General features: G+C 39.7%; 1 protein-coding gene and 2 pseudogenes across 1 annotated transcript; all 3 read left to right on the top strand.

The window, feature by feature from the left end:
* Positions 1-17243: 17243 nt before the first annotated feature.
* On the top strand, positions 17244-20420 carry LOC129474419 (HAUS augmin-like complex subunit 6; annotated as a pseudogene).
* Positions 20421-22482: 2062 nt separating this feature from the next.
* DEFB116 (defensin beta 116) lies at positions 22483-53285 on the top strand. The gene is given in 4 exon segments (XM_055265711.2): positions 22483-22552; positions 22957-23107; positions 46826-46881; positions 53044-53285. Coding segments are annotated over 4 exon segments (519 nt in total).
* A 15917-nt stretch (positions 53286-69202) lies between these two features.
* Positions 69203-70972, top strand: LOC129474330 (CDK5 regulatory subunit-associated protein 3-like; annotated as a pseudogene).
* Positions 70973-72089: the final 1117 nt, after the last annotated feature.

Consider the following 72089-nt stretch of genomic DNA (forward strand, 5'->3'; position numbering starts at 1 on the left):
CTTCCCCATCCTCTGGTAACCACTATTCTACTCTCTACTTCTATAAGAACAACTTTTTAGAGTCCACATATGAGTGCAATCATATGGTATTTCTTTTTCTGTGCCTGGCTTATTTCACTTAACATAGTGTCTTCTAGGTTCATCCACGTTGCCGCAAATGACAAGATTTCATTTTTTTTATGGCTGGATAATATTTCATTGCGTACATATGTCACATTTTCTTTATTCATTCATTTGCTGATGGACACTGAGGTTGATTCTACGTCTTGGCTATTGTGAATAGTGCCGTAACAAACATGAGTGCACATATCTCTTTGACACACTGATTTCATTTCCTTTGGATATATACTCAGTAGTGGGATTGCTGGATCATATAATAATTATATTCTTAATTTTTTGAGGAACCTCCAAACCGTTTTCCATAATGTCTGTACTAATTTACATCCTCACTAGCAGTACGTGAGTGTTCCCTTTTCACCACATCCTCACCAACACTTGTTATCTTTTGGTTTTTTGACAGTAGTCATTCTGGATGGAGTGAGGTGATATCTCGTAGTTTTGACCTGCACTACCCTTATGCTTAGTGATATTGAGCATTTTTTTTCATATATCTGTTGGCCATTTGTATGTCTTCTTTTGAGAGATATCTATTCAGGTTTTTTGCCCATTTAAAAATTGGGTTATTTGTTTTTTTGTTGTTGAGTTCCTTACATGTTTTGAATGTTAGTCTCTTTTCAGATGTATGGTTTATAAATACATTCTCCATTCTGTAGGTTGTCTCTTTGCCCTGTTAGTTGTTTTCTTTGCTATGCAGAAGCTTTTTGGTTTAATGTAATCCCATTTGTCTATATGCGATTAGACGAGCTTTTGTTGCCTGTGCTTTTGAGGTTTTATACAAAAAATCCTTGCCTAGACTAATATTGCGGAGCTTTTCCCCCATGTTTCTTCCAGTAGTTTTGGGTCTTACATTTAAGACTTTAATCCATTTTGAGTTAATACTTGTATATGGTTAGAAAAAAGAGTCTGGTTTCATCCTTCTGCATGTGGATATCCAGTTTTCCCAGCACCACTTATTGAAGAGGCTATCCTTTCCCCATTGTGTGTACCTGGCACCTTAGTTTAAAATCAGTTAGCTGTAGATGTATGAATTTATTTCTAGGTTTTCTATTTTGTTCTGCTGGTCTATGTGTCTGTTTTGATGCCAATACTATGTTGTTTTGGTTGCTATAACTTTGTAGTATGTTTTGAAGTCAGGTAGTGTGATGTGATCAGCTTTATTCTTTTTGCTCAAGATTGCTTTTGCTATTCAAGGTCTTTCATGGTTCCATATTAATTTTAGGATCATTTAGTTTAAAGATGTAACATCCCCAAGGTGGATGGAAATCTGCTTTCTTTTATTTTTGAGAAACGCTTGTAAAAGGCATTTGGTCATTTTACAGAAAACGTATAGGTAAGTCATAGAATTTACCAAGTCTCATGGGATAGAGTACAGGCAATTGACAATTTTTACTTTTAGAGCCATCATCTCTTAGATACCCAACAACAAAATCTGGCTGTTGATTGCTAAGTGAATCTGAATAGTTTTTCTAATGCCACATACTTTAATTAAAAAAGAAAAATAAGTTGGGAAATGCATCTGATATCATTGTCCATTTCATCATGCTTTGATGTTGTATTATTAATCTTAATAGTTCCCAGAGGATTTCTGGGAACTCTTTAGGAACTGGATTCAGTGCTTAACTAACAATGGCTGAAATTTGCTACCCTATATAACTTCAGTGATACCACATATCATGCTAAATGACCAAAGGATATAGAAGAATCAGCTTGAATGCTGAAAAAAAGGATAGAACAGCTGAAGGAAATATGGATAAGATTATGTAAAGTACACATCTAGACACTATATGTAACAAATCTATGCACGAGTTTTAAAAGTCAAGTTTAAATGGAAGTAGAACATACTTCCAGAAATGTACACTAATTATTGGTATACAGCTGGATGAATCGTCTTAGAAAAAACTACTCAGGTAACAAGGATTAGAAAACCTCTTCATGACCTCTTCCAGTGATTAATGTTCCTCTTCCCCTCCAAGGTAATGCTGTCCTGACTTCTAATACCATGTAGTAGGCTGACTGTAAAAAGGGCTCCAATTTTTTATCCCTCCTGGGATCCATGCCCTTTGCTGTGTAACTTTATGATGCCCTCTTATTACAGTCAGGGGGTCTACCTCACCATTTTGTTCTTGGTTCATCCATGTGACTTGCTTGTTAGTAAATGTGATTTCTTATGTAGGGCAAAGTTTATTTACTAATGTGTTAGTTTCTCCCATCCAAGTCCCAACAAGGCCTGACCCTGCTTAGCTTCCGAGATCAGACAAGATCGTCGCATTTAGGGTGGTATGTCTGTAGACTAATGTGTTAGTTTCTAAATATGAGTTCATTGCCATTCTTTTATTGTTAACTTCTAATTTTATTGATTATGTAGGGGAATACAACCTGTATGCTATTCTTTTTTTTTCTTTTTGGCATGCTATTCTTTAATGAAGTTTTCTTTGTGGTCTAAAATGTGGGACATTTTTGCAAATTCTTATATGTGCTCAAAAGAATGCTTACTCTCTGCTGAGCACAGAAATGTCCAGATATAAATACATATTCAATAAATTCAAGCTTATTGAATATATTGGCCAGACCTTCAATGTGTTGTTCTCAATCAAGTGTTAACATTTGAGTTGAAGATCTCTAAATACTATTGTTGACTTATCGGTGAAGTGCTGTCATTTGTTGTTTTGTAAATTTGTAAGTTGAAATTATAGTTGCTAATATGTTCTTGTAGCTCAATAATAACAAATAATAATAATAATAATAATAATAATAATAATCTTTTAGAGACAGGGTCTCATTCTATTGCCCAGGCTGGAGTGTAGTGGTAGCATGATCATGGCTCACTCGATGTAGCCCTGACCTCCTGAGCTCTTGCCTCAGCTTCCCAAGTAGCTAGGACTATAGGTATGCACCACCATGGCCAGCTAATTAAAACTTTTTTTGTAGAGGCCGGGCGCAGTGGCTCACGCTTGTAATCCCAGCACTTTGGGAGGCCGAGGTGGGCGGATCACGAGGTCAGGAGATCAAGACCACGGTGAAACCCCGTCTCTACTAAAAATACAAAAAATTAGCTGGGCGTGGTGGCGGGCGCCTGTAGTCCCAGCTACTCGGAGAGGCTGAGGCAGGAGAATGGCGTGAACCCGGGAGGCAGAGCTTGCAGTGAGCCGAGATTGCACCACTGCACTCCAGCCTGGGCAACAGAGCAAGACTCCGTCTCAAAAAAAAAAAAAAAAAAAAAAACAAACTTTTTTTGTAGAGACAGGGGTCTCACTATGTTGCCCAGGCTGGCCTCCAACTCCAGGCTTCATGTCATCTTCCCGTCTGGGCTTCCCAAAGTGTTGGGATTACAGGTGTGAGTCACTGTGCTCAACCTCAAATATTTCTTTATCAATATATAAACCATCTCTTTGTCATTTATTATACATTTTGCTGTGAATTCTTCTCTGTCACATATTAAGATTGTTACTCCAGTTTTCTTTCTTTCTTTTTTTTTGAGACAGGGTCTCACTCTGTTGCCCAGGCTGGAGTGCAGTGGTACAATCCCTCCCAGCTCACTGCAACCTCCTCCTGTAATAAGTGATCCTGTCACCTCATCCTCCTGAGTAGCTCGGACTATAGGCATGCACCACCACGCCTGGCTAATTTTTGTATTTTTTTTCTTTTGTAGAGTGGGGGTTTCACCATGTTGTGCAGGTGACTCCAGCTTTCTTTTAGGTTATATTTGCCTAGCGTGGCCCGTGTATCTGTGCCATTTAGACACAGATATTGTGTGCTATTTGAGATTTCTTTGTCTCATTTGAGAATGTAAGCCTTTATTTAATGAGTTTAACCCACTTACAGTTATTGTAAGTAAAATTATATTAGAATTTATTGCTGCTACCTTATTCTATATTTTCCATTTATTGTAGGTTCTTTTGCTTGCTTACTATTTTCAATTAGATGGATAAAGATTCCTTTAGTTAGTATAAAATGTATTCATTTTATTTTTATTCTTATTCTACAAGCAATCTTATAAAGCCCATGTCCATAATAATCTACCTTTATTGATATTTAAAACTTATCAATAATTATATCTTACCTCTTACCAAGGCAAGTACTTTAGCAGTGCTTTTATATTCCTTGGCTTTCTCTCCACTGAGCTTTGCTCATCCCCTCCCTTAACCATGGTGATTATCTAAAATTTATGGGCAATTATCGGATACATTCTTTCTCTCTTTCTAGTCTAATTTTAAAGTCAACTAGAAAATTACAAGTAATTGGTAATTCTGACCTTTCATATATCATTTACAACATCCTTCTGTATTTGTTTCTCTTTTTATTTGAGTTTTTCCTCCAGTCTTTACGTGGCAAGCATTCTGAGTCCTCCTACGCTTGAGAATATTTTTTATTATGCTCCTATATTTAAATAGCAGTGTAGTTGGATATAAAGTTCTAGGTGAAAAGTTCATTTTCTTCACTATTTCAAGTATTTAGCTTTTCTTTCACACCAGTGTTACAGCTGAGACGTTGCCACAATCCAAATTTTTCTAGATTGGCATGAAAAAGTTCATTTGAGTTTTCTAAAGCTTTTACTTTTTTGTCCTAGAAGGCAAGCGATTTCATCCAGCCATGTATGACCCAAGGACACTTAGAAAAGGTGCTCACGAAAAACAAAATAATACACTTAACCAACCTAGCAAATTGACTTCTAGGAACTTGTTTAGACATTTTTACTCAAGTACATAAAAATATATGTGCAAGGCTGGGCACGGTGGCTCATGCCTGTAATCCCAGCACTTTGGGAGGCCGAGGCAGGTGGACCACAAGGTCAGGAGATCAAGACCATCCTGGCTAACACGGTGAAACCCCGTCTCTACTAAAAATACAAGAAATTAGCTGGGCATGGTGGTGGGCGCCTGCAGTCCCAGCTATTTGGGAGGCTGAGGCAGGAGAATGGCGTGAACCCGGGAGGCAGAGCTTGCAGTGAGTGGAGGTCGTGCCACTGCCCTCCAGCCTGGGCAACAGAGTGAGACTCCTTCTCAAAAAAAAAAAAAAAAAAAAAAAAAATATATATATATATATATATATATATATATGCAAAAGGTCAGTAGCAGTTTTGTTTGCTTTATCAAAGATCAATAGAGATTAGATGTATACACTCAATAGAGATTAGATGTATAAATTAGGATCTATCCGTATGATGGAATAACATGTAATTTCCAGAAGCAATGAGGCAAAATTTTATGTGCTGACAAGGAAGATGTCTAGAATATACTGCTGAATTTAAAAAATTTTAGAGCAAAGTATAGTTCCCTTTTTTGGTTAAAAAAGAAGTACAGGTACATATATATTTATGTGGGTTTATATATGCATAGAAAAAAAGGTTTTAAATGTCAGACAGAAGAGGAGAATGGTACCTTGTCTAAAAATTATTCAGGACTTCATAAGCAGTAGTTTCAAAACTCTGGCCGTTTGTTTGTGAAATCTTACTGGAAATCATTAACAAAAATCACAGACTTTTATGGTTGGAAAGGAGCAGAAGGGCCTGTACTTTCGTCCACATAGCTGCTCTGCAGATACTTTTGTCCCAGAATAGGAGTACAGGAACTTTATATGAAGTGATAATAGAACTTAATGTCCAAGAAAGGCCTCAGGACTTATGATTTGGTAGAGATTAGAAAGACAGCTGAAGTCAGGCAGCCCCTCAGTTGGGTCATTGGGACATTGGAGCAAAGCAACATGTGCAATTTGGGATGCTGAGGTTATAGCTGAGTATGAAAGGGACTTCTCATAAGACACCGTGCCCTACTTGATGGTTCCAGGGATCCTGGCCAGATACACATTCCCAATATGGGGCTTAGGCCTTAGGTTTGTTCTAGGAGGAAAGCATTCTGATAAATTCAAGCCTATTTCAACCATCCCTAAAAACCCTATCTCAATGAAGGAAAAGATATTAAGCCTTCCACAGACAGTTCCCCATGCTAGCTCTTTTTCCCTTCTTCCTTGGTTCTGTTTACCTGGGAACATCTGGAACAGGACCAAAAATACAGTAAGAGCCAGTAGCAAGAATTTCATGGTCTTTGAGAAGGATGTGGCAGATCCAGGAGTTGAGAACATCCTGCAATGGGGCTCTGGACTCGGGTTTTTATTTGCTTCCATGGGGCGGGGTCCAGGGCATGAGTCATAGGTAATGATGCAAAGAGAGGTATAAAGGGACATTGGTCCTTTGGCCAGTAGCATTAACTGATTATTCCCCACTCAGAGCTCTGTTCTAGCTACACTGAGGGGAGGCAGAAGAATGGAAGAAAAGGTAAAACTGTCATGGAAGTATATACAGAGAGGATCCACAAACCAGGAAGTCTACCTTCCTATGGGAGTGTTGGGATCTCTGCTCATAGCTCCTCCCATTCTATCCTAACACTCGTCACACTGCATCAGAACCAACTGAAAACTCCTTATTTCCAGAGCCAGGGGCTTAAACTTAAGGGGCTCAGAAAAGAATATTTTAATATTCTTTTAATAATTTAATATTTTAATATTCTTTTCTGATACACATATTTTTAACACATTAAAAAATCTTAAATCTGTTAAACACATCATAATAAACCCATTTTTAGATAATGCATAACATCAGGATCTTTGAAATAAAATAGGTCAGACTTCCTTATTTTACAGATGGGAGCACTGAGGTCAAGAGAGAAAGAGTGACAAGCAAGCAGGAGAGTTGGGGAAAGGATGCTTATAACAGGGCCTGAAATGCCCCCTTCCCAGGGTAGGTGAAGGGTCATGGGAATGCTACTTCTGACACGGGCATCCTGGAAAGAGTACAGTCACTTCTATGAACGCCCAACCCACAGAGCAAATTTTGCATCCAGCTGTCACCCAGGATCCACCTCAGTCTTGTTTCTCTTAGTGTTCATTTTCACCCTCTATCAGCCCCTGTGGAAAAGAGTCATATAACCATATACTTACATGCCTGTTTGGCCACAGAAGAACTAATAAAGCTCGAGAAGAGGAGCTTAATGTTACTTTTCTGAATAAATTTCCAGGTGGTTTATTTCCTTTGGTCACTTTTGTTTGTGATTGATTTCTGGCCTTAATGGACTATGGTCAGAAACAAGAGACTGATAATCTTTGATTTTGGGAATTTAGTAATGATTTCTTTTTGCCAAAGAACTTGGTTCTTTCATATGATATGGCACAAAGTCTTCTATTAAGTTTTTCACTCCCTTAATCAATGTAAATATTCTTACTTATTTTCTATTTACTTGATGGGTAAAATACTCAGAGAACTATATTAAAATCCCCATGTGATTAAGCATTTAAAAAAGTTCTTATATTTTTAGTAGTTTTTACATTACATACTTATTTTGTTGCTTTATTTTATCGTGCATACAATTCTATGTTGCCAAGGCTGGTCTTGAACTCCTGGCCTCAAGAAATCCTCCTGCCTTGACCTCCTAAAGTGTTGGAATTACAGGCATGAGCCATTGTGGCAGGCCACTGTACTGTGTTTCTTCCAGAATTGCAGATGAGAAGTATGATGTTAGTTTGATTCTCTTTCCTTTGTTGGTATCTTGTATCTTTTGCCTAGAAGCTTCTGATACTGCCTTTTTATCCTGGAAATATAATTTTTTTTTAAAAAAATTTGTTTCTAGATATGTGCTTTTTTCTCATGGATATCCCTGGGACTTGGTGAATCCTCTCAATCTAAAAACTCATGTTTTCCTTCAGTTCTGAGAAATTTTCTTCTATTATGTTTCTAATTGTAACTTCTACTTTTTTCTTTCTATTCTTGAGCTTATTATTTATAGAGATGGCATGAAAGTGTTCTTTAAAATACTTTTCCCTCTTTGAGAGTGTAGCAGGTTTTCTCATGAAAGCATGAGGAATGTGCAGGAAGCATTACCCCAGCTAACAATTTTCATTCATTGTATTTTGTTTTCCATTGTGAAATATCTCTTCCATTTCATCTTTTAGACCACCAATTTGTTACTACTGTGACCATCCTTTATTTCTTTTAATACAATTTTAAACTGACCATAATGCTTTAAGTTGCGTGTTTTTTTGTGCTTTATTTCTATTTCCTGGAAAGTCTATGTTATGTTAAAAATTTAGATTTTCATCTGATTCTTCTATTAGTTTCTCTTGAAAGAGGATGTAGTAGGAGTAAACTGCTTTTGTCTGTACTTCATGACCCTTTGGGGAACTGCCTCTTGGTGGGGCTGCCAACCACAGGATCATAACTCCATAACCATTGGTGAGGACACGTGGGCCGTGGTGGGTGACTTAATCCTGGAGTTAGGATCTTGAGCAGAATAAACTGGGGGTCACATGCCTTTACCCTAGAAGCAAAATTGTGGCCTTCCTGCCTTCAGAGAAGATGGGCTCTTTCACTTTGTCTCTCATATGACAAGGACTTACCTGACGATAAGTCAGTGCAGATTTTGGGCATCTAAATAGGTGAATGACCACAACTGCGCCTTCATTAATAAGTGACAGAGCCAGCATTCAGATCCAAGTCTGTCTGACATCAGAGTTTTTGGTCTTAACCATTATGATATACTTTCTGCAAAACACTCATCTTCTTTAAAAGAGACTATCCTCTCTTTGTCCAAGGCAATATTTTCCCTGAGCCTCTTGACATCATTATCTGTTGCTTCCTCTGGGTCTTTGTTCCATTAATCACTTCTCATCCCCTTGTATTTTCAACTTCTTACTTTTTTTTTTTTTTATTAATTTTTTTTGCATACAAAAACAATAAACATTTTCTAAAAATACATGCAAACAAAAAGATGCGTATCAAACATATTAGGAAGGTTGCACATGGGAAGTCGCGGAATAGAAATGGGGTTGGGAGTTAAAATAAATGAGAGAGGGACTTTATATGGATCAGTGATAATAACTCAATCCTCTATTTGACAAAGAAGAGGGAGAAGGAAGAGGAAGAAAAAGAAAGTGGGATAAAGGATCAGAAAGGGAGGAAAATAGAAAAAATTAGAGTATGACTCCAGGGTAGACCTGTTTTGTTGTCACTGAGTTGGTTGGTTGGTTTGTCTGTTGTATTCTTCATGTTTCGCCAAGTTGGCCAGACTGGTCTCGAACTCCTAGCCCGAAGTGATCAACCCGCCTCACCCCCCAGAGTGCCGGGACCACAGGCGTGAGCCACCACGTCCAGCCCCCACATTGCTTCTGGCCTCCGTGGTAGACCTCCCAGACGGGGCGGCCAGGCAGAGACGCTCCTCACTTCTTCCCAGACGATAGGTGGCCGGGCAGAGGCGCTCCTCACCTCCCAGACGATGGGTGGCCGGGCAGAGGCACTCCTCACTTCCCAGATGGGGCGGCCGGGCAGAGGCGCTCCTCACCTCCCAGACGATGGGAGGCCGGGCAGAGGCGCTCCTCACCAACCAGACGATGGGTGGCCGGGCAGAGGCACTCCTCACTTCCCAGATGGGGCGGCCGGGCAGAGGCGCTCCTCACCTCCCAGACGATGGGTGGCCGGGCAGAGGCGCTCTTCACCTCCCAGACGATGGGTGGCCGGGCAGAGGCACTCCTCACCTCCCAGACGATGGGTGGCCGGGCAGAGGCGCTCCTCACCTCCCAGACGAGGCGGCCGGGCAGAGGCGCTCCTCACTTCCTCCCGGACGGGGTGGCCGGGCAGAGGCGCTCCTCACCTCCCAGACGATGGGAGGCCGGGCAGAGGCGCTCCTCACTTCTTCCCGGACGGGGCGCCCGGGCAGAGGCGCTCCTCATTTCTTCCCGGACGGGGCGGCCAGGCAGAGGCGCTCCTCACTTCCCAGACGGGGCGGCCGGGCAGAGGCGCTCCTCACTTCTTCCCGGACGGGGCGGCCGGGCAGAGGCGCTCCTCACTTCTTCCCGACGGGGCGGCCGGGCAGAGGCGCTCCTCACTTCCTCCCGGACGGGGCGGCCAGGCAGAGGCGCTCCTCACCTCCCAGACGATGGGTGGCCGGGCAGAGGCGCTCCTCACTTCTTCCCAGACAGGGCGGCCGGGCAGAGGCGCTCCTCACTTCCCAGACGGGGTGGCCGGGCAGAGGCGCTCCTCAGTTCCCAGACGGTGGGTGGCCGGGCAGAGGCGCTCCTCACTTCCCAGATGGGGCGGCCGGGCAGAGGCGCTCCTCACTTCCCAGACGATGGGTGGCTGGGCAGAGGCGCTCTTCACCTCCCAGACGATGGGTGGCCGGGCAGAGGCACTCCTCACCTCCCAGACGATGGGTGGCTGGGCAGAGGCGCTCCTCACCTCCCAGACGATGGGTGGCCGGGCAGAGGCGCTCCTCACCTCCCAGACGAGGCGGCCGGGCAGAGGCGCTCCTCACTTCTTCCCGGACGGGGCGGCCGGGCAGAGGCGTTCCTCACTTCCCGGACGGGGCGGCCGGGCAGAGGCGCTCCTCACTTCCCAGACGGTGGGTGGCCGGGCAGAGGCGCTCCTCACTTCCCAGACGGTGGGTGGCCGGGCAGAGGCGCTCCTCACTTCCCAGACGGGGCGGCCGGGCAGAGGCGCTTTCCACCTCCCAGATGGGGCGGCGGCCGGGCAGAGGCTGCAATCCCAGCACCCTGGTAGGCCAAGGTAGGCGGCTGGGGGGCGGGGGCCGCCGCGAGGCCAGACCACGCCACCGCACTCCAGCCCGGGCAACACCGAGCACTGGGTGAGCGAGACTCCGTCTGCAGTCCCAGTACCTCGGGAGGCTGAGGCGGGCAGAGCACTCGGCGTCAGGAGCTGGCGACCAGCGTGGCCAAGATGGCGAACGCGTGCCTGCAGCGAAAGGAGAAAAGGCAGGCGGTGGCGCGCGCCGGCAGTCCCAGGCAGTCCGCGGCGTGGGCAGCAGCAAGCCGAGTAGATTGCAGCCTGGGCCAGAGAGGGAAAAGAGAAAGAAAGAAAGAAAGAAAGAGAAAGGAAGGAAGGAAGGAAGGGCGTATTTTCAACTTCTTGCTCTCTATTGGATTCCTTCCCCCACTAGACATAATTCCCTTCTCTGCTCATTGTCCTGGTCTGGCCTCTGAAGAGTCAAGAGTAGCTGTCATTTAACCATTGTATAACATTGTGTCAATTTTTTTTCTTGGATGAGCCACCATTCTGAAAAAGAAAGATAAAAATATCTACCTTAATGTGAGGATTCATCACATTAAAGGCTCAATATATGACCAAAGATACTATTGTTTTGTTTGTTAGATTATGAAGGCAAAGATGAGTTCCCAAGCATAAGTTCCTAAGCAAAAGGTTATTGATGTTGAGTTCACCTCTGTCTTGCGTGCAGATGCTAAAGATTACTCCCCCATAGCCCAATTCCTCTATCAAAGTTATGGGAGTGAACAGCCAGGGAGCACCTCCTCCTTTTTAGTCTTACCATGCTGAGGCTGCTGATACCTGGGGCATGACAAACATTTAATTATCTATTGCTGTATTATAATCAACCCCAATATCTTAGCGGCTTAAAATGATAATACAAATCCGTTATCTCTAACAGTTTCTGTGGGTCAGGAATTCAGGAGTGGCTTGGCTGGGTGCTTTCGGCTGTGGGTCTCTTATGAGGTTGCAGTTAGATGTTAGTCCTCTGAAGGCTCACAAGAGCTGCAGGTTCTTCTTCCTCATGGTTGACGAGTTGGTGTTGGTTCTTGGTAGAAGATCTCACAGTTCCTGTCCACAGGAAAATCCAGAAAAAGTGACTTTCAGGGAGTGAAAATCTCAAGAACCAAGACCATGAGGTGGAAATTACCTCAGTGAGTTTGTGGAACAGAAACATGGCCACTCTCTTTAAACAGGTCTATCTCCCTTCTTCATGAATGAATTCCCATTGCCTTCAGGGAAAGGGTTTCATTCATACCTCAGCTTCTTGCTCAGTGCCTAACACACAGCTTTGTCATGGTGCCACATGTTCTCTTAGATTAAAATTCTTCTTCAGGCTCATCTCGTATATTTCTTGCCCAAGTGCTAGAGTCAGTCATTTCTCCAAGGAAGCCTGTTTCTTTTACTAGAGAATGCTATTAGAAACCAAGTTCTGGACACTAGATATTCCTATTGCTACAGGGGTGTCATTGCTTCTAGACTTTCTAAGCTGACAGAACAAAGAAATATATATGTGTATGTTAACTCACATCCCCAGGGAAAGTAAGTTTATTAACTAGCATATGATGCTTATGTGCAGTCCTTTTTGCCTTCAGTCTTAGAGACCCTGTTCATTTCCAAAGTTAGTCAGGTCAGCTGTTATCCTCCCAACTCCTTTCAGTGTGATTACTTCTCACATTTGTAACCCAGTAAGAGTCTTTTGTCATGGTCTGCCTTCTATCCTGGGACTCCCTGACCTCCTAAACAATTTTTAAAATGTGCATAACTACTTTGCATACTTTGGACTATAAAGTTCTATGGGTTTTCATAATGCATAATGTCATGTATTCACCATGACAGTGTCATACAATATGGTTTTACCATCCCTTAAATTTCCTTCATCTCACCCTCCTTCCTCCCCCCAAGTTCCTGGAAACCCCTGGTCTTTTTACTGCTCCATTGCCTTTGCCTTTTCCAAATCACATATAATTATGTAGCCTTTTCATACTAACTTTCACTTGGATAAGAGCTAGAAGAATTCCTTGGAATACCAGGCAGAGCCTCTTATTCTCTTCCCTTTCTATCCCTTGACGAAACAGAGTCTCTTTCTCTGTGGTGAACTGCCTGGAGCTGGGGAAGGGGTGACACAGACACTCCTGTGGTTACCACTGCTGGGACTATGCTGGGTCAGACGTGAAGCCAGCACAGCACTGGGTCTCACTCAAGGCCTGTGGTGCCCATGGCCTTGCTACTGCTGACGTTTACTCAAGGCCCAAGGGCTTTTCAGTCAGCAAATGGCAAATCCAGCCAGGCTTGTGTCCTTTCCTTCAGGGCAGTGAGCTCCCCTCTGCCCCAGGGCAGGTTCAGAAATGCCACTTGGGAACCAGGGTGTGGAGTTGGGAATCTTCTTGGTGCTGTGCTCTACTGCAGCTGAGCTGGCACCCAAGCCACAAGACAAACTCCTTCCCACTCTTCCCTCTCCTTTCCTCATGCAGAAGGAGGGTCTCCCCATGGCCAACACTGTCCCAGGGCCATGGCAAGTAGTGCCTGGCTACTGCTGATGTTCACGCAAAATCTCAAGTGCCCTTCAGTCAGCTTGTGAATGCTGCCAGGCCTGGATCTCTCCCTTCAGGGCAGTGGGCTCCCCTCTGGCTCAAGGTGGGACTAGAAACGCTGCCCAGAATCCAAGGCCTGGAATCAGGGGCCCCAGGAGCCTGCTTGGTACTCCACCCCACTGTGGCTGAGCTGGTGCCCAAGCTGCAAGACAAAGTCCTTTACTCTTCCCTCAAGCAGAAGGAGTCCCTCCCCATGGCCACCACAGCTGGAATGTGCTGGGTCATACCTGAAGCCAGTACAGTCCTGGGTCTCATGCAAGGACTGCGGCGAGTACTGCCTGGGTACCCGTGATGTTTATTCAAGGCCCAAGGGCTCTTTATTCGGCAGGTAATTAATCTTGTCAGGACTGAGTCCTTCCCTTTAAGGCAGTGGATTCTCTTCTGGCCCAAAGTGTGTTTAGAAATGTCGTCCAGGAGCTAGGTCCTAGAATGGGGGCCTGGGAACTTTGCTTGGTGCTCTGTTCTACTGTGGTTGAGCTTGTATCCAAGTTGCAAGACAAAGTCCCCGTTACTCTCTCTCCCCTCTTCTTGCCTTATGCAGAAAGAAGTCTCTCTCACAGCTGCACTGCCTGGGGTTGAAGGAGTGATGTGAGTGCTCCCTTGGCTACCGCAGCTGGTAGCCAAGGTCACATGCCCCCCAAGTCCACTGGCTCTGAGCCTAGTACAGCACCAGGACTTAGCCAGGAATTGCAGTCCTTGTGGCCTAGACTGTCTTTCAAGCTTATTTAGGACACCAGAGTGCTTTAGCCTGTGGTGGTGGGGCTACGTGGAACTCAGGTTCTGACCGTTGGGATGGATGATTTGCCTTTGGCTAGGGGTGGTCTAAATGCTTCCTCCATGGGTGCCATCTGAATTCCACCTCATGTCGCTTTCTGCTGTGACAGGGCAGCACTGAGTTCCAATGCAAAGTCCCACAATCACTGCGCCCCCTTTTCCCCAAGCACACAGATTCTCTGCACCATGCGGCTGCTGCCAGGGGATGGGAGAGGAGTGGTGTCGGTAATTCAAGGCTGTCTTTCCTACCCTCTTCAGTGCCTCTTTCCTTGACGTGATGTTAAAACCGGGTACTGTGATCACTCACTTGATTTTTGGTTCTTATGAAAGTAGTTTCTTGCATGGTTAGTTGTTCAATTTGGTGTTCCTGTGAGTGGGCTGGCTGGGTGGGGGGAACAATTGTTGGAGGGTTCTATTCAGCCATCTTGCTCCACCTCCTCTCATTGTTAATTAGTGTAGATTTAATCTGCTTCCGGGCAAATGAATGAGGTTGTGCCTTGACTGTTTGGGAACCAGGATTGGTGTACAAAAGATCCTAGAGACAAAAACCTTTAACTTGGGAGTATTGCTTGTCTTCAGTGTTGGAGAACTGCTGCTCCCTGGAGGTCAAGTTTTCTTTTCTTTTCTTTTTTTTTTTGAGATGGAGTTTTGTTCTTGTCACCTAGGCTGTGGAGTACAATGGCAGGATCTCGGCTCACTGCAACCTCCACCTCCCGGGTTCAAGTGATTCTCCTGCCTCAGCCCCCCAAATAGCTGGGATTACAGGTGCATGCCACCATGTCCTGCTAATTTTTGTATTTTTAGTAGAGACAAGGTTCATCATGTTGATCAGGCTGGTTTCGAACTCCTGACCTCAGGTGACCCACCAGCCTTGGCCTCCCAAAGTGCTGGGATTGCAGGCATGAGCCACTGTGCCCTGCGAGTTCAAGTTTTAATTCACAGGATGCTCAAAGCAGCTGGGTAAGTGTTTTCTGAATAGAATTTCATTTTTCATCCTTTTCTTTGGAAGTTAAGGGGTTGCTATGCAATTTACAGATGGACCAAAAATCTATAGTTTCTTTTGTTTGATTGTGAGACTTTTTTTTTTTTTTTGTGGGAGATCGGATTTTTTTTATTACTCAAATCAGTCTCCCCAGCATTTGGGGATCAGAGTTTTTAAGGACAACTTGGTCGGTGGGGGGAAACCAGTGAGTTGGAAGTGCTGATTGGTCGTCAGGTCAGAGATGAAATCACAGGGAGTGGAAGATGTCTTCTTGTGCTGAGTCAGTTCCTGGGCGCCGGAGGTGTAGGGCGGTGGGGGGTGGGGCGGGGTGGGCACAACTGTGAGACTTTTTCCTATGTGCGAGCCCATGCAGATCGAGAAACAGGGAGTGAGAATCCAAGAGGTTTCTCTAATTCTACCAACATGGCCATTTTTTCTGATGCTTTCTGATGCTGCCTAAATAGATGACAGTTGCAGAAGCCATGTGACCCTTGAATGTTGGTGTGGATGTGATATGACTGAGGAGAGAAAGAGGTTTTCTTTAAAAGGTATCTCTACATTAGATAGGTGAGCCTGTCTATGGAGGTTACTGGAAAGGGTGTAAAGGTTTTATTAACTTTCGGGGAAAACAATTTTAAATCAAACCCAAATTCCAAGTGCCTTAAATTTGTTAGCACTTCCATAAAAAAACTCTCCAGCCTGGGAGAAAGTGGCAAGTGCTTGAGGAGTTGAGCCATCAATTAAACCTTGTAAGGTGTGCAAATACATTAAGAAAATTAAAGAAATACATCTTTGGAGGACTGAATCTTATAATATGTTTGTACTTGAAAAGATTATTTGCAAATGAAGAAACTGAAGTACTGAATTGTTTAAAACCTTTTGGTCAAAAGGAATATTATACTCTTAGGAATAACATAAAATATATAAATAAAAAATGTATAAAGAACCCTGTCAAAATCACAAAGATCTTAAAAATAATTTTAATGGTGTTCTTGTTTTCTGATATAAATACTTTCACTTAAAAATGTTTTTGGATGAGAAAAGGCAAAATCTAATTTTAGTTAAATGACTTTAATGTTCTTTCCACGTACAATATGAGGAATAAAAGATATGCAAATTAACTTTAGGCTTAATGAGTAATCATAAAAAGGGTTATAAAACCCTTCCACAAAGCTTTTAATATTATTTAGTTGAGGGAGAGATTTTATAGTTATATCCGGTTCCCATTAATACTCCCACGCAGGGGAAACATTTTTATATTTTGATAAAGTTTGGGTTAAAAGAAGTCTATATTCGTTCTCTCTGAATTTGCCTCAGTGGGAAATAAAAATACAAACATGAGATTTTTAGTTCATTTAAGACTTTTAATTTATTTATTATTTTACAATACAGTTAAATACCTAAATGCCTTACACTTAATTTGTAAATTGGATGTTTTAATTAATTATAATAATATTTAAATATATAAATAAAAACATAGATCTTCAATTAAATTGAGCCATAATTTAAACATATAGTGTATATAAATTTGGTTCTTATAAACTTCAGACAGTATTCTATTTATGTAGAGTTTATTCATCATTTAAACCAGCTGGGCCTAGTTTTATAATGTTCTTGTTTCCCTGTAAAATTGTTGTTATAAACTGTGATTTCATTATCCTTTAAAATTAACTTATGTTTTCTAAAATCCATCATTTAGGAGCTTTAGAACAATTTAATATTATGGCACTTGTAAATCTTTATTTATCTTGACACTTTTAAATAAAATTTGGAGAGATGCAGAAGTGAAGTCTATTGTTACCACATTATCTTCATTTAAAAAAAAATCTATTCTCATGGATATAAATTAATTTGTTCTTCAAATTACCCAAATGAAGGTAGTTATACCAAAGGATTATATACATTGTCCAAAAATGTGCTTGACAAGATACTTATGTTTTAAACATTAGAACTTTTTAGCTTAAATTACGTTGTCCTTTAATCACTGTTTAGTTAAGAACATATTGTAGGCTTCGAGTAGGCAGCTGTGGCCACATTCCCATGACAGGCTCCATTTTCTGGAGATTGTACAGCCCTTTGAGGTGAAATGGCTCCAGCGAGAGAGATGCAGGCAGTGGCAAAGAAGGGACCTCCGAGACCTCAGGCTGCCCATAGGAAGGGATCCTGAGGACCCTAAGAGTCGCTAGGGCTTGTGCTTTTTTTCTTTGTAGTCACCGTGCCTATCATGAGGATGACCTTGGCCTGGATCACCTCTTTCTAGAACAAGCATCTCTGAATGTATCGACAGGCGCTCAGCTTTGAGCCAGGCCCGGCTTTGACCATGGCCTGCAGAGAGTGTTGAATAAGCATCGTGGAGTGAACATGTTTGATAAGCCGAACTGTGATGGCTTTCATATAGTTTCTTATTTTTTGTTTCAAATGCTGGACCAGTCTCTCACCAAAGAAGTTTTTAAATTTTGTTGGCCTCCATTTGACCAAAAAAGTGATACAATATTCAGGAAATATTGCTGTGAATGGCTAACAAGGATTTCTGCTGAATGTGGAAGCTTTCCTCAAATTGTTGTTCACTATTTATTTCTCCTAGTGGTTCTGTTTATTCATCTGATGTAACATCTTGCAAGATTTGTTGTAATAAAATATATTAAAACCAATTCTAAAAATTCTTTGTTTTGCAGACATTTAATGTGAAATCACAAAGTTTGCATAAGTGCAATGCCAGATGCCATTTAGCATGTAACAAATGTTTACAAATTTTGCAAAGAGCAGATTGTATTACCCCAAAATCTCAGGAAAATGTACAATTATTAGTTAAGTATGTCTGAAATTTGAGATCTGGATGTATAGAACTGCAAAACCAAATAAAAAAAATGGAACTCTATGATGACAAAAGTATTATAGAAGAAAAAACTCGAAAGGTTTGGCCTTTGTGAACGTCAGTGAATGAAACACTCATGTTTCTGGAAAAAGAGAAGTTGTTAGTTCAGTCCTTAGTCTAACTGATATGCTCTAGATGGAACTAATGCTATTAGTTGACTCTTGACAAAATTGAGAGACAAATGTGTCAGTTGCACATAGGAAATGTTTGAGTCTGGAAAATGGAAGCTCTTAACAGTTATTCTGTTATTTAATGAAGCCTTGAAAGTAATGAAATAGGAAAGTCAGGCTGACCAAGCACGATTGACAATAGACCTTCACTACCTGGAAAAAGGAACTAAATTTCAGAGGGAAATATAATCAGATCTGAAGCATATAAGCTATAGAATAAAAAGATCTCACAACTATAAGACATTCTATGGTTGAAAAGCAAGGGGAATGGCATAGGAAGTGGAAAGAATTTCTTGGTCTGTCTTCCTTCACTCTAATTAAAGGTTGAACTCCAGTTGTGGATCTTTTACCACCTATGTCTCCCCTTTCATTTGGTCTTGCCTCAGAAATGCATGCAAAGAGTATTCTTTTTCAGTATCCTGCTTCACTGGTATTGCCAGAATCATTACCTGTGTTGCTTAATCAAAGAGAATTTATCATTGTCTGGTTTCTCTTAGAAACCACTGTATCAGATTTTGGCCTTAGATACACCTGAGCAACATAACCAAGAAAATGGTTGGAGAGGCGACAATGATACCTTGGGAGCTGTACATGATCTAGCCAACAGCCCTGCCTTTCTTGTTGCAGTCAGCTTCATCATCAGATAGAAACAATGCTACACCACTTGAAAAGGACAGGAAGATGAGAACTCCCAAAGAGAAAAATAAAACAATTTCTAAGAAGATACCAGATTTTGAAGTGGAAGATTCTCCATTATCAGATGTTGCAACGAACAGAGAATAGTGCATTTGGAGGGTCTCTGCCAGCTAAAAGAAAGTGGCCAGTTCGAAAAAAAAGCAAGATTATCTGCTAGAAGAGGTTGCTGGAGCAGTTTTATTTGGTTCACCACAGCTCTGTGAAATAAAATAAGTAAATTTAGGGGAACTAATTGACTCTCTAGGTTCTAACCTCTTCTTAACAAGGAACCAGATTTCCCATACCCAGAAAACTTGACAGTGGAAATTAGGAGCTCATGGAGAAAAACTATTGAAATGGAAGAAAACAGAACTACAGAACCAATTCAAACGGATACTGAGCACAGAGAAGTATTGCTGGGATCATTACCTGATTTGCATAATCAAAGAGAATTTAGCATAGTAGGTTTTCTCTTAAACCACTGTATGAGATTTGGGCCAGTCTCATTTGACTGAAATGAGATTGCAAGTGTGTGCCTCAGGAATATGTGGTGATCAATCATATAGGTGAACCACCAACACAAAATCAGTCTGATTTGTTGAGTAAGAAAATAATTTGCGCCTGGCGCGATGGCTCACGCCTGTAATCCCAGCACTCTGGGAGGCCGAGGCGGGTGGATCACGAGGTCAGGAGATAGAGACCATCCTGGCTAACACGGTTGAACCCTGTCTCTACTAAAAATACAAAAAATTAGCCGGGCATGGTGGTGGGCACCTGTTGAGGCAGGAGAATGGCATGAACCCAGGAGGCAGAGCTTGCAGTGAGCCGAGATTGCGCCACTGCACTCCAGCCTGGGCGACAGAGCAAGACTCCGTCTCAAAAAAAAAAAATAATAATAATAATTTGCAAGCAAGATTTGGAATGTACAGCTTTACCAACCAAGCTTTTAGAAACTAGCCAAAAAGACATTCTCCCCTGCTGTCAGCAATGGAATAGATGAGTTGGGTAGCAGTAAAGAGGAGTATATGAAAATATTGGACCACTCACAGGCTTCTTGTAACAAACCTTCCACGAATAAAACTAGATTATGGAACTCTTTTCAGATATCAAGTGGAATTAGTTCTAAGAGTTGTAAGGATATTGATTTTGGAATATTTACATTTGGCCTGAAACTTTTCCGGAGGAAGGTGGTCCCCTAAGTGTTAAAAGTTCCAGTAGTTTAGAGTCCAGTTTAAACTGGAGCCAAATAGTCCTGTGGACAGTGGCATTTTTCTAGGAGATATTATGGTAGATGGACAAACTACTCCAGAATCAGACTTCAATCTATAGGCTGTTTGCAGTAGATATGAGGCTCTGAAGAAATCTCTTTCCAAGAAAAGGGAAGAATCTTACCTGTCTAGTCTTGAAACACTTGAAAGACACAAACCAGAATTGAGCCCTACTCCCCAAAATGTGCAAACAGATGGTATGCTTAACTATTTGGACACTCATGATGTGCACATTGGATATGCAAAACCACCTTTACACATGTCCCTTGGTGAAAGAAAAGTCTCTTTCACAACTAATTAAGTTTCCTCCAGTGGAACAAAGATTGACAACAATACCATGTAGTTTTGGAGAACTTCTACCTAATTCAAACGAAGAAGACATCTTGAATAAGAGCCTTGATGCAACAGAATCTGTCTGACTTGACAAGATGAAGCAATACGCAGTTAATACAACTATGATGTACTTAGACTGAAGCTATGCCACAGGATAGAAACTGATTTATAAGTTAAATACATGTTGGAAGTGTAACACTCTTTTTCAAGGTCTAAAAAATTCTAAATGCCTTTTAGCCTCCTGTAGTATTTTTAGGTAAGGAAAGTATGTTGAATTATTTCTCTTTGTAGGGATATAGGGTTGATATGTGAAGTATTTGGAAAGCAAATGTCAAGCAATGGGAAGCCATTTTGATTTCTTGAGTATACTTGCAAACATTATGTGACAAAAGTAGTAGTTTAACTAATTTATTATAATTTCAGTTAATTAACGTAAGGATGTGTAGTTTTTGTTGTACCTTCACTAAGTGGTTAATATAATAGCCATTGAAGTTACCGATCTTTCATTTAAAGAAATATACAACTTTTATTGTTTTTTGTTTCTGTTTTTTTTGAGACAGAGTCTCGCCCTGTCGCCCAGGCTGGAGTGCGGTGGTGCGATCTCAGCTCACTGCAGCCTCTGCCTCCGTGGTTCAAGCGATGCTCATGCCTCAGCCACCTGAGTAGCTGGGACTACAGGCGCACGTCACTATGCTCGTCCAATTTTTGTATTTTCAGTAGAGATGGGGTTTTACCATGTTGGCCAGGCTGGTCTCGAGCTCCTGGTCTCAAGTGATCCACCCACCTCGGCCTCCCAAAGTGCTGGAGTTACAGGCATGACCCACTGCACCTGACCTTTTATTCTTTCTTTATGGGACATTCTGTGTTAACCAGAAAAAGTGAGAAAGGCCTTGGGATGTGTAGTCACACATGACATCACACACATTGTGTGTGATGACAAATTGTAAGACTGGGAAAGCTCTAAACAGGCTTATTGATTATTTAAGTAGATTGATTTTGAGAAATGATGTTTGGTGGAATAAAGTGCATGTGATGATAAGTGAAGACTGGGGCAGAATGATTTTAAAAAAGAAAAAAGATGGAACTGTCATCTTTTCCTTTTAAGAAGGAACTTAAAAGGAACTGTCAAACTACAAATCCATTCAGTGGGTGGTATAACGTTTATATTGAGTCTAATTTAGTCTAACATTTAGTCTCATATTTAAACGAAATATAAATCCTAGTTTTACATTTTAACAAAAATATAAATTAAAAATGTCATTAGTCTGTTTAAAAATATATTGTATATATATACATGTACATATCAAGATCTATTGAAGCTAATGAAAACAATAAATTTGAGCTAAATAGAGGTGAAAAGATTGATAGATCAGAGAAAAGAAAGTTAAACTTAAGATATGTACTATGTTCTCAATATGAAGTGGCAAATACTTCTTTGCTTTCTGTATACTTTGTACAGGTAGTCAACATTTTCCCCTTGAGAAATTGTGTTTTTTCATATCTCAAAAGAGCTTTGACTCTCATTATGCACTTAACCTTAAGTGCATTTTATAATGTAGACAATTATAAAAAGAATAACGATTCCCTTGCCTCTGGAGTAGCTAAAATTTCTAATGATCCTTCTTTTAACCTCTACAGTGTTGATTATAAGGTACCAAAACTTCAGTTATTCACCCAGGCTAGATGGTGACCTTCTCTTGATCTCATGTACCTATGCTCCTGTGTTCAACTGGTAGTGCTCACAGATATTCCCCTTGTCCAATATCAAGACTCAAATTTAGACCTTCAGAGAGTGACAGGCATCTCTTGCATGCAGACTAGCTTTGGCCTTCACAAGTAGCTGCTCTTTTGCACCAAATATTTGCTCTCTTACTTTGCTCATGTAATCTCTGGCACGACACACATACAGAAAGAAAGACAGCATTTTAGTAATAATTAGCCTCGATTAGTATGCTTTAGAGTCTTTCAGAATTACTCAACAATATTGTAAAAGAGATTTTATTTTATGGTGTTCAGGTAAAGAAAGCAGCTCATACTTCCATTTGGAGGCCTATTGTAACTATTTAGATAGATTTTTATATGTGTCAAATGTGGTCTAGATAAACATATTTCAATGATTCTGTGCACATTGTTAGGAAGGGCAGAACCATGCCCACGTGTAAATATGTATGCAATGACTGTCTGCAGAAGGACTTGTATAATACCTTGCCTCTTGACGGTATTTGGGCCACACTGTACGAAACAATGCCTTCACAGCCTTCACTGTGAAATATTAATGGTTAAAGCTCTGCTACCTCTTCAGGGACCAATCATGGGAGAAGAAGAATTGTGTTAGGTAATCTTGAGCTAGATTATTGCAAGGCACTCAGGAAGTGTGCCAATGCTTCTTCACAAGAAGCCGTCTAATTGATCCAGAAGAGCATGTCATTGAATAAGCTTGGCAATGGGTTTCATGTCAAGTTCAGTCAGTGGAGATTTGCTCAAACCTCTCTGGAAAGGGCCCCACCAAGATCCAACTTCAAACATGGTGTCCAGCCCTGAGGTATCTGCCCCCCACTGTAAGGAAATATGTCCCTCACCTATTTAACAACATCTTGTTCTTAATTTGTGTTCTTTTTTTAGGCACAGGGACAAATGACCCATTTCTTAACAATGTCTTAAAATTACCTGAACAGCTGAAGACTCACTGTGCCGTTGATCTCACCCTTAAAATACCAGAGTTTTCAAATAACTTCTACACTGCTACAATTGAAACAATTACTCAAAATTTCCAGTGACAGAGCATTCAACTTTCTGGTTGATCTTGCTTTGGACTTCACTGATTTGTTCCTAAAAATTAGATTCTTCTTCTTCATCTTCTTCCCATAAATACACAACCTATTTCTGCCAATAACGTGTTCATTTTCCCATCAGGAAATAAGTCCTTATATGGGACATACTTCACAACATGGGATGTTTGAGAAAAAATGTAAATTTTTTCCTTTCCTTCAAAGAATAAGTCAATAGTGCTGACACTAAGCAAAATCATGTGGCTTGATAGTTGCTATAGTTTTCTACAGAACTTTACAGATTGGCCATTGAACCTCAATTGTAAGGTAAAGAGTGTTCACTTTAAAATATTAAAACTGAAAAGATAAGATTGTGTCTAGGTATTTTTGCTGTGCTTTTGAGTATGAGATCCCAAAGACACAACAACAATAAATCTATTCAACTATCTTATTTATATGCAGAAGACCTAAATGTTTAAAAATGCTTGCTCACATACCACATGGCACCAAGGGAGAAATTCCCAGGACCTTCTGTTGGGACAATATGCATAACATTTGAATAGATTGATAGTGGTTCAACCTTGCAGGATTGGTGCTTCTCTGTTTCATCACTATGGTAGGAAAATACAGAGGTACCTGCCTTTTATATAGTTGCCATTGTTCCTGGCTTGTGAGGTTGTCAACAACGGCATTATATTAATCCTCATCATACCCTGGATTGCACTAAAAATGTCATACTTGCAGAATATAATGCCATATTGTTCCTGGTGAAACTTACAACTTTAAGAAGGGTGCTCTGAATTCCCCTGATTATCCTGTGGAACTGATGGCAGCTGTACATGAAGGTTGTGAGTTCCCCTGCCATATTCTGTAGGCTGAGCATTGGTGAATCCATTGCCAACCAACAAGATTCTACCATGTAGTTCAGCCAAATGAATTTGGTCAAACACCCAGAAAAGTTAGGCATCTCAGGAATGTATACCACAGCCCCTTTTCAGAGGACTTCTTTTACATCTCCTCAGTTCCCTGGCTATTCCTTCCTCTTTCTGCTCCATTTTTGCCATTCTTGATCATCTTGTTCTTTTCCATTGTCTTTGGGCCTTGAGCACATTTCTCTGAAAAGTTCGAAGCTGCTTCTTTTTCTTCTCCTTCTCCTTCTTCTTCTCCTTCTTCTTCTTCTCCCCCTCGTTCTTCTCCTCCCCCTCCTCCTCCTTTTCGTCCTCCTTCTCCTCCTCCTCCTCCTTGTCCTCCTCCTCCTTCTCCCCTTCTTCTCCTTCTCTCCTTCTTCTCTCTTTCTTCTCCTTCTCCTTCTTCTCTCCTTCTTCTCCTTCTTCTCTCCTTCTCTCCTTCTTCTCTCCTTCTTCTCCTTCTTCTCTCCTTCTTCTTTCTTCCTCTCCTTATTCTTCTCCTTCTTCTCCTCCTCCTTCTTCTTCTTCTCCTCCTTCCTCTCCTTCGTCTCTCCTTCTCCCCCTCCCCCTGCCCTCCCTCTCTCGCTCCTTCTTCTTCTTCCTTCTTCCTTCTCCTTCTCCTTCTTCTTTCTTTCCTTAGAGGGTCTCATTTCATTGCCCAAGCTGGACTGGCACAATCATAGCTTACTGCAACCATGGACTCCTGCACTCGAGCAATCCTCCCATCTTAGTCTCCCAAGTACCTGGGACTACAGGTGTGTACCACTATGCCTGGCTAATTTTTAATTTTTTTGTAAAGATGGAGTCTTGCCAGATTGCCCAGGCCAGTCTCAAACTTCTGGACTTAAGCAATCCTCCCATCTCTCTCTAATAAAGTGCTAGGATTACAGGTGTAAGTCAGCACACCCGGCCTAAAACCTTCTTCTGACCTTCTGAATGACTGAAACATTCTTGCAGGAGTTGTGTCTTGGGTCAGGTTCTCTGAAAGCAGATTGGGAGAGATTTTCATGTAGGAGGTTTATACAACATCTGTAAGGAAATGAAGAAGCAGGATTGGGCAGAGGGAGAAGTTAAATTAGAATGCAGTTGGCCAGGCGCGGTGGCTCACACCTGTAATCGCAGCACTTTGGGAGGCTGAGGCGGGCAGATCACGAGGTCTGGAGATCAAGACCATCCTGGCCAATATGGTAAAACCCCATCTCTACTAAAAATACAAAAATTAACTGGGCGTGATGGTGCGTGCCTGTAATCCCAGCTACTTGGGAGGCTGAGGCAGGAGAATAGCTTGAACCAGGGAGTTGGAGGTTGCAGTGAGCCGAGATCATGCCACTGCACTCCAGCCTGGCAACAGAGCGAGACTCTGTCATAAAAAAAAAAAAAAAAAAAAAAAAGAATGCATTTGCAGCAGTAGGCCTCAGCTGGAGCTGGGGGACGTTGAACCTCTTTGACCAGATATTGGCTATAGGGCTCTTCCTGGGGAAAGGTGGAGATCTTGGATATGGCAGCTTCTTTCAGTAGAGGGAAATTCCCGGAGACAGAGACTCATCTGTGAATTGTCAGCAACCAGCACTCCTGGCCGCTGGGGAAATGAAGCTTCAGTCCTTATGGGTACCTGGGTGGTACAACACAGCATATATTTTGAGATGTATAGTTTGTGTGACCTTTCTGGAAACATCTTGTTGTTGACTGCTTAAATCTAGTGGATACTCTGAAAAAATCGTGGGTAGCTAGAGTGGCCAAGACTTGTGCTGTCCATGAGAGTGAAAGAAGACTAAGGACAGATATGGATTTTCAAAGATTAAGCTCTATTATTTTCTTTTTTGAATGCATGCAATGATTTATTAAGTTATAATTTATTGGCTGGACTGAGTCTTGCAGATGATGGTGGCTTTGAAGCCCCAATTTACAAATCCTTATCCAAATTGGGTGTCCTTCAGGAGAACAAAGACTTGACATTAATTGATTGAACCAATCTCTTGTACAAATTTGCATATAAATGAGAAATTGGCAGTGAGAGTTATCATCTGATTAAGAGGCAAAGAAGTTTTCAGAAAGACTTGAATGTAGAAAAGGGAATGTGAAGGATGAAAACACGAATGTGAATGGGCCCTGATGGAAGAGGTTTGGAAAATGGAAAGTATATATAGAAGGATTCTGAGTATTTGGAGACATCAGCTGGGCGTGGTGGCTCACGCCTGTAATCTCAGCACTTTGGGTGGCTGAGGTGGGCGGATCACCTGAGGTCAGGAGTTCGAGACCAGCCTGGCCAACATGTTGAAACCCTGTCTCTACTAAAAATATAAAAATTAGCCAGGCCTGGTGGCGCAAGCCTGCAATCCCAGCTACTCGGGAGGCTGAGGCAGAAGAATCACTTGAACCTGGGAGGCAGAGGTTGCAGTCAGCCGAGATTGCACCATTGCACTCCAGCCTGGGCAACAAGAGCGAAACTCTGTCTCAAAAAAGAAAAAAAAATTTAACACTGTTCACTTCTGTTTTCTTGCCTTTAAAATATACAGTATTGTATTGGTGCTGGAAGAAACCATTCAAATTTAGCAGTGATACTTATAGAATGCTGCATAATTTGCAACCTTTACTAATGAAAATTAAAAGTTCTTACATGTATATTAAGGAGTAATGCATACTGGAAAAAGAAATCTGAAAAAAAGGAGCTAAAGCATCTTCTACAAATTCAAGTCTAAGTAAAGTGCCACTGAGTGGCAACAGAGAGGGGCACCGTCAATGTAAAACATGACATGCTCATATTTTGTTTATTAAAAACTCTCTTTCATCTTTTTCTATATTGTAAGTTTTGAACTTGCATCTCCCTCCCCCTCTTAGTGATCATTGAGATTCCAGGACCTGTCCTTGAAACTATAAATCCTACTCACTGTTGGTGAAGTAAATTTCAACAAGGAGAAAATGTTCCCTGCTCTCACGCAGTTTGTGAGGAAAGTAGGTAATGTTCAGGTTGATAAAACTATTCTTTTGAAGATTCATGCTAACAAAGAAGTTTTGTAAAATATCCAGACTTCAAAGTTTGTTGCTCTTCCCTATGAAGTTAACCTTAACCTCCCTGAGGTCTGTAATTCCACTTGGTTGTCCTATTTATTATGTTTGCCATATTTTCTCTTTTCTCAAAGATAAAAAACCAGATGGTAATCACTGGATCTTCCGACTCCTCCCATAAAAACAGAACAAACAAGTATGATGACCCCAGAGGTTTCTTATCTAAACCAACATTGGACACATTTAAATTAATAATGAATATTAAGAAAATATTGATACATTATTATTTTATAAATATTTCTTCTACTGTCCTCCATCCTACCCTGACTCTGTGAAGAAAATGTACTTTGTTCAAGACTTCAGATAAATCTGCATTCCCATCCTTGTTCTCAGGAGCTGCATGAGCTTGGGAAGGTTAACACCTCTCCTGGAACTTCCATTTTTGTATCTATATCTGTACTTGCTGCCCACGTTGGGTTTAGGACAGAGCCTGAAACAAAGTAGTTGCTTTTGTCATCTTCCCTTTCTTCCTGCTACCCTCAATTTTTATTCTCATCTCTTTATTTTCTTCTTTGTTCCTACGGTGCTTAGCACAAGGCTGAATGCGTAAGTGCTCCATAGCTCTTACACTACAGGAGGGAAGGACAATTTATTATTTTAAAGGGTTTCTTAAAAAACCCTTTTCATTATTATTTGTGTCTTACACAAAAGGACTAATGGTTTTTTTGGAAAGGATGATAATAAAATTCTTTTTTTTTTTTTAGCTTTGTTGAGGTATAATTGACAAATAAAAATTTATATGTTTATGTTGTATAATTATGTTTTGATATAAGTATACATTGTGAATTGATCACCACAATCAAGCTAATTAACATATCCATTACCTCACGTAGTTGCTATTTTTTTCCTTTTTTTTTTTGTGGTGAGAATACTTACCGTCTACTAGCAAATATCACATATATAATACTAACTGTAATCACTATACCGCATATTATCTTCAGAATTTACTCACTTTGCATAACTGAAACTTGGTACTCTGTGACAAATATCTCCCCATTTTCCCCTTCCCCACCCTGGCAACCACCATTGTACGCTCTGCCTCTATGAGGGTGACAACACTATATGTTGAAGAAAATACCCATTACCCAAGGGTATGTTTTTGGTATCCTTGTTGAAGACTAGGTGACCGAATGTGTAGAACTGTTTCTAGAATCTCTATTCTGTTCCATTGGTCTGTCTGTTTTTATGTGAGTACCATGCTGTTTCATTTCCTGTAGATTTATAATATATTTTGAAAACAGAAAGTGTGATGGATTTGTTCCACATGAATTTTAGTGTTTTTTGTTTGTTTGTTTCTGTGAAAAAAGGCATTGGAATTTTGATAAGGATTGCATTGAATCTCTAGATCACTTTGGGTAGTATGGACATTTTAACAATATTAATTCTTCCCATCCATGAACATGAGGTCTTTTCATTTACCTGTACCTTCTTTAATTTCCTTCAGCAATGTTTTATAATTTTCACTGTACAAGCCTTTCTCCTCTTTGATTAGGCTTATTCTTAAGTATTTTATTCTTTTTGTTGCCATTGTAAATATAACTGTTGTCTTAATTGCCTTTTCAGATTGTTTGTGCATAGAAATGCCACTGATTTTTGTATGTTGATTTTTATCCTGCAATTTTACTGAATTAGTTTCTTAGTTCTAACAGGGTTTTTTTTGTTGAGTCTTTATGGTTTACTATATATATGATCATGTCATCTGGAAACAGATAATTTTACTTCTTCCTTTTAAATTTGGATGCCTTTTATTTCTTTGTCTTGTCTAATTGCTCTGACTGGGACTTCTAATACTGTATTGGGTAGAAATGGCAAGAGTGGACCTCCTAGCCTTGTGCCAGATCTTAGAGAAAAAACTTCCAGTTTATTCTCATTGATTATGTTAGTTTTTCAATTCATTGATTATGAATAATACAGGACTCTCTCAAGTGTGCTGGAGCTCTGGTCTTTTTTTAGGATTCTGGTCTTGTGTAGGGTGACCAGCAACTGAAGCCTGGTTTCAGGCAGCTTGATGAAGTTATCCTCATGTTCATTTCATGTTAGCATCTCTTTGTGGCTTTCTGCCAAGGGCTTTTTCAGTGTTGAGAGCCTTTCAGTGTCGAGGTCTTTTCATTGTTGAGATTCAGTATGGGCTTTATTGTGTTGAGTTCCTTCTATACCTATTTTTTTTTAAGAGATGGTTGATATGATTTCAATCTTCTTAAATTTCTGAAGACTTGTTTTGTGACCTAGCATGTGATTTATTCTGGAGAATGTTTCAGGTGTACTTGAGAAGAATGTGTAGTCCTCTGCTATTGAATAGAAAGTTCTATGTCTCTTAGGTCCATTTGGTCTATAATATTGTTCAAGTCAGCTCTTTATTGATTTTTCTGTCTTTATATTCCATCCATTTTTGAAAGTAGGGTATTGAAGTCTCCACTATTACTGTATTGTTGCCAGTTTCTCCCTTCAGATCTGTCTACATTTGGTTTATATAATTATGTGCTCTGGTGTTGGGTAGGTTTATAAGTGTTATATCATTTTGTTGAATTAACCCTTTTATCATTATAATGACTTTCTTTGTCCCTTGAAATAGTTTTGACTTTAAGTCTATTTTGTCTGATATAAGTATAGCCACCCTTGCACCCTTGCTTTCTTTTGGTTACCTTTTACACGGAATATTTTTTTTTCCATCCCTTCACTTTCAGTCTGTGTGTGCCCACAAATCTAAAGTAAGTCTCTTGTAGACAGTGTATCGTTGACTTTTTTTTTTTAACCCATTCATGTACTCTCCCTTTTTGATTGGGAAGTTTAATTCATTTACTTTAAAGTAATTATTAATAGGTGAGGGCTTTAGCTATTTTGTTACTCATTTTCTGAAAGGACAAATGATTTTCTCTTACCAGGAGAGAAAGCCCACTTTTGTTATGGATGCTGGCCAGTATCTCACTTTCCCATTCTAATGTCTAGATGGAATATATATTAAATGTTGTATCTCTGTTATGTTGACTTCAGATAAGTTGCCTCTCTCTATATTTTACTGACCAAAACCTCACCACACTTAAGAAGCTAATACAGTCAGAATTCAAACTTGCTGCAAAAATTATTTTGCATCCTTCATAAATCAGTCACCTACTTCTCCAGGGACCCTGCAGCCACAGAGTTTCATATCCTGATCTTTGTCAACCTGCTTCATGGAATTCAAATAATATAGGACTCTCTCAAGTGTGCTGGAGTTCTGGTCTTTTTTTAGGATTTTGGTCTTGTGTAGGGTGGCCAGCAACTGAAGCCTGGTTTCAGGCAGCTTGATGAAGTTATCCCCATGTCCATTTCATGTTAGTATCTCTTTGTGGCTTTCTGCGAAGGTGGATTTAAGAGGTTGCTGCTTTTGCAGTGGTGGAAGGGTGGAAGACTTGAACATGTGTCAGTCAAGGCTGGCGCTGATATGTTTGTCACTTAATATGCTATTGCCTGTTGTCTGTCAGCTTCAAATCCAATCATCTATGCTCTACTTTGCAATGGTGAGGCTAGCACTCTACAAACAGGGGTTCTCCTTTGCAGAATGTTTCCTTAAGCTCTGCCAACAGGCGGTGCCAGAAGCACATTTCAAAGTTGGAGGGGGAAGAACTCTTTCCTATTTACTTCCTAAGGGCTTCCTATTTATTTCCTGTTGACAACAGCATCACTCATTCTTGCTTCTTCACCCCAACACTGGGAGGGCATTCCTCTAGCACAGTTGAATCTAATTTGCAATTTTCCAACAGAGAGAGCCAGCCTCATGATGCCTCATAGAGATACTAGTTCTAGCTGAGCAGAGCTCCTTCCTCAGAGATCTGAAATTTCAGCTTGACAGGTCTCTTCCTCCAAGCTTCTAATTTATTTTTAATGGTTCCAACCTTTTTTCTTGTTATTCCCGCCTTGGAATTGGTAGCTGATTCCTGCAGTTGCTACCTCTGTGATAGCTGAGTGTCCTCTTTTTATTTTTTCAATTCTTAAATGCCTACGTAACAAATCTTTATATTAAAGTTAATATTAAATTTATTAATATGAACACTAATATTACACTTAAATGTTAAATAATCTCTGTTAAGATAACTGATAAAACTGTGACTCATACAATATGCAATTAGATGAAGGGTTAGGGGCAAGAGATTGAGTCCCAGTTGAGGAGGGGTAGGGATCTCTGAGAGACTATGTTGGACACCAGGGATGAATTTTGTTGGACAGTGGGAAGAGGAGCTTGCAGTTAGGGAGATATTTGGAAGATGGTTCAGGATAAATACTAGGTAAGGAGTTGTATTGGGGGAATTAGGATTGGTATGAGGTGGTCTGGAGAGGGGGTGAAATTTTAGGCCAAATGAATCTGGATATAGGGATTAGGCAGGGTGATGGGCTGAACTAGGGCTAGTGGTAGTAAAGTTAGGTTGTGGTTGGCTTGGGGTTAAACATGGATAGACCTTGGGTAGAGTAGGGTTGGAGTTTGGAGTTAAGATTGAAACAGAGTTTAGGCTCAATCTGAACAAAAGTGTGAGTGATCAGAACTTGGGATTGGTCTGTAGTTGTGTGGAACTTGAGTCTGTGTTAGGCTTAAGTGGAGCCACGTAATCAGGTAGATGTGGGTCTGTTAAAATTTATTCTGTTCCCTCCTCCGAATGAAAATATCCAGAGGCCTTTCTCCATAATTTCCCAAATTCCTTGTGTGAGAACTTCATAGGCACTGAATGGTTCAAATGTTAGAATTTGGAAGTTGGGTAGAGGAAGAAAAAGGGCTGGTATGTTCGGAGAAGGCACCTCTTGAAGCTGAGCATTTCTACAAGAATACCCTGAGAGTAGTTTCTCATATCCCTCCACTATTTCAAAGGCAACACAATCATCTTTCTGCGCTTCTCGTCTCCCTCGTCCAGACTCTTTTTTTTCTTACGCTGCTCCTCAACTCTCTCTACATATGGGAACTAATCACTGCCAGTGTTTTTCTTTTCTTTTTAAAAAATATCCCACCAACACTGCCCCGTAGATTGTTTTGTGAAGAAGATGAAGATGGGGAAACTGAGCCTCAGAAAGGAAAGTGACCTTCACAAAGGCATTCAGTGGATCACACACAATGGTGAAATTCAAAAGATTTCTTCTATCAGACTGAGCAATGAGGAAATATTAGAAGTGAAAATAAATTGATATTGGCGATACAAAGTATGATGGTGATACAAAGTATTACCCAAAAAACTGTGGTAATAAGGAACTTAAAAAAGGTACTGACATTTGCTTTGAGTGATGCAGCCGTGTGTCTCTGTCTGGATGGAAAGAGTGAGAGACAAAGAGACTACCTTCCTGCAACTCTCTCTGTGTCAACATTTTGCCCATTGCTGTGGTGGATTCTGAGAGAGCTTTGAGTATTTCGTAGTGGTCTTCCTATTCAGGGCAATTGGGAGAGGGCAATCCCTTCCGATTGGGGCAAATTAGATTAGGTTTGAGTTTCATCCTGAGGAGGGCTCCCTGCAGCACTTACTTCTCCCTATTTATGTGAGGCCTGCTGAGAAGGCATGCCAGGCAGCAGGGAGGAGTCCCCTGTCTGTTTGGATGTGGGATGGGACATACAGGGGCACTGTGATTCAAATGCAGCAAGGACTGTAAAAGTTTTTGGTACTTTTCTGGGATCTACCAGGAGGCCAGCAGATGTAGCTACTGTTTTGGGTTTCTGTGGGAGGCCATATACTAGCCTGACACGAAGGCATTCCTTCTTTCCAAAACTTCAGAGAAGAAAAAAAATTTCCTTTTTTTGCTGCCATCCTGATCCAAAGAAAATAGAAGAAATAATTTTTAGTTTATTCAAATACTTATAAACAAGGGACGACTTTGAGCATTTTTTATCTATTGGAATTATTTTTAGTTTATTTAGGTACTGAAGAATTTATTATGCCTCGCCCTTCATAGAAGGATAAGCATGAAATGAGTGCTAATAAATAAATGTATTGTCAAGGGAGAGCATCACTGTGGAGGAATTTCGATAGACTAAAATGCTGAGAACTTATGGTGACAGCTGTGGAGGAATTCACTTACTCCATTTCTTTTATGAAAATGGTTGCACTTGAAATTTTATGTGTATATAACCTGAGTCTTCATGTGAGCACTGTATTGAAAATTATATTGAAAACATTGATAAATTTGAGTATGTAAAAATATAAGAATTTCTGTCCATCAAAAGATACCGAAAAGAAAGTAAAAAGGTAAGCTACAAACTGTAGGGAACGTAAATGTTCTTTGACAGGCAAATAGATAAATAAATTGTGGTATATTCAAAGAACGAGCTACACATCAGGGAAAAGAAGTAAAATTCAGCTACACACAACATAGTTGAATTTTAATAATAATAATATATTATGGATTGTAAAAGACAAATCTTAGAAGACTATGCATACCAGAGAAGACTTTGATACCTCTTTTAAAAATAAAACTATTTTTTCCCACTCTCCTCAAAATTAAACTTCAAATAAAAATTACCATTATGCTACTTTGAAATACAGATAAATATGTTAAATTCTTGGGGAGTGGATAAGGAAAGGCAGGATGTGTGGGATTTTAGAGGAATAGAGAAGTATTTAAATATAAGTTATTGATGCTATTCTAGCTCTTGTATTTGTGAAGGACTCATTATTTTTAAAATAAATAAATGAATAAAAACATTAAAATAAACATAAAAGAGGGCTATAAATATGCTAAAGATTTTGTATGGACCAAGGATAATGGTATGCACCTCTGGCATATTAGAAAAGAAAAAACACACACACAAAAAAACCCCACAAAAACCTATAGAGCAATGGATATCACAGCCGCAACTGGCATTATCTAGAAAGGAGTCAGCCTTCTCCAGGTAAGTTTCACTATGTGGAGAGATGGTGTGGTACAATGGATATAGTTGAGGGTTTGGGATGTGAATGTTGGCTTTATTACTTACTATTTAGAGAGACTTTGCTGGAAATTTCTAAGCACAAAACCAGAAAACAGCTATGAAGAATTAACTACTTAAATTTAATTACTTCTCTATGGCAAAATGTACCATACACAAATTAAAAGGTAAGTCCAACACTGGGAAAATATTTTATTACTTCTTTAGTTCAGAGAAGAGTTCTCTGGTGGGGCATAAGATAATCTTATGGGCAGTAAAGTACTTACTTGAAGGAGATTATAAAGTGACACTGTCTAATCTATAAGGGGATAAGGAAACCTGAGTTTGAAAAAAACTCAAGTTGCACATAACCTTGAGGTTCAGACATATTTAGACTTGTTTGGAAAAAGCAAAAGAGAGGATACTGGTCAAATAGCAACCAAATTTCAAGAATGAGCAGAAAGAATCCTCTTTCTCTAGTAGCCATGCTGAGCAACAAAGCTTAACATTGGGCTTAAGCATTTGCTTTGAACTCCATGGCAGAGTGAGTACTTTTCTGCTGAAAACATCTCTAAAATGGATTATTTTTCATATTAAATGATTTCATAAGCTTGAAAAATTAAATAATATGGAACCAAGAAATTGAATTGAGAAGGGAGTCCTTTTAGGAAAACACCGAAACAGTTTCACCTTGAGGGTATTTCCTGAACCGTATGAACTTGAGTTATGTTTTTCATGGCCTTATAGAACTGAGAGATGGAAGTTACTATACAGAGTACCAGTAGTAAGAAACCTAATAAGAGACTCCTGCATCATTATGGGACTTCAAAGAATTGCGTCTTTACAATAACAGTCAGCTGGAAACAAACCTCACTCCTCAGTGGATTGCAAGGAAAATGAACTGTTTTTAATTTAGTTAATGAGAAGATTGAGTGTGTTTGTACAGGGGAGTCTCCTCTGAGATTTTGTAATCCCAAGCAGGCCCTCACTTAGTATATAGCCTGAATCATAGCACTCTGGTGATATGAAAAATCTAAAGCTGAGAATCTAATTAATACAGGCCCAGACTGGTAATGCCCTCAGTTGCCTGACAGAAGTAAACATAAATATTCTCTGAAGAACTCATCTTAATCCTAGACCTCTTTAAAAAAGTTTAAAGGAAATGATTAGTTCACAGACAAAAATCACAAAACTCTCAAGGAAATAAAGCATCATGAATGAGAAGCAGCAGAAACAATAAATAGTAAACTCAAACCTGGAACAATTCAGATATTGAAGTTGTCAGTCACAGAATAGAAAGTAATTATCTTTATGGCTGGGCACGTTGGCTCACTTCTGTAATCCCACATTTTGGGAGGCCAAGGTGGGCAGATCACCTGAGATTAGGAGTTCAAGACCAGCCTGGCCAACATGGTGAAACCCTGTCTCTGCTAAAAAAAAAAAAAAAAAAAAAAAAATTAGCCAGGCGTGGTGGCATTTGCCTGTGATCCCATCTACTTGGGAGGCTGAGGCAGGAGAATCGCTTGAACCCAGAAGGCAGAGGTTGCAGTGAGATGAGATTGCGCCAACCTGGGCGACAAAGCACTCCAGCCTGGGAGACAAAGCAAGACTCCATCTCAAAAAAAAAAAAAAAAAAAAAAAAAAAAAAGAAAAGAATCATCTTTAATATGTTTCAAGAAAAAAATCAAGACTTGAAATTATAAATAAAAAGTAAGCAGATCTTGGCCAAGTGCAGTGGCTCACGCCTGTAATCCCAGCACTTTGGAAGGTCAAGGTGGGTGGGTTGCCTGAGCTCAGGAGTTTGTGACCACCTGGGGCAAGATGATGAAACCCTGTCTCTAACAAAATACAAAAAATTAGCCAGATGTGGTGGTGTACACCTATAGTCTCAGCTACTGAAGAGGCTGAGGTGGGAGGATTGCTTGAGCCAGGGAGGTAGAGGTTGCAGTGAGCTGAGATCATGCCACTGCACTCCAGCCTGAGTGACAGAGTGAGACCCCATCACACACACACAAAAAAAGCAGATCTGAAAAGTAAATAGAAATAACTTGAAATAAGATAAAAATAAAAACTTCGATTTAACATTACATTCGACATAGTTGAAGAGAGAATTAAGAGATTATTCAGAATTTAGTGCAGATAGACAAAAAGATTAAAAAAATTAAAAGGGAGGTTAAGAGACATAGAAAATATAGTGAGAAGCCCTAAACATGTTTATTTGGAATTCTAGAAGGAAAGAGGAGAGAAAATGGGAGCAGAAGTAATAGTCCAAGTTAACGTGACTGAGAATTTACACAGAACTGATGAAAGACACCAATCTTTCAGACTCAAAAAAACCCTAATAAATCAAAACAGGGTACATATGAGAAATGCGTATATAGATAGAACACAGAGAAAATGTAGAATAACGAAAACAAGGAGAAGATCTAAAACCAGCTAGAGAAAAAGGTCCTATTACTTTCAAGGGAGCAAATATTAGACTGACAGCAACTTTTTCAGCATCAACAATGAAAGCATGAAGACAATGATACTATATTTTCAGTGTGCTGAGAAAGAATAACTCTCACATATATTTCTACACCTAATGAAATTGTAATTTAAGAATGAAGATATACTGTAGATATTTTCAGATAAAATCTAGGAGAATTTTCTATAATAGGCTGTCACCAAAGGAAATTCTAAGAGAGAAGCTTTAGACAGAAGGTCAGTACTTACAAATATGTGGCAAATATGCAATCATTCACTGATAAAATAACGATAGTATTTTTCTGAACCAAAAACAATAAGATAAAATTAAAATTGCACATAAATTAGGAGATGAGTATTTGGGATTAAAAAAATAAAGAAAAGTTGAAACGAATAGGAAATACACTAACCCAAAGAAAGCGGTTTAGCTAAATTAATGTCACACAAAATAGACTTCCAGGAAAAAAAAGCATTATTGAGATAAAAAGGATAACTGCATAGTGATAAAATGTTCAACTTACTGGGAAGACATGTTTTCCAAGCATATTTTTATACCTTTATTAATACAGCATGGAATTATATGTAAATAGAAATCATCAGAAATAAAGAGGAATGGATGAATTCACAATTAAAGTCGGGGACTTAGAAATATTCCTCTGAATATAGATGTGGTAATCACCAGTTAGTAGGATTGAGCTAATATACATATATAGAACACTGCATCCAAATGATACAAATTGTTCTCAAATAGAGACAAGAATATTTATAAAATATGACCACAGACTGAGTGATATGGGAAGTCTATCACATATCAACATAATTAATAACCTAAGAATCTCTGCCTTATTTATTTGCCATTGTTACTTGACAAATTATAATTGTATATATGGAAGCTCTATCTTTTGATTACATTGTAGGCATTTGCTGTGGATAATTTTATATGCTTTTCTTATTGATTCATATGATATATATGACTTTTGGAATATTGTAAAGAGACCTAAATTTAGGTGGCTAAACAGAATCCAGAAACCTCACAAGCATTAAAATGTAAATATTTTAGTTTTTCCAACTTAAATTGACTAGAACCAATAGCACCGTATTAGCAATGAGCCTAAGTGCCCAGATTTTGGTCTGCAAGTCAAATCTTCACTCAAAGGAACCAGGGCCATTTAAAAAAATGGCTGAACCCTGATCTAGTGCTGTGGACTTACAGAGTGAGCCCAGGACATTTTCTTGCACAGAAATCATCAAAGCTTTAAAAAATGAATGGGTCATGTAAAGGGATGTATAATCCAGCTAGAGGAAATCTCTATGTGATAAAGTTATAACAATTTGAGCGTCAAAGATAATAACAAATAAAATGGACTGGAATCCAATGAATCAATGAAAAGGCATGATTGCCTAAAGATACTCAGAGATGGGATAACCAGAAAAACTCATATGTCACCATTTGAAGCAGCTACTAAGCAAACTACTTACTTTGAAGACCGATAAGTAATTTGAAAGAGTTAAGCATTTATCCTGCCTCTCCAGTAAGAGCTGTATTTCTAGTAATCAAATAGCTCTAGTTGATGAGGGAAAGCTCTATTTTACTGAATTGTATTCTGCAACGCCTAAAGAATTTATTGACTCAGGCAAGGACTATAATTTGTGTTAAAACCATTAAGGATGTGATTGACATGGAACCAGATATTTGTTACTTGACAAAAGTAACAACATACAGACTAATTTGAATATGAAAGCGAAAAATCAGCACTGTCCAATAAAAAGATCAGACAATCATCACTTTAATTCACTTGTGAATCTGAATAGCAAGGGACATCCAGATATTAAATGACTTCTGATGTGATGCAGTATAAAGAACACAGCTTCAGCTCTGATACAGTTTTGCCAAGATTATTAGCGTATGTCAATAAAGCCATTAGAACTAACTTGTTACGTACATGATATATTGGTGAACAAGCAAAAGGAAACTAGAAAATCAGAAGGTGGATCAGTGTAAAAACAACTGGCTCAATGTTTTCAACAAATCAGTGACAAAATGGGAACTGTGCTAGATTGAAAGAGATCAAAAGGATATTAAAAAATTCAGTCATTTAAGCATACCAGCTTCACGGAATATTTCTGGCACAATTGGGGAAATTTGAATGTAGCCTGGGTGTTAAATATGAACAAAATGCATTAAAATTGAAAAATGAAGATTATAAATGAAGCAAAGCAGATTATGAAACAATGTGTAGCGAGATTTCATTTTAATAAAATCTATGCATAGAAAAAGATCTAGTAATATACAATAAGATGTTAACTGTGGCAATCTCTAGGTAATAGTGATATAGTGTTTTTATTGTTTCATTTTTTGCTTATCTGTATTTTAACATACAATAAAATATACCCCTTTTGTAATAATATTAGTTTAAAAATGAGCTAAGCATTAAATTTTAGACGCTAGAAAAAGAGCAAGAGGATATCTAGAGAAACCAAGAGAAATGACATAATAAGTTCAGGCATTTCACTGAATTTAATCCAATGGACTATAATAACAACGCATACCCTGGAATATAAATAACAGAACTGGAATCTTAATTGCTAAAGATAAATAAAATAAACAGATTTTTGATAATCTTATCAAGAAAAAAATGGAAATAATTAAAAACAGTTAAAAAACTGGAAATAACTATAGATACAACAGAGATTAAGAATAATAAAACTCTATTATGAGGAAATATACATAATACATTTGAAAAATACTTCAAGGAAATACAATCCATCAAGACTAGCACTGGAAGTACAAACCTGAGAAGATCAACCAAGCATAAAGACACTGAAATGGTATTGACAGGCCTCTCCCTCCCACTAAGTCTCAGACTTATGAAGTATTAACACTGAGTTCTACTTTGCTTTGCTTAAAATAGTTCATGTTCTTTTGTCTTGGAATAATTATTATTAATACCCCGTTTATTCTCAAATGTGTCCTAGTTACATAAATTATAGAAGAATTGTATAATACCCGTAGATCTTGCAAACTTTGAAGGAACAGTTAATTCTTGTATTACACAAATTGTTCCAGAGAATAGAGGAAATGTAAAAGCTGCCTAAATGATCTTAGGAGGTCAGTGTTATCTTGACTTCAAAGGCAGGTAAAAACAATAAAAAAGAGAAACAATAGGCTGTAGCTCCTCTGCATATATATGCCAAAATCCCAAATAGAATAGTGAATAATGGAACCTAATACTGTGTTAAAAATATACTTCCTGTATAATCAATTAGGATCTATCTGGAAACCATGAGGATGAATAACATCAGAAACTCTAACAATGTAAATCTCTACCCTAATAGACAAAAGGAGAAGAATTACATGATTCTTAAATGATACATAGAAAATGTTTTATAAATTTCAAAAATTAAGTATAGTAGAATATTTAGATAATTAGGAAGAGACGAGAACTATCAAACATGCTAAAGATTAAATGCCAAAATTTTGTGGCAAATATTAGATTTATTCAAGGAACTTTAGGTACAGTCCCTTTAAAATTGGAAAAAAGGCTGGGCGTGGTGGCTCATGCCTATAATCCCAGCACTTTGAGAGGCCGAGATGGGTGGATCACGAGGTCAGGAGATCAAGACCATCCTGACTAACACGGTTAAACCCCATCTCTACTAAAAATACAAAAATTAGCCGGGCATGGTGGCAGGTGCCTGTAGTCCCAGCTACTCGGGAGGCTGAGGCAGGAGGATCGCTTGAACCCAGGAGGCAGAGGTTGCAGTGAGCCAAGATCGTGCCACTGCACTCCAGCCTGGGCGACAGAGCGAGACTCTGTGTCAAAAAAAAAAAAAAAAAAAAAAAAATTGGAAAAAAAACCAAGCACTCTTAATAATGCAAATATTTATTACAACAGTGGAGGGAGAGCCTGCCCTTGTTTTTAGGAAAAAATAAGAAATACGTTCAAGGACTAAAAAGGAGGAGCTAGTTCCACAGATTGCAAAAATAGATAAACAAATTCAAAGATTTATAGAAATGGGCAAAAAATAGCCAATATAATTGTGAAGAACAAAGTTAGAGAATTTACATTCCTGGATATTAAGACTTATTATAAAGCCATAGTAATTAGTAAAATGTACTACTGATGCAAAGATAAAGAAATTAAGGAATAAAATAGAGAGTCTAGAAAGAGATCTAGTCATATATGATGCCATGAGAACAATAGAGTAATGGCAGAAGGATGGTATTTTCAATAAATGGTTATCAGTTGGTCTTTCCTTCACACCTAAAATCAGTTCCATGTAGATGATAATAAAACAATAAAGTTTCTGCAACAAACATAGGAGAATATGTTTATGACCTTGGGGTAAGTAAAGATTTCTTAAACAAGACAGAGGATGTACCAACTGTAAAGAAAGAGATTCATAAATTAGACTTCATTAAAATCAGGAACACCTGTTGAACAAAAGATGTCATTAAGAGGCAGAAAAGTTAAGCCACAAAATTGTGGCAGCTATTTTCAAAACCTATAACCAACAAAGATCTTGTGTCTTGAATACATGAAGAATTTTTACAATTCCTTAAGAAAAACTCAGACACGCACTCCAAGAACAAAGAAGCCGAAGTGTTGGAACAGAGCATCCAAATGACCCATAAATATATGAAAAAGCTCTTAATTCCACTGGTCATTAAGGAAATACAAATTAAAACCATAATGAGCTACCATTACACACAGAGATTAGCTAAACTTAATGAAGATTAACAATATCAAGTATCAGTGAGGGTGTTTTAAAATGGTACACCACTTTGGGAAGCTATTTGACAGCAGATTAAAAAGCTGATCACATGCATATCTATGACCTCTCAATTTCCCCAATAGAAAGGCCTACATATGTGCATAAAAAGTTACGAACAAGAATGTTCATAGTAGCATTATTTATAATGACCCCAAACTAGAAAGAACCCAATGCTTATGATCAGTAGTATGGATAAGTTAGTTATGGTAATGGAACACTGTGCCATAATAAAAATGAGTGAACAATTGCTATCTCCACACAACATGGACAAATCTCAAAACATAATGATGAGTCAGACTTTCTGGAGACTGTAACTTTAATAGTAGAGTTACAGTCCATTCAGTCACTGATGCTTTTCTCACATGTAAAGCACGTATCCAGGTGTGTTGCTCCTTCTTGTGATAGTGATGTGAGTTATCAGCAATACCTGGTAGTGTCCTCCTCAGCACTGTGATAATCTAGCCTGCCATTGGATAAGTTCAGTGTAGATTTGTCTCCTGGTCTCCATTAGCAACACACCGTTTCAGGGGGATTCTTCCATCTCTTGGCCACACGATGGCGTAATGACCTAGGGAAATAAGAAAACTCTGTGTTTCCATTGTATAAAGTAACAGGCTAGGCTTCACTGCTGAACACATAGCGCTTCCAAACATTAACTCAAAAGGAGAAATATCATGCTTGCTAAAGGGAGTTAACCTTAAGTTTCATAGAACAAATACTAAGGCTCTGAGTCACTGTAGGCCAGTGGCTTCATTTAATTTAGCCAATTTTTTTTTTTCTCCTTCCTTCTTCTCTTCCTTCCTTCCTCCCTTCCTTCCTCCCTTCTGCTCTTCCTTTCCTTCCTCCCTTCCTCCCTTCCTCCCTTCCTCCCTTCCTCCCTTCCTTCCTCCCTCCCTCCCTCCCTTCCTTCCTTCCTTCCTTCTTTCCTTCTTTCCTTCCTTCCTTCCTTCCTTCCTTCAGACGAGTCTCCCTCTGCTGGCCAGGCTGGAGTGCAGTGGCGTGATCTTGGCTCACTGCAAAAACCTCTGCCTCCTGGGTTCAAGCGATCCTCCTGCCTCAGCCTCCCAAGTAGCTGGGATTACAGGCGCTCACCACCATGCCCAGCTAATTTTTGTATTTTTTGTAGAGACGGGGTTTCGCCATGTTGGCCAGGCTGGTCTCAAACTCTCGGGCTCAAGTGATCCGTCCACCTCGGCCTCCCAAAGTGCTCCCAAAGTCCATCTCGGCTCCCAAAGTGGTGTGAGCCACTGCACCTGGCATAGTTCAGCCAAATAATTCCTTAGAGTGAGTTTCATTTGTTCCATTTGTCCAGAAAACTGGGGATGATAGGAAGTATAAGTTATTGGTATTTGTAGGGTTTTACTGAGCCCCAGATTTGCCACAGGGAAAATGATTTCCCATGTCAGATTCTCTATGTTCAGGAATTCCAAAGACTGGGATGTCATAATTTAGTAAGGCCTTGATCACTATTTGAGCACTTGCTTGAGCCAAAGCAAATACTTCTGTCCATCCAGGCATCATACTAAAGAGTATTTCTTAGCTTGTGATGACCGAAGCTCTATAATATTCATTTGCCACCGGGTCCTGGGAACTTTGGCCTGAGTGGGCTTCCTTGGCTTACCGTAGGTATTCCGTGTAAAGAAATTTTCTGACAGCACATGCTCGTATTATTTACCGAATTATTTGACCTTATTACAGGAGTGGTAAGATTCCAAGGTTTTCAGTATATTCCTTTTGTTTAAGTGATATTGCTGGTTGGATGGCATGAAAAACCAGTACAGGAATATCTCATTGGGTAATTCCCATATTTTCTATGGTGCTCTTTTTAGCTCTCCTTGATGTCTAATTTTCTAATTTGGGGAGAGTTTCATATTACTGAAACCATGAATAGGACTCCCCATAGATGTGATGGGACTTCAGTTTCCCCAGTCCAAATCTTAGTAGCTATTTTCATGTAAATTTATTTAGATATTTCATATTATCTATGAGTTCTACAATGAACATAAATCTGTTGGGGAAATTGCAATGACTCTAACAAATCAACAGTCCATTTCTATATGATATTTTAGTTCTCATTAATGTTAGAAAATCTCTGTTCTTCCAGATTTGGTCTGTAGCATGACATGCCCCAAACACATATTTACTATCAGTATAGATATTGACTGTATCTATATAAAGATATGGCTAATTTAAAAGTTCATGTAATAGCTGAGTACTACTGCTTGCCTGCTTTTATGTTTGTGAGAACATCAACCTCTAACGCCTCATGAAGACAGATTGCCATCAGTGAGGTGGTGACCTGAAAGTACACCATCGACATTCACAAGTGCATCCATGGAGTGAACTTTAAAAAGTGTGTCCCTCATGGATGAAGCTGGAAACCATCATTCTGAGCAAACTATCGCAAGGACAGAAAACCAAACACCGCATGTTCTCACTCATAGGTGGGAACTGAACAATGAGAACACTTGGACACAGGGTGGGGAACATCACACACTGGGGCCTGTCGTGGGGTGGGGGGAGGGGGGAGGGATAGTGTTAGGAGATATACCTAATGTAAATGACGAGTTAATGGGTGCAGCACACCAACATGACACATGTATACATATGTAACAAACCTGCACGTTGTACACATGTACCCTAGAACTTAAAGTATAATTTAAAAAAATTTTAAAAAGTGTGTCCCTCAGGCACTCAATGAGATCCAGAAATTTTCCATGAAGAGATGGGGTCTCCAAATGTGTGGATTGATATCAGGTTCAACAAAGCTGTTTGGGCTGAAGGAATAAGGAATGTCCTATACCATATCTATGTACAGTTGTCCAGAAAATGTAATGAGGATGAGGATTCACCAAACAAGCTCCATACTTTGGTTACCTGCATACCTGTTACCACTTTCAAAAATCTACAGAAAGTCAATGTGGATAAGAACTGTTGATCATCAAATACACCAAATAAAGTTATAAAACAACCTTCTGAAAAAAAATTCAAGGACAAGTAGCCAATGGTGATGTAGATGCTGCAGCAAGTTATCCAGGAGATCTAGCTAAGATTATTGATGAGGGTGTCTACACTAAGCAACAGATTTTCAATGTAAACAAAATAGCCTTCTATTGTAAGAAGATGCCATCTAGCACTTTCATAGCTAGAGAAGAGAAGTCAATGCCTGGCTTAAAAGCTTTGAAAGACAGGCTGACTCTCTTGCTAGGGGCTTATGCAGCTAGTGACTTAAAGTTGAAACTAATGTTCATTTACCGTTTCAAAGATCCTAGGGTCCTTAAGAATTATGCTAAACCTATAGCTTCTGTTCCAAAAATGGAACAACAAAGTCTGGATGACAGCACATCTGTTTATAGCATGGTTTACTGAATATTTTAAGCCCACTGTTGAGACCTACTGCCAAGAAAAAGATTTCTTTCAGAATATCACTGATCATTGACAATGTACCTAGTACCCAGGACCTCTGATGAAGATTTAAAAGGAGATTAACGTTGGTTTTATGCTGGCTAACACAACAATCACAGCCCATGGATCAAGGAATAATTTTGACTTTCAGGTCTTATTATTTAAGAAATGCATTTTATAAGGCTATGGCTGCCATAGATACTGATTTCTCAAGACCGATTAGCCAAGACTCATTATAATCAAGCTATCAAAAATCAGGAGGAAAAAAATTCTGAAAAAAGCAAGAGAAAAGAAGCATATCACATACAAGAAAGACTCAATACAGCTGTCAGTGAGTTTCTCCACTGAAGCCTTACAGGTCAGGAGAATGAGATAATATATTAAAAATGCTGAAGGAAAAAAGCTTCCAAACAAAAATATTTTACTGAGCAAGGCTCTGCTTCTGAAATGAAGAAAAGATAAAGACTTTCACAGACAAACGAAATCTGAGGGAGTTCATTTCTACCAGGCCAGTCTATCAAGGAATGCTAAAGGAAATTTTCAAGCTGAAAGGAAAGGATGTTAATAACTAAAATGAAAACAGGTGCAAGTATAAAACTCACTGGTAAAAGTAAGTACACAGTTAAATTCAGAATACTCTAATACTGTAAAGATGATGATAAGTTACTAATATATTGAGTATAAAACAAAATACAAAACTATTAAAAATAATAAGTTACAATAATCTGATAAGGGATACACACAATATAAACAGTAAATTGTGACATCAGAAACATAAATTATCAGAAGAGATAGAATAAAAACATAGAATCATATTTTGCAACCAAAGTTAAGTGGTTATCAGCTTTAAACAGTTATAACAACATATGTTTTGTGTAACCCTTATAGTAATCACAAAGCAAAAACTGACAGTAGATAAACAAAGGATAAGAAGGAATCAAAGCATTCTAATATAGAAAATAATCTAATCACAAAGGAAGATAGCAAAAGAGGAAGAAAGGAACAAAGGATGTATAACATAACCAGAAAAGAATGAACAAAATGGCAAAAGTAAGTCCTTACCTATCAATAATTACTTTGAATGTAAATGGATTCAGTTTGCCAATTGAAGGAGTGGCTGAATTGATTTTTTTAAATGACTCAACTATATTTTGCCTACAAGAGATTCATTTCAGTTTTAAGGAAACACATAGGCTGAAAGTTAAGTGATGAAAAAAGATGTTCCATGGAAAAAGAAACAAGAAAAGAGCAGGAACAGCTTTTCTTACAAAAGAAAAAATAGACTTTAAGTAAAAAACCACAAAGTGAGACAAAGAAGGTCATTATATAATAATAAAGGGATCAGTTAATTGAGAGATCAGCATGTCCATCACCTCTAATATTTATTATTTATTTCTGATGAGGTCATTTAAAAATCTTTTAGCTCTTTATTATTAACTATAGATACTGGAGTACTACTCAGCCTTTAAAAAACAGAAAATTCTGTTATTTGCAATCATATGAATGAACCCAGAAGACATTACGTGAAGTGAAATAAAGCAGGCACAGAGAGACAAATACTGTATGATCTCACTTAGATGTGGAATCTAAAAAAGTTGAACTCATAGATGTAGAGATTAGCATGGTTGTTACCAGATCCTCAAGGGAGGGTGGATGAGGAAAGGGGAGACATTGATCAATGGGTACAAACTTTCAGTTAGATAGGAGGAATAAGTTCTGGTGTTCTATGGGCACAGCATGGTGACTACAGTTAAAAATATTTATTTATTTTTTTACAATTATACTTTAAGTTCTGGGGTACATGTGCAGAACCTGCAGGTTTGTTACATAGGTATACACTTGCCTCACATAGGTATACACGTGCTTATTTCTTATCTAATTGTTTATAAATTTTTTCAAGTTTGCTTGCTTGCTTGGTTGATTCATTCATTCAAATTTGTTTCACACAAAATGCCAACTGGCTCTAATTTGTCTTTGTTTCTTAATTGGGAAGAAGGGCCCACCCAGGCATGAGCACTGCTGGCAAGTCTCCCACACTTACACAGAGCATCCAGCTCAGAGAAGTGATACATGTTGTCCTTCTGCCTGCCTGACCTCAGGTATCTCCCATCACTTTCAGTTCACTGCACACAACCCTGACCCATTTCCAAAACTAATAAAGGTGGGCTACTGTTCTGCTACAGTGATCTCTGTTCGGTCACCTGCAACACAGCCCTTCATTCTGTTGGAACACGTCAGTCATGAAGCCCTGTTTGTTTAATGACCATTGCCATCCTTATGATCCTGGATCAAAAGACTCCAGGTAACTCAGGCCTCTTTCAAAGGTTCTGGCGTCTTGCATGTGGTACTGGTATCTTGGTGACCTCTGCAGTGACTCCTACTCACATATAGTGGGCAACACCTAAAGCCTTTTCTGGTCTCAGATGGGTCACAGATGTTACTCCCAAGGTTAATTTCATGTAAAGATCTCCCCTGGTTCTGATCTGCCAAGACATTTAAGAGGTTGTTGTTCCTGGCATAGTGGACAGTCTAAGCATGGAACATTTTAGGTAGTGCTGTCATTGGGATGGGGGCTTAATTCATGAGTTAGGTGTGAGACACTGTGTGCAAGTTGAGGAGCTGTAGGAGGAGTACAGCAGTTTGGAGTTGGATACGGAGTTGAGATGGGGAGGTTGTACAACCTTAGAGGTAGAGTAATATCCAAAAAGTGAGTGGGGATGAGCATGGGGTGAATAATTGTATTTATAGGTTGGGCTGAATAGATGTTTTGGTGCAGTCTAGAGAGGAAATGGTATTTTTTCTTGAATGGAGCTGGGGGTAGAATTGGTGCAACTGGGAGTTGGGGTATAGAGAGGTTTGTAGCTGGGCTGTGTTTTAGATTGATGCTGTGAATGGAGTTGGGTGGCATGAATAGTGTTATGTTTGTATGTTTTGCAATTGGGCTTTCGGTGGTTATTAGAAGAGGTAGGGCTTGAGTTGTAGTTAGTGTTTGCCTAAAGTGGGTATCTTATTCAGTCATGGGTATGTGAGGTTTATCTGGGCAGGGATTGACTTAGCCTGGGTTTGGGGGTGATTAAGCTTGAGTAAGACAGTTGAATTCATCACAGCAGGGTTGTGGCTATTGAAATGAGAATATTGACTCCTTCTCAGATAGACGATTTGCAAATATTTTCTCCCATTCTGTAGGTTGTTTCTTCATTTTGTAGACTGTTTCCTTTGCTGTGCAGAAACTTTCTAGATTGCTGCAATCCACTTTTTTTTTTTTATTATTATACTTTAGGTTTTAGGGTACATGTGCACAATGTGCAGGTTTGTTACATATGTATCCATGTGCCATGTTGTTTTGCTGCACCCATTAACTCGTCATTTAGCATTAGGTATATCTCCTAATGCTGTCCCTCCCCCCACCCCACAACAGTCCCCGGAGTGCGATGTTCCCCTTCCTGTGTCCATGTGTTCTTATTGTTCAATTCCCACCTATGAGTGAGAACATGCGGTATTTGGTTTTTTATCCTTGCGATAGTTTACTGAGAATGATGTTTTCCAGTTTCATCCATGTCCCTACAAAGGACATGTACTCATCATTTTTTATGGCTGCATAGTATTCCATGGTGTATATGTGCCACATTTTCTTAATCCAGTCTATCGTTGTTGGACATTTGGGTTGGTTCCAACTCTTTGCTATTGTGAATAGTGCCGCAATGCTCATCATCACTGGCCATCAGAGAAATGCAAATCAAAACCACAATGAGATACCATCTCACACCAGTTAGAATGGCGACCATTAAAAAGTCAGGAAACAACAGGTGCTGGAGAGGATGTGGAGAAATAGGAACACTTTTACACTGTTGGTGGGACTGTAAACTAGTCCAACCATTGTGGAAGTCAGTGTGGCGATTCCTCAGGGATCTAGAACTAGAAATACCATTTGACCCAGCCATCCCATTACTGGGTATATACCCAAAGGACTATAAATCATGCTGCTATAAAGACACATGCACACGTATGTTTATTGCAATCCACTTGTTTATTTTTGCTTTTGTTGCCTGTGCTTTTGTTGTCATATCCAGAAAATCCTTCCCAAGGCGAACGTCAAGAAGCTTTTTCTCTATGTTTTCTTCTAAGAGTTTTATAGTTTCAGGTCTTAGATTTAAGTCTTTAATCCATTTTGAATTTGTTTTTGTGTATGGTGTAAGATATCCAGTTTTATTATTTTGCATGTAGATACCTAGTTTTCCCAATACATTTATTTAAGAGACTATACTCTCATGAATATGTCCTAGAAATCTACTGTACAACACAGTTCCTATAGTTAACAGTACTGTGTTGGATTTTCAAAAATTACTACGGGAGTGGATTTTATGTTAAATGTTCTTAAAGTAAGATTTGATATACACAAAATAATAAGATGGTGGGAGAAACTTTTAGGGGTGGGTAGGTTTATGGCATAGATTGTGATGATGGTTTCATAGGTGTAATGTATGCTTATCTCCAAACTCATCAAAATGTATAAATTAAATATGTATCACTTTTTGTGTGCCAATCATTCTTCAACAAAGTGATTTAAATAAGGAAATGGGGAGAATAAACACTGGATGAAAAGTATCCAGTATTATTTTCAAATTCTGAAGAAAGTTTCTTAAGTGTGATTTTCAAGGGCACTGAAGAACAATAGATGTGACTGTGGATGGCTAGAACAGAGGAAATCAGGAGACTGTAATGTTTGGAAGTGTCTCCTGTCAAATCTTGGCATGTACAGAGAGATATGGGAGCAGTCTCAGCCCACCCTATAGAAAACCAAGATTGTTCTTCCTTCCTTGATAGTGAGTTCAGATTCATCTGATCTAGAGGTTTCTCCTCCTCTTCCTCTTTCTTCTCCCTCTGTTTTTCTTCTGCCTTTCCTCCTTTCTTTTCCCATATTCCTTCTATTTCACATTCTCCTGCCTCCTTATTTCTCAGCTGCTTTTATCCCCTTGCTTGAGAGACATTTGTCCTCATGCTCAGTAAAGCTCAGTTCTCATTTCTAATGGTGGTAGAAACCACAGGTGGGTTTGCAAGAAACTACAACAACAACAAAAATGAAGACAGCACTCTATGCTTCAAGAGTTGTACAAGTGTAGCTTCCTTAATAATTATTGAGTACTTTTACTTGGCCGAATTTATGAGCAGGAACAGTTCTGGACAACCTCTTCTATTAGGACAATCCAAACAAATTTTTCCTTTCATCCTCCCAAATGTATGCATATGAAATTAAACTGTTTGAAAGCCAAGACTTTGTCTTTTAAATCTACACATTTCTGATGTTGAGCTGAGTGTGTTGAATAGAGCAGGCTTTAGCAAATGCTTATTGAATGAATGAATATGTAATGAATCATGGCTAATAAACATATATGAATAGAAATAACCTTATAAATTGGATGGGAGAGGATCATGTTTGGTTGCACAGCAGGCAGAGAAATAATATATCACATTGATTTTGGCTTGGGATGGAATTTTTAAAAAGGTCCAGAGGATACCTTTTGTTTTTTGACTTAAGACATTTTAATTTGCTTTTGAAACACTTCCAATGTGGAAAAATGAGCTAGGCAATGTCTGTAGCTGAATGTGAGAAGGCTAGGCAGAATCGTGGCTTTCACTGCAAACAGGAGCCCATTAGTATTTTCTGGGGAACTCTTGAAAAGCACCCTTGCCCTGGCCTCTCCTTAGATATACTGAATCAGAAATTCTAGAGACTTAGTGTGAATATACTTAAAAATTTCCCAGGTTATTATGAAGTATGACATCTTATTAACCTCCTTTTTCACAAACATGGTGGAGACTTTCTGATTTGGTGCAAACTCTCCCATTCCCATTTTCTGACATGGAGAGACTGGGTTCAGAGAGTTAAAATATAGCATTGTGCAGAGGGCCAGAGACTATGCTGAAATGCAAAACTGGTCCTCTCTGACTTCAATCGGAAGATGGAGAGATTATCAAAGTTGACATTAATTTGATGTGGGTGTCAAAATGTGTGGCAATGCAGGGCAATCTAAGGTTAGAAAAGCTGTAGGAATAAGAAACTGTAACTATCTATGACAAAATCTTCATTTTTATTTAAAAAATTTATTTATTGAGTCACTGTAGGCAGAATCCTCTTGGGGTGGCCTTGACCCACTTTCCATGCAGAGAGAATGAGGAAAAGGCAGCTTGCCCATTGCTCATTCTTGCTATCTATGTTTCTATCCATCCCTCCAGTGACTGCAGACAGGAAATCTTGGGTTTCCAACTGCCCTCCAGTGTGTTTGGTAGAAAGGAAAAGTCCTAGAGGTCAGGTGTTAGCCAGAACAGTATGAATATCACTTGGGGGAGGCCCTCTGCAGATCTTCTTCTCCCATAAGTATAATGGTGCTGAGAGAGAGAGAGAGTGTGCAGCTCCCATGATAAGGGTGAAGATTAAGGTGGGAAACACAGTGATATTGTGCTGGAGCATGGATGAATCAGTATTATTTTCAACCTCCTTCCTCCAGTTGACCAGCAGGCTGGTTGATGTTGGAGCAGTTGAGATCCTTCTCTGGATTCCTGGGGCAGTCTGTACACACTCCAGTACCCAAATGTTATGGGATATCTGCCATGGAGGCATTTCCCTCTTCTTCTTTATTTCTCTTCCCATTCTCCAACTTCACCTAAAATTGGGCGTTTTACTTTCTCTAATCTAAAAATTAGCAAAGTATTCATTTTTTCCATGCAAGAAATAACATTATACTCGCTTTGTCCCATTTTCATTAATATTAATAGTGAGTAAATTTGATTAATTGGAGACCTCTATCTACTTAGCACTGAGTCCCTGGCCTGACACGAGTGAGTGTTCATAAATGGGTGTGGAATGAGGGAGTGGGGGGATGGTTGAAAAGGTCCTTGAATGCCAAGCTAAGGATTTTGAACTCTCTGTTGAAATCTGTAGAAGGCCCTGTGTGTGTAGACATGATGCAGGATGATGCCATCTTCTCGTGGAAACCCTATCACAGAGAGGCAATGTGAAACAGAGAGAAAAGAGCATGGGCTTGATGTCATGTAGACCAGAAATTGAATACTGGCTTGATCAAGTATAAGCTATGAGAATGCAGACAAAACAAAGCATTTCTTTGAGCCTCAGTATCTTCATCTAAAGAGTGAAGGCCGGGCGCGGTGGCTCACGCCTGTAGTCCCAGCACTTTGGGAGGCCGAAGCGGGCGGATCACAAGGTCAGGAGATCGAGACCATCCTGGCTAACAAGGTGAAACCCCATCTCTACTAAAAAAATACAAAAAAATTAGCTGGGCGTGGTGGTGGTCGCCTGTGGTCCCAGCTACTCGGGAGGCTGAGGCAGGAGAATGGCGTGAACCCAGGAGGCGGAGCTTGCAGTGAGCCGAGATGGCGCCACTGCACTCCAGCCTGTGCGACAGAGCGAGACTCCATCTCAAAAAAAAAAAAAAAGTGAAGATAACAGCCGGTTTTTATGAGGTTCAGTGAGCTATCATTTGTAAAATGCCTGTACATAGTTGATGCTGGACCATACCGCAGTACATTGTAGTGATGGTTAATATTTCTTTCTAATTGCTCCTTTGTCTGTAGAACATCAAATAGGTAAGTAATACTGTTGATGACTAATATTTATAGAATGCTGATTAAGTGTCAGGAACTTTGTCACTGGGGTATTTTCAAGCAAAGAGCTTATGTTCACTCATGTACACACCTGGATGACTTATACATAGCTATCAAGATGCACCTTAGCAATATGTGGAAAGTGCATGGTGGAGGTTTGTACAGTGAGCACACGTGCTCAATTTATGTGAGAATGTGGATCTGTGAATAAAGTAGGTTGTATACATGGGTCTGTGTATATGCCAGTATGCTGCCCGTGTATGCACAGTACCTGTTTCTGTAAGGCCAATGTACAAAGAGAGACAGGTGTAGTACTTGTTTGCTCCTATGTTTCAGAGGATAAAGGCATGCATGCACATAGGCTCAAATATTTGTGTGCTATCTCAGAGTAGATCCTGGCTGCCTCTGATTAGCTGCGTGTGAGGGTCACAGATCTCTGCAGGCACTTGGGGACATATGTGCTTGCAGTGGCATTCCTTGAAACCTCATACTCTTATGAGAAGACTTTCATATCAACTACATCATCTAATATTCAGTTACTCGTAACGTGCCAGATGCTTTTCTGAAAATACTGTATACACTAACCTAGTCATTACTAGAACCTTAGGAACTTGGCTCTATTATTTTGCCCATTGTGAAGATGATGCAGTGGAGGACTGGAGAGCTGAAGTAACTTGCTTGAGGAGGGAGAGATGGTAAATGGCAGAGCCCAGATTTGAATCTAGGTAGTTTTGATTCCAGATCTTGTGCCCTTAATATTCTTAGGGCGTGTTCCTTTAAATCGTGCTTCGTCACCCTATTATCACTGCTGCATGGAAACTAAACATGGCTATGTCTTTCCCAGGTGGCCTGTTCAGATCCCACAATGGCAAGAGCCGAAAGCCTTGGAATCCATGTGAGCTTTACCAAGGCATATGCAGAAACACCTGCAGAGAATATGAAATCCAGTACTTAACCTGACCAAATGATCAAAGGTGCTGCCTGAAACTTTCTGTGAAAATAACCAGTTCTAAGAATGTGAAGGAGGATTATGACTCTAACTCCAACTTGTCAGTTACGAACAGTTCAAGCTACTCTCACATTTGAATATCACCAACGTCACCTCCTCTTTAGTAATTTCTCCTCCATTCTGGAATGCTTTCCCTATAAAAAATGCATTCCTTCTTGTGTGTGTGTGTCTTTCATCTGTGGGTAGTCATCATTGGTCTGGAGAGATTGAGCTGAGAGCTGGGAAGCTATGGAGTATAGGAATGGGCAATGGCCAATAAAACCAATAAGATAGTGGCATCACTCAGTACAGGTGTGCCGAGAAAGGAGCAGGTCACCTTTCTGTTCTGTTTTGACACCATTCTGGTGGCTGCAGAGGGAAGATGACAGCTGTATTGAGTCAGGATGCTCCTGTGAACATGTAGAGGGATCAAGTCCTCCAAGTAAACATTGTAGGCTGAGGATAGAGACAATAGAGCTGCCTTTGATATCCAGAGAACTAACCTGGTATATTTGCCGTAATGATGAGTCCCCAGGAAGAATCAGAACAAGACAGAGGGATGAAAGTGAGTATAGAAATTTGTTGGACAAACTAGGGTAAAACTTTCTAAGTGGAAAGCAGAATAAACAGCCTTGTCACTGGGCATTCTTCCTGCCTTGAGGCTAGAGGACCATTTCTGGATGTGGGACAGAGGTAATGGTGGTTATGGTGCTAGAAAGGGATTTTGCACAGAGGCTGAACTCTGTGCTTGATGTCCATACATTCCTGAGAATTGAGGAATAATTGTCCTCCAAGTTCAAACTTAGTTCACAACTAGTATTTGAAATGCTAAGAAATTTTCTTTGTGTTATATATACTCCTCTTCTATGGCTAATGTCTAATTTCTCCCCCTGTTTGGATCCAGACTTCTACAACTAGTGTTCCCAACCAAGTTCTAGAGTCCCGATTTTACCTCAACTAAGAGAAATCTGGTTTTTGTGCCATCGCTCCACTGAAATGGCCTTGCTTTTGGTTGCCAGTGCCTTTCTTGTTGAAAAACGTAAGCATTCTTTACATTTTACCGTTTGCTTTGCCTTTAACTAAAAAGCATCATCAATGAAACTCAAAGGCAAAAATAAATAAATAACCCTCAGAAGCCCTTTCAGATACATGTAAAAAACCCACTGGCAAAAAGACAAAAAAAATTAGAAAAACAGTTGTATTTATTTGCAAACTTAAAAAGCAACCAAATACCAGAGTTTCTATGTGCCTCTAGATTTTCTACAGAGATTCCTGAAACTCTATTAAATTGCCTCCATATAAGATTAAGCCCTCAAAGCATTCGCACTAAAATTTCTTGTGTTTGGAAGAATATGCCCTAGAAAAAAATGATAAAGATAAACTATTCCATTTAGATTAAATACACTAAAGAACTTTCACCAGGTTTACTCTGTCTTATGGAAATTAATTTTCCTGCTGTACAAACATAATAGATAAAAATAGAGAACTGTCTTCTCAGTGTATGTTTTAAATTACCAAGGCCAAGGGGGTAGATACATTTATTGTATTTTAATTTAATTTAATTACTTAATTTATTTTTATTTCCATCTTTCCTTTTATTCTTCTGTGCTGTGGCTCTTCCAGATTCCTGGATTACAGCAGTCCTCACTGATTTTACTCTTCTTTACATTGTTAAAGTCTTTATGATTGTATTTTATTTTGTTGATTTTTAAAAATTGTTTATTTTGTTTTTAAAATAAATTTTTGTGGGTACATAGTAGGTGTATGTATTTATGGGATACATGAGATGTTTTGATACAGGCATGCAATGTGTAATTATCATATCATGGAGAATGAGGTATCCATCCCCTCAGGCATTTACAATCCAATTACATTCTTTTAGTTGTTTTAAAATGTACAACTAGGTTATTATTAACTATAGTTACTCTGTTGTGCTATCAAATAGTAGGTTTTATTAATTCTTTTTTTTTTTTGTACCCATTAACCATTCCCACTTACCCCTACATCCCAACGGCCTTTCCCAGCCTCTGGTAACCATCATTCTACTCTCTATGTTCAGAAATTCAATTGTTTTGAGTTTTAGATACCACAAATCAGTGAGAACATGTGATGTTTGTCTTTCTGTGCTGGCTTATTTCACTTAACATAATGACTTCCAGTTCCATCCACATTGTTGCAAATGACAGCATCTTACTCTTTTTAATGACTGAATAGTACTCCATTGTGTATATGTACCATATTTTCTTTATCCATTCATCTGTTGATGGATACTTAGGTTGCTTTCAAATCTTAGCTATTGTGAACAGTGCTGCAACAAACATGGTAGTGCCGATACCTCTTCAATATACTGATTTCCTTTCTTTTGGGGGTGTACCCAGCAGTGGGATTGCTGGATCCTATAATACCTCTATTTTTAGTGTTTCGAGGAGCCTCCGAACTGTTCTCCACAGTGGTCATACTAATTTAAATTCCCACCAACAGTGTATGAGGGCTCCTTTTTCTCTACACCTTTGTCAGCATTCATTATTGCCTGTCTTTTAGATAAAAGCCATTTTAACTGGGGTGACATGATATCTCATTGTAGTTTTGATTTGCATTTCTCTGATGATCAACGATGTTGAGCACCTTTTCACATGCCTGTTTGTCTTTTATATATCTTCTTTTGAGGGATGTCTGTTCAAATCTCTTGTCCATCTTTGATTGGATTATTAGATTTTTTTTTTCTATAAAGATGTTTGAGGTCCTTATATATTCTGGTTATTAATCTCTTGTTAGACAGGTAATTTGCAAATATTTTCTTCCATTCTGTGGGTTGTTTTTTTACTTTGTTGATTATTTCCTTTCCTGTGCAGAAGCTTTTTAACTTGATGTGACCCCATTTGTACATTTTGCTCTCGTTGCCTGTGCCTGTGGAGTATTGCTCAAGAAATTTTTGACCAGACTGATGTCCTGAAGAGTTTTTCCAGTATTTTTTTGTAGTCGTTTCATAGTTTGAGGTCTTAGATTTAAGTCTTTAATCTATTTCGATTTTATTTTTGTATATGGTGAGAGATAGGCGTCTAGTTTCATTCTTCTGAGTATGGATATCCAGTTTCTGAGCACTATTCATTGAAAAGACTGTCTTTTCCCCAGTGTATGTTTTTGGCACATTCGTTGAAAATGAGTTTGTTGAAGGTGTCTGGTTTGCTTCTGGGTTCTCTATTCTATTCCATAGATCTATATGTCTGTTTTTATACCAATACCACGCTGTTTTGGTTACTATAGCTCTGTAGCATAATTTGAAGTCAGGTAATGTGGTTCTTCCAGTTTTGTCCTTTTTGCTTAGGATAGCTTTTGCTATTCTGGGTCTTTTGCGATTCTATATAAATTTTAGAATTGTTTTTTCTATTTCTGTGAAGAATGTCCTTGGTATTTTGATAGGGAATGCATTGAATCTGTAGATAGCTTTGGGTAGGATGGACATTTTAACAATATTGATTCTTCCAAACCATGAACATGGAATATCTTTCCATTTTTTGGTGTCCTTTTCAATTTCTCATCAGTGTTTTATAGTTTTCATTATGGAGATATTTCACTTCTTTGGTTGAGTTAATTCCTAGGTATTTAATTTTATGTGTGGCTATTGTACATGGGATTACTTTTTTGATTTCTTTTTCACATTGTTTATTGTTGGCATATAGAAATACTACAGATTTTTGTATGTTGATTTTCTACCCTGAGACTTTACTGAATTTGTTTATCAGCTCTAAAAGTTTTCGGTGGTGTTTTTAGGTTTTTCCAAATATAAAATTATATTATCTGCAAACAAGGGTAATTTGACTTCTTCCATTCCAATTTGGATGCCCTTTATTTCATTCTCTTGTCTGATTGCTCTAGCTAGGACTTCCAGTACTGTGTTGACTAATAGTGGTGAAAGTGGGAATCCTTGCCATACTCCAGATCTTAGAGGAAAGGCTTTTGGTTTTCCCCCATTCAGTATTATACCAGCTGTGTGTCTATCACATATGGCTTTTATTGTGTTGAGGTATGTTCCTTCTATATCCAGCTTTTTGAGGGTTTTTATCATGAGGGGATGTTGAATTTTATCAAATGCTTTTCCAGCATCAGTTGAAATGATCATATGTTTTTGGTCCTCATTCTGTTGATGTAATGTATCACATTGATTCATTTGTTTATGTTGAGCCATCCTTGCATTGGAGGGATAAATCCCACTTGATCATGATGAATAATCTTTCTAATATATTGTTGAATTTGGTTTGCTCATAGTTTTTTGAGGACTTATGCATCAGAGGTATTGGCCTGTAGTTTTTTTTTTTTTTTTTTTTTTTTTGACGTGTCTTTGTCTGGCTTTGGTATCAGGATAATACTGGCTTCATGGATGAATTTAGAAGTATTCTCTCCTCCTCTATTTTTCAGACCTCATGGATGAGTTTAGAAGTGTTCTCTCCTCCTCTATTTTTCAGAATAGTTTGAGTAGGACTGGTATTAATTCTTTAAATGTTTGGTAGCATTCAGCAGTGAAGGCATCTGGTCCTGGGGTTTTCTATACTTGGAGCCTTTTTAGTACAGCCTCAGTCTCGTTTCTTATTGGTCTCTTCAGGTTTAGATTTCTTCCTGGTTCAATCTTGGTATGTTGCATGTGTCTAGGAATTCATCCATGTCTTCTAGGCTTTCCAATTTATTGACATAAACTTGCTCATAGCAGCCATTAATGATTCTTTGAATTTCTGTAGTATGAGTTGTAATGTCTCCTTTTTCATTTTTGATGTTATTTATTTGGATCTTCTATCTTTTTTTCTTATTTAGTATGGCTAAAGGTTTGTCACTTTTGTTTAACTTTTCAAAAAACCAACTTTTTGTTTCATTGATCTTTTGTATTGTTCTCTTCATTTCAATTCCATTTATTTCTAGTCTGATGTTTATTCTTTCTTATACTATTTTTGGGTTTGGTTTGCTTTTGCTTTTCTTAGTCTTTAAGATGCATCATTAGATTGTTTATTTGAAGTTTTTCCTCTTTTTCTGACATTGACCCTTATAGCTATAAACTTCCCTCTTAGTACTGCTTTTGCTGTATCCCATGGGTTTTCATATGTTGTGTTTCTGTTATCATTTGTTTCAAGAAATTTTTCAATTTCCTTAATTTCTTCGGTGTCCCACTGGTCATTCAGGAATATATTGTTTAATTTCCATATATTTGTATAGTTTACAAAATTCATCTTGAGGCCAGAGAAGATGCTTGATATTATTTCAATGTTTTGAATGTTTTAAGGCTTGTTTTGTGACCTAACATGTGATCTATTATTGAGAATGATTCATGTGCTGAGGAAAAGAATGTGTATTCTGCAGCTGTTGGATGAAAACTCTATAAATATTGTTTAGATTCATTTGGTCTATAGTGGATATTAAGTCTAATGTTTCTTTATTGATTTTCTCTCTGGAAGATCTGTCTTCTTTGTGTTTGAAGGATATATATAAAATGTATATTCAAATATATATAAAAATGTGTATATATATATATTCAAATATATATATTTACCAGATATATTATTCTAGGATAAGTTTTCTTCCTTCAGTACTTTTTAATTTAATTTAATCTAATTTTTTTGAGACAAGGTCTTGCTCTATTGCCCAGGCTGGAGTGTAGTAGCATAATCACAGACCATTGCAGCCTTGATCTGCTAGGCCTAAGTGATCCTCGCACCTCAGCCATTTGAGCAGCTGAGACTACAAGCACATGCCACCACACCTGGCTAATTTTGTTTTTTTTTTTTTTGTAGAGATGAGATCTCACTATGTTCTGCAGGCTGGTCTTGAACTCCTGAGCTCAAGTAATTTTCCTGCTTTGGCCTCCCAAAGTGCTGGGATTACAGGCATGAGCCACCATGCCTGGACTCCTTTAGTGCTTTAAATATGTCATGCCACTCTTTTCTGGCATAAGCCTGTAACATTTCTACTGAAAAGTCTGCCCCCCAGACATATTGGAGCTCCATTGTGTGTTATTTGTTTATTTTCTCTTACTGGTTTTAGAATATTTTCTTTTGCCTTGATCTTTGGAGGTTTGATTATTATATGCCTTGAGGTAGTCTTCTTTGGGGTAAATCTACTTAGTGTTCTATAACCATCTTGTACTTGCACCTTGATATCTTCCTCTGGGTTTGGGAAGTTCTCTGTTATTTTCCCTTTTAATAAACTCTCTACCCCTATCTCTCTCTCTCTACCTCCTCTTTAAGACAAATAACTCTTAAATTCGCCCTTTTGAAGCTATTTTCTAGAGCTTATAGGCATGCTTTATTCTTTTTCATTCTTTTTTTGTCTCCTCTGACTGTGTAGTTTCAAATTGTCTGTCTTCAAGCTCACTAATTCTTTCTTCTGCTTGATCGATTCTGCCGTTTTAAAATGCTGATGTGTTCTTCAGTCTGCCAATTGTATTTTTCAGCTCTAGAGTTTCTGCTTGATTATTTTAAATTATTTTATTCTCTTTATTAAATTTATCTGATGGAATTCTGAATTTATTCTCTGTGTTATCTTGAATTTCTTTGAGTTTCTCCAAAACAGCTATTTTGAATTCTCTGTCTGAAAGGTCACGTATCTCTGTTTCTCTGTGATTGGTCTGTGATGCCTTATTTAGTTCATTTGGTGAGGTCGTGTTTTCCTGGATGGTGTTGATGCTTATAGAGTTCTTTGGTGTCTGGGCATTGAGAAGTTAGGTATTTATTGTAGTCTTCACTGTCTGGGCTTGTTTGTACTGGTCTTTCTTGGGAAGGCTTTCCAAATATTTGAAATGACTTGGGTATTGTGATCTAAGCTGTATCTGTTTTAGGGTACACTCCAAGCCCAGTAACACTGTGGTTCTTTCAACCTCATAAAGGTACTGCCTTGATAGTCTTAGACAAGATTTGGAAGAATTCTCTAGATTACCAGGAAGATACTCTTTTCTCTTTACTTTTTTTTTTTTTTCACAAAAATGCAGCAGTTTTATTGAGATATAATTTATGTACCATGTTTTGTGCTTAATTTCAAAGCTAATGTAACTACTAGGCACAGAGCATACATACTACCTTAATACCATTTATAGTTTTCTATTCTTTTCAAGGGTGATTCTGACCACCTATTGATGCATTTTTTTTTTCAAGACAGGAAGCAGGATTATCTAATGTGGAGATCTCTGAATTAGGCACACAGAAACATAAGTTCTACCTTCATCCTGCTTTGTCATAGCTGGGTGTTTGATCTTAGGCAAATCACTTAACCTCTCTGGACTTTTGGACTTTGTTTTTCTCTAAAGTTCTTTCTTTTTTTTTTTAATATGCTTTTATTTTTCCGTGATTACAAACACAACTGAATATCAAATACACAAAGTAAGAATTATATGGGGAAAAAAAATCAGATACGTTCATATATATATATCACCTTTTCAAGGCTATTTCCATCCAGAATAACCTTGGTTTGCCAGGGCCAATAGAAGTCACAAAATCGCCTTTAGTCAAATTTGTGTGTTCACTTTCTTCTATAATTCCAATACCTCCACCATCAACGACTTGAGATAGCTGCCAAGGTGTTATATAATCAGTGCCAGTGTCTTCATTCATTCTACAACGAAGGCTGTCACTTCACACTTGGAAGGTTGCACAGCGGCCAGGCAGAGGCGCTCCTCACTTCCCAGACGGGGCGGCCAGGTAGAGACGCTCCTCACTTCCTAGACGGGGTGGCGGCCGGGCAGAGGCTGTAATCTTAGCACTTTGGGAGGCCAAGGCAGGTGGCTGGGAGGTGGAGGTTGTAGCGAGCCGAGATCACGCCACTGCACTCCAGCCTGGGCAACTTTGAGCATTGAGTGAGCGAGACTCCGTCTGTAATCCCAGCACTTCGGGAGGCCGAGGCGGGCAGATCACTGGAGGTCAGGAGTTGGAGACCAGCCTGGCCAACAAGGCGAAATCCCGTCTCCACCAAAAATACAAAACCCAGCCAGGCGTGGTGGTGTGTGCCTGCAATCCCAGGTATTCGGCAGGCCGAGGCTGGAGAATCACGGGAGCCCGAGGCAGGGAGGTTGCAGTGAGCCAAGATTATGCCGCTGCACTCCAGACTGGGCAACAGAGGGAGACTGTCAGAAAGAAAAAAGAAAGGAAGGAAGGAAGGAAAGAAGGAAGGAAGAAGGAAGGAAGGAAGGAAGTCTTTACTTTCTCCCGAACAAATGGAATGTCTCTGTTCTGAGCCATTTAAAGTTGTGGGTCTGTCGGGGGGAGGAACATGAGCACCTCTGCGGCCACCATGACTCTGGCTGTGCTGGGTCAGACTTAAAGCCAGCACAGAATTGGGTCTCACCCAAGGCCTGCTGTAACCACTCCCTGGTTACTGCCTATGTTCTCTCAAGGCCCTGGGACTCTACAGTCAGGAGGTGGCAAAGCAAAGCAGGCCTATGTCCTTCCATTCAGGATGGCAAGTATCCTCAGACCCTGAGTGGGTCCATAGGTGTCATCCAGGAGTCAGAGATTAGAGTAAAAAGCCTTAGAAGTCTATCTGGTGTTCTATTGTACTGTAGCTGAGCCTGCACTCAAACCACAAGATGCAGTTCTTCCCGCTCTTCCATCCCCTTTCCAAAGGCAGAGGAGACTCACCCCATAGCCATCACCACCAAAGGACATGGAGAGTACTGCCAGACTACTGCCAATGTTCCTTTATGGCCAAAGAGCTCTTAAGTCAGCTTGTGGTGAATGCTGCTTGGCCTAGGAATCACCCTTCAGGGCAGTGGGCTCCCCTTTGGCCCAGGGCAGATCCAGAAATGCCATCCAAGAGTCAAGTTCTAGAATCTAGAGTGCTTGGTACTCTACTCACCTGTGGCTGAGTTGGTACCTGAAGCCAGCAAGTCTCCGAGGCCCACCCAAAGCCCTCAACATGGTACTTGGGTATCTCTGCTGGTTATTCAGCACCCAAGGGCTCTTCAGTTAGCAGGTAGTGAATCGTTCCAGGACTGGGTTTTTTCCTTCAAAGCAGTGAGTTCCCTTGTGGCCCAGGGTGTGTCAAGAAATGTCATCCTGGAGCTAGGGCCAGAAAAGGGGGCCTCACAGCTCTCACTGACACCCTCTCCTGCTGTGGCTGAGCTGCTATCCAAGATGCAAGACAAAGTTCTCCCCACTTTTCCCTCGTCTCTCCTCAAGGAGAAAGAATGTGTCTCTTTCGGAGCCACAAGCTGTGCAGCTTGGGGTTAGAGGAGAGGTGATACCAGCACTCTCTTAGCTGCCCCGGCTGGTGTCTCAGTCAGTTGTGTGCACCCCTAGTCCACTGTCTCTGGGCTGAGTTCAGCATTAGGACTTGCCTAAGAGTTGCAGTTCTCTGGCCTACAGTGCTTTTCAAGTTTACTTAGACATCTAGAGCACTTTAGCCCTCAGTGGCAAGGTTTGCAGGAACTCAAGTTCTGGGATGGGCAATTCCCCTTTAGCTAGGGCTGATTTAAGTGCTCCCACTGTGTGTGTATATGGGAGGGAGGGGGCACCAGCTGAGTTTGGTCTGGTTTTTCTTTCTGCTCTAACAGGAAAGCATTGAGTTCAATGCCTTACAATTGCTGTGCCCTCCCTTCTCCAGCACACAAAAATGCTCTCTGCACCATGCTGCTGCTCCCGGAGGATGGGGGAGGGGTGACATCTGTGATTCAAGACTTTTTCCTACCTCTTTGGTGCATCTTTCAGTGATATAAAATTATGAGGGCTCACCTGATTTTTGTTTCTATTGAAGATGGTTTGTGTCTGAGTGTGTGTGTGTCTGTGTGTGTGTGTGTGTGTGTGTGTGTGTGTGTAGATGTTAAATTGGTGTCCTTGCAGGGTGGGATGACTGGTGAAGCCTTCTTTTCTGCCATCTTGCTTCACCTTCCTCCCCAATCCTTTCTTAAAGACTCCATCTCTCAATGCTGTCACATTGGGGATTAAGTTTCAACACGAGTGTTAGAAAGGACAAATATTCAAACCATAGCAATGAGTAAGGAGATTGAATCAGTAATAAAATATGTTGCATCAAAGAAAATCCCAGGACCTGATGGCTTTACCACGGAATTCTACCAAACATTTGTTTTATTATTTAGTTATTTATTTAACTTTTATTTTAGGTTCAGGGGTACATGTGCAGATTTGTCGTATAGGTAAGTTTCGTGTCATGGGAGTTTGGTGTACAGATTATTTCATTACCCAGGTATCTGATAGGCAGTTTTGCAATCCTCATCCTCCTCCCACCCTCCACCCTCAAGTAGGCCCCAGTGTCTGTTGTTCCCTTCTTTGTGTTCATAAGTACTTTATGTTTAGCTCCCACTTGTAAGTGAGAACATAGGGTATTTTATTTTCTATTCTTGCATTGGTTCACTTAAGATAATGGCCTCCAGCTCCATCCATGCTGCTGCAAAGGACATGATTTCATTCTTTTCATGGCTGCGTAGTATTCCATGGTGTATATATACCACATTTTCTTTATCCAGTCTACCATTGATGGGCATTTAGGTTGATTCCATGCCTGTGCTATTGTGAATAGTGCTGCAATGAACATACATGTGGATGTGGCTTTATGGTAGAATAATTTATATTCCTTGGGGCAAATACTCAGTAATGGGATTGCTTGGTCAAATGGTAATTCTGTTTTAGGTTCTTTGAGAAATAACCACACCGCTTTCCACAATGGTTGAACTAATTTACATTCCCACCAGCAGTGCATAAGTGTTTCCTTTTCTCCTCAACGTTGCTGGCATCTGTTATTTTTTGACTTTTTAATAATAGCCATTCTGACTGTTGTGAGATGGTATCTCGTTGTGGTTTTGATTTACATTTCTGTAACAATTAGTGGTGTTGGGCATTTTTTCATACGTTTGTTGGTCGCATATGTGCCTTCTTTTGTGGAGTGTCTGTTCATGCCTTTGCCTACTTTTTAATGGGGTTGTTTTTTGCTTGTTAATTTTTTTTAAGTCTTTATGGATTCTGGATGTTAGACCTTTGTCAAATGCATAGTTTGCAAATCTTTTCCAGCATTCTGTAGGGTGTCTTGTTTACTCTGTTGATAGATTCTTTTTGCTGTGCCGAAGCTATTTAGTTTAATTGGTTCCCATTTATTACCTTTTCTTTGTGTTGCAATTGCTTTTGGTGTCTTTATCGTGAAATATTTGCCAGAGTCTATGTCCAGAATGATATTTCCTAGGTTATCGTCCAGGGTTTTTATAATTTTAAGTTTTACATTTAGTCTTTAATCCATCTTGATTTGATTTTTTTAAATATGATGTAAGAAAGGGGTCCAGTTTCAATCTTCTGCATATGTCTGGTCAGTCATACCAGCACCATTTGTTGAATAGGGAGTCTTTTCCCCATTGCTTGTTTTTGTGAACTTTGTCAAAGATCAGATGGTTGTAGGTGTGCAGCTTTATTTCTGGGCTCTATATTCTGTTCCATTGGTCTATGTGTCTTGTTTTTGTACCAGTACTCTCTTGTTTTTGTTACTGTAGCCTTGTAGTACAGTTTGAATTCAGGTAATGTGATGCATCCAGCTTTGCTCTTTTTGCTTAGGATTGCCCTTGCTATTCAGGCTCCTTTTTCACAGGAATTTCAAAATAGTTTTTTCTAATTCTATGAAGAATGTCAATGGTAGTTTGATAGGAATAGCACTGAATCTGCAAATTGCTTTGGGTAGCATGGCCATTTTGACAATATTGATTTTTCATATCCATGAGCATGAAATGTTTCTCCTTTTGTTTGTGTTATCTCATCTCGATTTCTTTGAGCAGAGATGAACATTCTTTGAATGTTCTGTCATTCTCATTGTAGAGATCTTTTACCTTCCTGGCTAGCTGTATTCCTAGGTATTTTGTTCTTTTTGTGGCTATTGTGAATGAGATTGCACTCTTGACTTGGTTCTCAGTTGGATGTTGTTGGTATATAGGAATGCTACAGATTTTTGTACATTGATTTTGTATCCTGAAACTTTGCTGAAGTTATGTATTATATCATGGAGCTTTTGGGCAATGACTATGGGATTTTCTAGGTATAGAATAATATTGTCTGCAAACAGGGATAGTTTAACTTCTTCTCTTTCTATTTAGATCCTTTTTTTTTCTTTCTCTCACCTGATTGCTCTGGCTAGCACTTCCAGTACTATTTTGAATAGAAGCGAGAGATGGTATCCTAGTCTTGTTCTGGATTTCAAGGTGAATGCTTCCATCTTTTGCCCATTCAGTATAATGTTGGCTGTGGTGTTGTCATAGATGGCTCCTATTATTCTGAAGTATGTGCCTCTAGTCCCTAGTTCATTGAGAGTTTTTAACATGAAAGGGTGTTGAATTTTATTGAAAGTCTTTTCTGTATTTGTTGAGACAATCATGTGGTTTTTGTTTTTCGTTCTCTTTATGTGGTGAATCACATTTATTGATTGGCATATACTGAACCAAGCTTGCATCCAGGGATGAAGTCTACTTGATTATGGCAGATAAGCTTTTTGATATGCTGCTGGATTCAGTTTGCCAGTATTTTGTTGAGGATTTTTGCATCTATGTTCATCAAAGATATTGCCATGAAGTTTTCTTATTTTGTTCCGTCTCTCAAAGGCTCTGGGGTCCTGCATGTGTATTGCAGTTTTGATGACGTGGTGTCAGGCAGCTTAGGGATTTTACCCTCAGGTTTGTATCATGTCAGGATCTCTTACTGGCTTTGTACTTCTAAGATCAAATTAAGAATGTGATGCTTTTGGTTGGTAGAGTGGTAGAGAGGATTGGCATAGAACAATTTAGGGTAGCAATGTCATTGAGGTGAAAGATTTGGATACAGGTTAGGTGTGAGAAATTGAGTTCAAGTTGAACATTTATAGGATGAATCAAGGGGCTATTTGGAGATTGGGTAGTGAATTGTAGTACAAAAAGGATGGGACCTTTGTGTTGGTGTAATGGTAGAAGCAATAAACAATGATAAGATGGAAGTGAGGATTATATTTATAAAATTAGGCTAGGGCAGTGGTTTGGGATAGGCTGGGTTAAGAATTGTATTTGTGGGTAAATGTATCCAGCAGTGAAATTGGGTGAAACTGAGAATTGGAGTAGAGGGCATTTGTGGATGAGCTGGTTGTTGGGTTGAAGCTGGGTGTTGATGTTGGATGGCTTGACTAGTGTTGTGTTTGTCTTGGGATTGGGCTTAAGTGGGCATAACATGGAGGTAGAACTGGGATTGGCATTTGGTTTTGTCAGATGTTTGGTGCAAAAAGAATGAATGTTGGGTTGTTATGAGCAGAATTTGGGTTAGTCTGGGATGAGGGCTGGCTAGAGTTTAATAAAACATCTGAGTGCACCACAGCAAGGGTCTTATGGAATGGCAACTTAATTAGCCTTGAATAAAATATATCTAGTGTGCTTTCACATTCTTCAAAAACTCCCTTGGGTGTGACTTTCATTGACCATAAATAGCCCTAAATGTAGGAGAAGGCAGTGCAGGTAAATGAAATCAGGGGGCTAGAATGTTTCCCGATGCATCCCTTCAAACCATGGCAGTTCCAATAAACACACACACACACACACACACACACACACACACACTCTACAAAAAGGAAATAAGAAACATAGGAGGAACATTAACCAGACATATGGACAACCAACCAAAGTTATTTCTCCTTTCTTGGGAGTGAGTTCAGTTATGATGTCTAGCCTTTTCCCTTCTTCCTCCCCTTGCTTCTACTTCTGTTGCTCCATAATCCCTTCCTTTTGCTCTCCTCTCCTTTTCTCTTACACTCCATCCTCCAAAACCCTTTTCCTTTTACCTTTTTTCTTGAGGTATCCTTGTTCCCATATTCAGTAAAACATGGGAATAGTAATCGTCACTGCAAATGAATTTACAATAAAATGAAGACAGAACTTTCTGTTTCAAGGGTTATAAAAAGTTCTCCTTCCTTAATGATTTTTAAAATGTGTCCAGCTGGAATAATTCAGGGCCAGGAACTATTTTGAACAATCTCTTCTAATAAGAAAGTCACTCATTCTTTTCTTTTACCATCTCAAGCATACACATATGAGATTTATCTACTTATATTTTCATATAAATCTCTGTATCCCTGTTATTAAGCTGTTTTATTTAATTTGTAAATGTCTATTAATATATAAATGATTTATGACTAAATATAGTATGCCATAAGCAGATATAAATGAGATGGAAAGATCTTTGAAGTTTGAGGAGAACACAATTTGGGGTTCCCAGTTGGCAGAAGATAAATGTATCAGGTGTACTTAGGTATCTTTTTAAGAGCTCTGGATGGAACTATTAAGTACATGCATAAGTTATTGATGGTGGTTGTAGGTGTTACTTTATTTATGATGTTAAGCCATGGACTATATTGTTAGGGAAGACAGTCTGGGTGATACATAAATGTGAGAGTTAGAAGGTCATGATTGGGAATAGTTGAGGAATTAACATAAAGCGGGGGCTTATGATAGTGGTGAGGGGGAAACTCATGCAAGACACCATTCCCTGGGCCCCTATCCAGGCCTACTGAATTTCTAGAGAAGAATATTTAGTGTGAGAATTTAAAATAATTTCCTCAAATTATTTTAGTATGTTCTTGCCTCTAAAACTTCCTTCTGTATACACACTTGATATCTGATGCCCATATCTGAAACTCCTCTAAGTCCATTTCTGAGATAGAAAAGCTAGTTTCAGAGAGTTGAGACAGAAAATCATTGTTAAAGTCCATGCTGGGATGTGAAAGCAGGTCTCCTCTGTCTTCTGGTCTGAAGAGGGAGAGATTTCAAAGGTGACATTAATTTGACGTGGGAGATACAATGCACAATGATTCAGTACAGTATGAAGTCATGGAAGCTGTTCAAGAGAGAAGAGCAGCAAAGGTCATTTATGAAACTTTTGGATGCCACTATAGGAGGCTTCCTCTCAAGGCTGTCTTGGGCTACTCCACAGGTGGAGAGACTGAAGAAAATGCATTATTTCTCCCTTATTCTTATTGTATATGTTCCTCCTCCTCTCTCTGGTGACTAAAAACAGGAAGTGTTCCATCTGGTGTGTTTGGGTGAGAGGAAAATTCTCCAGATCTAGTGTTATCCAGAAAAGTGTGGATGCCACCCTGGGGAAACCCCTGCAGATATTCTCATCCTACTCTAAGTAGGATGGTGCCAGGAGAGACATCATGATGAGGGTTTTGAGGTAAAAAAGGATTGAGGTAAAAAAGACAGTGATACTATGATGCTGGAGAATGGATGAATGAGTGCCATTTTCATCCCCCTTCCTCTGGTTGACCAGCAAGGTGCCTGATGTAGCACCAGTTGAGTGCTTTCTCTGTATTTCTGTATTTCTGTGGTAGTTTGAATGTACCACAGCATGCAAATGTCATTTACTTCACTTCTTTCCTTTTCTATCTTCCTGCTTCATCCATGCTTAAAGGAGAAAGGATGGACATTCCTTATAAAGAAAATCACAATCAAGAGTGGTGCAGTTTACAGGTTCTTTGGACTCATTTTTATCAGTGTGGTAGGCATTGGAGACCTCTGTGTTCCTAGTCTGGTTCAGAGTATGTAATGATAAACTGGTGTGGAATGAGGGGATGGATGGATTGTAGTAGCATAAGCTGAAATACAGGTTAGAGAGTGTAGATTTTATATTGAAGGCACTGGGAACTTCTTGTGCCCATTATTCAAGGAGATACCAGCCTCTCCAAGAAATTGTATTAGAAAGGGAAGCAATGTGACAGGCAGGATAGAATATGTGTTATGAGTCATGTATGCTGATTTTATATCCTGCAACTTGGTTGAATTTATTTATTAGTTCTAGCATTATTTTAGTGTGGAGTCTTTAGGATTTTCTACAAATAAGATCATGTTGCCTGTAAGACATGGAACCAACCCAAATGCCCATCAATGATAGACTAAAGAAAATGTGGTACATATACACCATGGAATACTATGCAGCCATAAAAAGGAATGAGATCATGTCCTTTGCAGGGACATGGATGAAGCTGGAAGCCATCATCCTCAGCAAACTAACACAGAAACAGAAAACCAGGTCTCCAGCCTGAAGTGGAAGTGGAGTAAAGATGGAGGACCATCAGCACATGCCCATCGACGTCCAGACCAGCAAGCTGCTCAATTGGCTGGTGGACAGAAGGCATTGCAGCCTGAAATGGCAGAGTGTGGTGCTGATGATCCAAGAGAAGATCAATGCTGCCATCCAGGACATGCCAGAGAGCGAAGAGATCGCCCAACTGCTGTCTGGGTCCTACATTCACTACTTTCATTGCCTAAGAATCCTGGACCTTCTCAAAGGCACAGAGGCCTCCACGAAAAATATTTTTGGCTGGTACTCTTCACAGCGGATGAAGGGTTGGCAGGAGATTGTAGCCCTGTATGAGAAGGACGACACCTACTTAGTGGAACTCTCTAACCTCCTGGTTCAGAATGTCAACTATGAGATGCCCTCACTGAAGAAGCAGATTGCCAAGTGCCAGCAGCTGCAGCAAGAATACAGCCGCAAGGAGGAGGAGTGCCAGACAGGGGCTGCCAAGATGCGGGAGCAGTTCTACCACTCCTGCAAGCAGTATGGCATCACGGGCGAAAACGTCTGAGGAGAACTGCTGGCCCTGGTGAAGGACCTGCTGAGTCAGCTGGCTGAGACTGGGGCAGCAGCTCAGCAGTCCCTGGGGGAAGCCATCGACATGTACCAGGCCTCTGTGGGGTTTGTGAGAGCCCCACAGAGCAGGTGTTGCCAATGCTGCGGTCGTGCAGAAGCAGGGGAACTCAACGGTGTACAAGTGGAGGACAGGGACAGAGCCCTCTGTGGTGGAGCGACCCCACCTCAAGGAGCTTCCTGAGTAGGTGGCAGAAGACGCGATTGACTGGGACGACTTTGGGGTAGAGGCAGTGTCTGAGGGGACTGACTCTGGCATCTCTGCCGAGGCTGCTGGAATCGACTGGGGCATCTTTCCGGAATCAGATTCAAAGGACCCTGGAGGTGACTGGGGAGACGATGCTGTTGCTTTGCAGATCACAGCGCTGGAAGCAGGAACCCAGGCTCCAGAAGGTGTTGCCAGGGGCCCAGATGCCCTGACACTTCTTGAATACACTCAGACCCGGAATCAGTTCCTTGACGAGCTCATGGAGCTTGAGATCTTCTTAGCCCAGAGAGCAGTGGAGTTGAGTGAGGAGGCAGATGTCCTGTCTGTGAGCCAGTTCCAGCTGGCTCCAGCCATCCTGCAGGGCCAGACCAAAGAGAAGATGGTTACCATGGTGTCAGTGCTGGAGGATCTGAGTGGAAAGCTTACCAGTCTTCAACTGCAACACCTGTTTATGATCCTGGCCTCACCAAGATATGTGGACCGTGTGACTGAATTCCTCCAGCAAAAGCTGAAGCAGTCCCAGCTGCTGGCTTTGAAGAAAGAGCAGATGGTGCAGAAGCAGCAGGAGGCACTTGAGGAGCAGGCGGCTCTGGAGCCTAAGCTGGACCTGCTGCTGGAGAAGACCAAGGAGCTGCAGAAGCTGATTGAAGCTGACATCTCCAAGAGGTACAGCAGGCGCCCTGTGAACCTGATGGGAACCTCTCTGTGACACCCTCCGGGTTCTTGCCTGCCCATCTTCTCAGCCTTTGGGATGAAGATGATAGCCAGGGCTGATGTTTTGGGGCCCTTCAAGGCAAAAGACCAGGTCGACTGGAAGATGGAAAGCCACAGGAAGGAAGAGGCACCTGATGGTGATCTTGGCACTCTCCATGTTCTCTACAAGAAGCTGTGGTGATCGGCCCTGTGGCCTGTCAAGCGAAAACCACAGCTTCTCCTTTTAGTTAGTATAGCGGACTTAATAAAAGAGGAACAAACAAACAAACAAAAAAAGAAACAGAAAACCAAACACTGCATGTTCTCTTATAAGTGGGAGCTGAACAATGAGAACACATGGACACAGGGAGGGGAGCAACACATACTGGCCTGTTGGAGGGGGGAGAAAAGAAGGAGAGCATCAGGACAAATAGCTAATGCATGCCAGGCTTAAAATCTAGGTGACTGGTTGGTAGGTGCCGCAAACCACCATGACACATGTATACATACCTATGTAAGAAAGCTGCATGTTCTGCATGTGCACATGTATCCCGGAACTTAAAAAAAAAAAAAAAAAGAAAAAGATCATTTTGCCTGTGAATAGAGAGAATTCTACTTCTTCCTTTCCAGTTTGCCAAATTGCTGTGGTCAGGACTTCTAGTACTATGTTGGAATAGAACATACTAGACTAGAAGTGGTGAAAGTGAGCATGCCTATCTTGTTCCTGATCTTAGAGAAAAAGCTTTCAGGTTTTCATCATTGAGTATGATATTATCTGTGGAACTTTTATATATTACCTTTATTATGTTGAGGCAAATTCCTTTCATTCCTAGTTTATTGGATGCTTTTATCATAAAAGGGTGTTGAATTTTCAAATGGCTTATCTGCAATTTAGATAATCATGTGTTTTTTCCCCATAATTCTATTCCCCCTTAATGTGGTATATTACATTGATTGATTTTCAAATGTGGAAAAATTTTTGTATTTAAGGAAAAAAATCCCATTTGATCATGATGTATAATCATTTTAAATTGCTGTTTAATTCTGTTTGCCAGTTTTTAAAATGGATTTTTGCATCAATATATGTCAGTGATAGTGGTTTATAGTTTTATTTTCTTGTAGTGTCTGTATCTGTGTCTGTCTTTGGTGTAAGTGCAATGTTGGCCTTGTAAAATAAGTTTGGAAGTACTTCCTGCTCTTCAGGTTTTTGGAAGAGTTCGAGGAGGATTAATGTTAATTCTTTAAATGTTTGGTAGAACTCACCAGTGAAGTAATTTGATCCTAGACTTTTGTTGTTGTTTTTGGTAGGTTTTTGATATCTGATTCAATCTCTTTACTTATTAAAGGTCTGTTCAGATTTTCTATTTCTTCCT

This window comes from Symphalangus syndactylus, chromosome 24, assembly GCF_028878055.3.
Source record: "Symphalangus syndactylus isolate Jambi chromosome 24, NHGRI_mSymSyn1-v2.1_pri, whole genome shotgun sequence".
NCBI classification, from domain to species: domain Eukaryota; kingdom Metazoa; phylum Chordata; class Mammalia; order Primates; family Hylobatidae; genus Symphalangus; species Symphalangus syndactylus.